At 36.8% G+C, this 72,089-nt stretch overlaps 1 protein-coding gene across 7 annotated transcripts; it reads right to left on the bottom strand.

Moving 5' to 3' along the window:
• Positions 1-20,667: 20,667 nt before the first annotated feature.
• Positions 20,668-29,663, bottom strand: LOC113300108 (motile sperm domain-containing protein 2-like). Of its 7 annotated transcripts, none has more exons than XM_026549287.1 (14): positions 29,459-29,660; positions 28,330-28,482; positions 27,941-28,063; positions 27,692-27,800; positions 24,345-24,831; positions 24,008-24,236; positions 23,845-23,889; positions 23,059-23,732; positions 22,770-22,950; positions 22,473-22,680; positions 22,283-22,379; positions 21,700-22,196; positions 21,506-21,596; positions 20,668-21,330 (listed from the first exon to the last, which is right to left on the bottom strand). In XM_026549287.1, the coding sequence occupies exons 4-14, from the start codon at positions 27,703-27,705 to the stop codon at positions 20,791-20,793; spliced, it is 3,063 nt and encodes a 1,020-aa protein (XP_026405072.1). In that variant the 5' UTR covers positions 27,706-27,800; positions 27,941-28,063; positions 28,330-28,482; positions 29,459-29,660; the 3' UTR covers positions 20,668-20,790. The 7 variants fall into 7 exon arrangements, with proteins under 7 accessions (XP_026405072.1, XP_026405071.1, XP_026405073.1 ...); XM_026549288.1 differs by having other exon boundaries at positions 20,669-21,330; positions 24,513-24,831; XM_026549286.1 differs by having other exon boundaries at positions 24,008-24,831.
• Positions 29,664-72,089: the final 42,426 nt, after the last annotated feature.

The following is a 72,089-nucleotide window of genomic DNA, read 5'->3' as shown; positions in this document are numbered from 1 at the left end:
CAGCAGTATAAATTATGAATGGACAAATAACTAGCTAGACTGGCGACCCAACAAGGAACAACAACTTTTATGGTTACACAAGTATCTAAACAAACCTCTGTAATTGGAAAAGGCTAAATAACTGATGCAGCAGAGAATCCAGCAGTCTACAATACAATTTCATTGAAAAGGCTAAATAATGTTCTCTTAATATTCTGGAAATTCTTTTGAAGCTATGAAGGCAAATGCACCTGAAAAATGGAACCCTCATAGGTTTCAGTCAAACGAGCAATTTTCAGCCAGGTTCACATCATCAGCTGTATTCATTATCCTTGGATAGATCTGCAGTGGCAACGTTATCAAATACATCATCAGCTAACTTGTGGTCTTAAAACTAATCAATTGAAAATCGCGGATAAAAGAAGAATAATAGAGAATTAAGAACATCATGCACCAACATTATCTAATATATCATCAGCTGAGTGTTTTCCCTCATTGCTTTCTCTAGTTATAACTGCATCATCCCCATATTCTAAAAAAAAACTAAAAAGGCATTAAAAGATATATTAATCAGACCTAATTAATACAACTTACTTTCTAAAGACAGGGGATTATCATCATCATGTTCACATTATTTTCTTTTCTATTGCAACTTGGAACTTATTCTTCTTCTCTTTCATATTTGATCTTGATGAACCTCTGCTCAGTACTTCTTACATAGATATAGATACTTTGAGTTCTAGAATAAAAAATGGGTATTCATCAATTTCAGAAGGAAAAACCCTAAAATCAAAATCAGTACAAGAAAAGAGAAATTGCAATGAAAAGATAAGAAATTGATGGATACCCTTTTTTACTTGCCGATATCCAAGAGAAAAAACGTTCGTGGTAGACTCAGTATTCATGATTTAGTCTCTCTGTGGATTTCTGAAACTGAAGAAAAGAATTTGAAAACCCCTAATTAATTAATTATAGATCTGAGATTATACTTCTCGACCGAGGATAGATAGAGAATCTCTATTACAGATGGAGGAGGGTTATTTGATTATGATGTTTAGGCTCCGGTTGGTAATGCTTTTATTTAAAGAAAAGCCCTTTCAAAACTTATATGTTAATAATTTTTGAAATTGGTGTTTAGTAAAAAAAAATTAAAGCACTTTCCCAAATTTCTTAATTTTTAAAAATTGGGGAGGAAGAGTTTTTAAAAGCTACAAAAGTATAAACTTTGATCCCATCAAAATTTAATGTTTGATTATCTTTTTTTTGTCCCTATTTTATTTTGTAAATGACAAAAATTATCCTTAAATATATATACAATCAAAGTATGTTTGGTAAAATATCATATTCAACCATTGTTTTTGTAGTAAATGACAAAAACAGACATATATCTGAAAATAATTTTGTTTCAATTTTATTGGGTTTAAAAATAATTAAATTTTTTACTATTAAATATAAACATATGTAATACTCCCTCCGTCCTAATTTACTTGCCAAAATAGGATTTTGCAAAAACTTGAAACAAATTCAAATTACTTCCACATACATCATCAATCTTTCAAATTACTTGTTTAATATACTAGTTTTTGTATCCTAGTTTTTATTTCTTTCTTGATAATTAAATAATTTTAGTGGAAAATATAGTAATTTTTTGGTACACTTTTGTTAAAAAAAAAACTCAATTTTGGCAAGTAAATTAGGACGAAGGGAGTATTAAATTTACTTAACCACTTTTTAATAAAATTATATTATATATATAATTTTCAAACAAAAAATCAAACTAAAATTAAATAAGTATTTAATAGAATTATCAACTGTGCTATTAAATAAATATTTTATTATTTAATTTTTTTTAGTCCTTCAAGGGGTCTCCGGCAACTGTGTTATTCAATTTAGTCCTTTAAGGGGTCTCCGCAAGGTGACCCCTTATCTCCATATCCGTTTATTACGTCTCTTGAGGGTTTGTCTCGTCTTTTTAGTCATACTGAACAGAAATAAAACATTTACGGGTATGCAGATTAATAAGCATTGTCCTGTGATATCTCATCTGCTATTTGCGGATGATTGTTTTATCTTTTGTAAAGTTGATATGGCTGAAGTAAGCAGTTAATGAAAATATTGGATATTTTTAGAAAAATCTTCGGGGCAAAATATAAATTATCATAAATCAGGGGTCTATTTTAGCAAGAGAGTTCATAATAAGCATATGAAAATTTTAGCCAGAATGTTGAGGGTGCCGAGGATATCTAAGGATGAAAAATACTTGGATACACCTTTGTTCTTTAATAGATAAAGAGCTTTAAATTTTGAACCTCTTCTTGAAAAAGCTTATAAAACTCTCCATGGATGGAAAGCTAAGGGCCTGTTTGGTATAGTTTTGAAAAACAGTTTTGAAAAATAGTTTTCCACTGTTTTAAAAACATACCCTTTTTTCCTTGTTTTCATTTTCTAAAAATTGTTTGGTAAACTGTTTTTGAAAACAAGGAAAACCAACTAAATCGGATCAAATGTAAAGATTCGTCTAAGAGATAGTGATATTAGCCATGACTCACTTGCAGTCATTCCCCATCTCTTACTTTGTTCTGAAAAGAAGAAAAAAATAAAGAAAAGAAAAAAAGAGAAAACACAGAAAACAATAATTTGTTGTTTTCATTTTTTTGTTTTTAAAAACAGAAAACAGATAGAAAACATTTTCTGAAAATGTCCTTACCAAACGCGTTTTCTCCTGTTTTCTGTTTTCTCTGTTTTTAAAAACAGAAAACTGTTTTTGAAAACTATACCAAACAGGACCTAAGCTTTTGGCTCAAGCTGGCCGCACGGTCTTGATCAATTCAACTTTATCTGCTTTCCCAATATATCAAATGCAATGTATAGAATTTCCTGCATCTGTATTGGATAGATTGGATAAAGTTCAAAGGGATTTCTGATAGAATAAAGACAATCCAAAAAAAGCCTATTATCCAAAAGCTTGGTGTAAAGTTTGTACACCCAAGACATGTGGTGGGTTGGGTATAAGAAATCCTCAGAGAATGAATTTTTCTTTGTTGAGTAAGTTAACGTGGAGGTTATTGAATAATCCCAATGATTTATGGGTTCGTCTGTTGAAAGGAAAGTATTTTCCCAGAAATCATCCTTTCCATAAGAGTACAAAATATAACAATTCTTGGATATGGACAAGTATTAAAAAGGGTTTAGAAATCATTAAGCAAAACAGTATTTGGGAAATTGGAAATGAAAGAAATATAGTGATTTCAAAGGATAATTGGATTCCTAAAACTGGTATTTTAAATGCTTGGCAGCATGAAGATTTGAAGTATGTCTCTGATCTAATGGATAGTGAAGGCCACTGGAATGCATAATTGATTGATTCTGTTTTCCCACCTTTGATTGCCTCTAGAATAAAATCCATTTATATCAATGTGGAGAATCAAGATAAACTTAGGTGGGGAGGGACAAAAAATGGGGAATTCACTATTAGATCAGCGTATAGAATATTTTCAAACGAGCATCTTAGTAACCCAGATAAACTATGGAACAAGATATGGCGCATGAAATAATTCCATGAGTGAATTTATTCATTTGGAAAATGGTAGCTGATGTATTGCCTTTAAAAGCTAAAATGAATGGGGTTTTAAAACATGTAGCTCCTGATTGTGTTTTATGTAATGATAATCATCCAGAGACATCGGCTCACTTATTTGTGCACTGCCCCTTCACAAGAGTTGTTTGGTTTGGTTTAGGCATTCAGATACCTCAGTATAATACTATGGACTGGGTTTTTAGTTGGTTTTCACCTGATAAGTGGGAATGGAAAGAGCTTTTCAGCATAATTTGTTGGCAGATATGGAAACACAGGAATGATGTGGTGTTTAACAGAGTTAAGCCAAATCCTGTAGATTGTCTACAAAAGATTTTTTTTTTTTTGTATTTAATATCCTTTCATAATTTTAAATTATAATTTTTTGCTTGTTCGTCTGTTTGGTTATTTTGGAGGAGTCATTGCATCTAACTAAATTAAATAAAATTAACGAATTTACATGTATTATTCATTCTTTCATTCCTATGAACTCATTTATTCAGTGTCTTTCCCGAAAAGGAAACGATAATAGAGAGGAAACTTTTGTATGTTATTTTAAGGGTATTTTAGTTTAAGCCGAAAAAATATATCAAGTTGGTCCTAGTTAGTGAGTCAAATGTGATTTCTAATCAGTTTTGTTAGAGCACTGTTCGGTCGAACTCACAAGTGTTGCTATCTCAAGCTTGTTGTCAAATTTAGTTGTCAAAACTATATCTTGATTTCTAGTCTACAATTAGTTAAGTCTCGGTCTAGGATAAAGGTAGTTGAGAAACGAATCAGTCATCATTGCGTTCTACCATTTGAAGGCGAAGATCAACCGAAGCTTTTGGAGAACTTCATCAACAAAAGGTAAGTGAAGACTGAACCACCTATTTCTCAAAATATATTCACTTTCAATCATCTGAGACGATGTCGCATAACTAATTAGACTATTATGTATAGATAAGAATTTCGAGTCGAGAACTAATTTCTAGTTAACGAATTTTTCGAAATATGATGACTAAGCTTAATGAACATTGATTCATGCTTGCTGAATTTCGGTTAAGAACAATTTATTGTTTGCAATCAAAATCGTGATTCAAGTTTATCATTCGAAAATAGCCTGGAACAGTGATATGTGTCATTGATGTTATTCGGGAATGTTTCAAATTGATTTAGCCTGGAACAGGACATTGTTATCAGTCTTATAAACTGAGATAATTGTTATATATATGAAGCCGTATTACATGTACTCGTACACGGAGCGGAGTAGCTATATATCGACTTATGGATTGTGTGATACGCATATTCGTATGCACATCATGAGAAATATGTTTGATTCATGATCTGGATCGGTATGCATATTCGTGTGCAAACCACTTTGGAACTGGGGTTAGGGAACCGGGTTTAAGTATCCAAACTGGTATGCGAACCAAAACATTTATGTGTTCCTGAACTCGTTTAGTACCCAAACCGGTACGCAAACTTGAAAAGTTCTTTGGACTCTGGAACCCGTAAAAGTCTTAAGGTTTCCAAACCGGTACGTGAACTGAAAAAGTTCTGTCAACTTTGGAACTCGGATTAGCTCTTTAGCTTCCAAACCGGTACGCGTACTGTGACTCAACCGATTCACGAACGACTAAGTTATTTGTACTTTATGCATTTACTAATCATGTCCATTATGATCAAGTGTGATTAAATTAGTTCTATGAGATGATTTGCATTTGATTAATTCTCTAAAATACTAGACTTATATGATCACATGATTGTGACTCAATATTAATGTCTTTGTGTTCATGAAAATGAGTGTTAATCTTTTAAAGTTCAAACCGGCTAGTTTCGGATAACCATGTTGAACATAGTCTTTGTATACGGCTCGGTTACGGTTTCACCTAACCAGAGTGTATATCTTGTTTATGAAAATTAGATTCAAAGTTTCATCTAACGTTGATTATTGTCTTCTCGGTTCCAAAGCTAGCTTAGCTTAAATCTAAAGCAACCTATGCTTTGAATGTCTATAAAAGGGGAACTCTTAGCAACCGGGATCTTTGAATCCTGACACTACTTTTTGGTGTGTCCTAGTTGTATATAGACTCATCCTCTCCGAAAACCCTGTTAGGTTTCAACGACTATAAATACTTCGTTGAGATTCGTGAAGCCAGGTCCAGTTATCTTTTATCTTGATAACTTGAGTATCCTGATCTTGATTGTTTGTAGAGCTTTCTCAATCGATCAAGATTGATCGTAATCATCAAAGTTCTCTTCGTCTCAAACTTAGTTGATTCCACAAGTTTTATACTTGTGAGGTGAATAATAATCCAGGCTGCACTTCAGGTTGCATAAGTCCGTATTTTGAGGATAGCTAGACTTTTGTCAAATTGCTATCGATTTCCATCACCTTGATCCTACGTTTGATTTTGATCATACGTCTCGATCGTATTCAGGAAATCAATTATATAGGCTTAATCTATGGGAGGCAGATTTGGTTTAATGTCTTCAATTGAGTTGAAGCAACCTTTAGTTGGTAAGGCTCATCTAAAGGAATCAATTGCGCAGAGTCCCGCTGGGATTCAACAAGCGTAAGGAGCGCGACTGTACCTGAATCGGTGTGAGACTGAGTTCGGTCTCAACTACATTCAAGATCGAAGTTAATTGGTAGTAGGCTAGTGTCTGTAGCGGCTTAATACAGTTTGGTGTTCAACATGGACTCGGTCCCAAGGTTTTTCTGCATTTGCGGTTTTCTCGTTAACAAAACTTCTGGTGTCTCTGTTATTTCTTTTTCCGCATTATATTGTTTATCTTTATAATTGAAATATCACAGGTTGTGCATTGATCAATCATAGTAGATACACCCGACCTAATTTGTTGGATACAACTTGATTGATCCTTGGATATTGGTCTTTGGTATCGTCCGAGAACTCTCTTTATGATTAAGTTCAAGGTTTCAATTCTGTAAACGTTATAATCACAAGAGAAAGAAAGATATATAACTCTAGACACTTTCCTTGATTGAGTTTAGATCTCGGAGTTGTGTTGAGTTTGTCCATACAGATTGCCTACGAAAACGTTGGTGGTGTATTTTGGTACCCCCAGTGTTTTCAAGTCTCGGTAATATTGATTTAGTTTAGTTCAACTAATTTATGTCAATTATGTACTGTGTAAAATTCTGATGGTCACGAGTTGTTTTCTCAATACGAATAAAAAAGGAGATTTTTAGTAAAGGTATGTAGAGCAAAATATTATTTGAAGAGACTGAAAATTGCAGTCACCTCTTAGTTATGATTTTTTTTAATATATCTTTGTGATTCGAACCAGACTAGCCCTTCTACGCTACAAACCACAAAAAATCCATCCCAAATTTTCAGACCTTCACCACTAGGTCCACCACCATCTTCACGTTTGTATGTATACGCATAGAATGGCGTCCACTGATTTTGAAACTTAAAAGGTCCACCTAAAGAACAAAATGTCCACCAAAAGTGTTTTTTTTTTGTGGTTTATTGATCACAATAGTCTTCCCACAAGATACTTGTTAAGAAGAAGAGGTATTGAGGTCCTTGGTGATTGTTTGTTCTGCAGAAACAATGAGTCAAGCTCCCACTTACTTCTGCATTGTTCCTTTGCTAGAGAAGTTTGGGAAGAGTTTTTCAGCAAACTGATATGGTTCTTCTACATGCCTAGAGACATTACTACTTCTCTTCAAGCATGGGATCTTACGCAGCATGATGAAGCTAGCACTGCAGTATGAAATTTGGTTCCAGTTGCCATCATTTGGTCCATTTGAAAGGAGATGAATACAAGGGTTTTTACAGATAAAAGAAGTAATTCCAAGGCAGTCGTCAATAAGGTTGTTAAAAGTATATTTTGTTAGGCTCTTGCCATTGAAAATTATAGTGAGGTGAGCTCTTCCGATGTTATGAGAGATTGGTGCAACATTTATTTTAACCCTCTTTAAGTTGGTAGTCTGTTACCAGCTTTTGTTTTGTTTTTCGGTTCTTGTTTTTTCTTAGGGTGGTATAGCCTTTATACCCTCTATTTTTTTGATCAATATATCTTCTCTTTACCGATCAAATATATATATATATATTCAATTCCAAATATTTCTTACATGATTTTGTACACCATTTTCATTCCATCCACTGCCTTTAACTAGTAGTATTTCATTATTTTGTTTCATTCTAGGATAAATATCTTATCTTCAATTTCCTTTTCCATTTTTTTTATAGGAAAATAAATTTATTAAAATAAATAACAAACTACATGAAAGTTGACAGGAAAGGTGGCATTCTATCAAACCATTCACCATCTACATGAAATCTTCTACTATATTTGGCAATATTATCTGCCATTCCATTGTGAGATCTTTTAAGATACTCACTTTTACTATATTAAACTGAAAATAACTCAATAAATACTTCTAGTCATCTAGGGCAGTGGTGCTAAACCAACATAACTGGGTGTTGTTATTTTTTAAATAATTGACAAAGTTTAATGAGTCACTCTGCAAACAAACTTTGTTGATGTTTATGCTCTTCGCCCACTTGATAGCTTCAAAGAATGCGAGATTTTCAGCTTCTTCTGCATTTCTGGCTATTCATATAGTTTCGTATCCCTTGAACCCACTTGCCGACGTAGTTAAGAACAATCCATATCCAGATTGTTTAGTATCATCATCATAAGAAGCATCACAATACATCATATAACAATTGGTAGATAATGCTTTTTGCGCTTCATGATCCATGTCCCAGTTGACCACTATATTGGCAGTAGTAGTAGTATTTATTAGAGCACTGCTCGGTAGAACTCGCAAGTTTTTCTATCTCAAACTTGTTGTCAATGTTAGTTAAACAAAACTATATCTTGACTTATAGTCTACTAAAGTAAAGTCTCGGACTAGGTATAGAAGTTGGAATTTGAGTATCATACTTCATTCAATAACCCTCGAAGACATTTGGAGAACTTCATCAACACAATAGGTATGCGAAGACTGAACCATTCTATTTGTTCACACGCATCACCATTCTATCTTTATGAGACTATGTTGTATGACTTCTAGTAGATTTAATATTGCAAAGAAGAAATTTCGAGTCAAGCTTGTCATGTTAAAATCTCGAAATATGATTTAAACAATGGATGTTCATTGGTAGTTTGAAACAATTTATTGTTCAAGAACTTTTTTGTGTCATATGGATCATTTGAAAATTTCCCAAGCAATGATATTTATATCTATGATAATAGGGAATGCTTCAAACACCAAAAGAGAGTGTTTCATAACTATTGTAATTTGGACTCAAGGTAGGTTGGCGAACCACTTCGCAAACCATAGATATCTGATCTTCGAAATATATGAAGGTTGAAGAACCCCGTTTTCAAACCATTGAGTTCTGAATGAGACAGTTCACCAACCCAGTTCATGGTTGCTGAACGGTTCACGAACCGTAGCGTCATAAATTCACGAACTGGCTTATGTTTGACAAACCGTTTCACCAACAACCCAAGTAAATAATAACATATTCTCAAAGACTTATTTTTTGAACATGTTTAACATTGCTATGACTCTCAAGTAAATAATGATGGGTTTGTGGTTGGTCTAGGAAGGAACTGAAGTAGTCAGTGAGCTAGCTAAGCTGTGGAATTGCATCCGCTGGGTGCCAAGTTCGGATGGACAGAAACTAAGATGCTGGTGTTGTATCCTGGGAAGGAGATGAAGTCATATGGTACGAGAATAAAGGCTGGAGTTGTATTTGCAGTTGGTAGATCTATGAACTGTCGATACTCAAAATGAAAAAAGATGGAAGCCAAGTTGGTGTTCTGGTACCTAGAATGGGTTTATTTTGGTGGTGGTGATTGAGTGAGCAGCAAAGCTAGGTTCCAGTATAAGTGAAGGTGTTGTTGACTTCAATTTTATATGGGATTTGAGCTTTTAATAGATGATTGAGGTGAAATGTTGGTTGTACAGGGAAATGGAAGTATTGGCTTGACTAGTTGGTTTAACTGAATTCGTATGAGGGGTTTGGCTAGAGCGTTTCTGATTTTGAGGTACATGGATTGAGGTTTGTTGTGGTTGGATGCAAACTGGAGTAGAAGGTACTATGGTCGGATACAGGCAGGAGTAGCAGGACTTTTAATGGGTCTGGATTTAGAAATCAGTATCGGTGGTATTGGACCGAGACTGGAAAATATTTGTAGGTCTTGTTTTCTCGCAACACCTAAAAATAGAAGAGAGAGAACACAGAAAAAAAAATAAGGGAGGCGCGGCTACAATGCCGTTTACAGATAATAAGGTTTTTTGATTTTGGTTTTCAATTCTCCATGGTTTTATATATTGCATGTTAGGGTTTAGATAGAAGCCAATTTAATTGTATAAACTCTACGATGATATTTCTAATAATGATTTGATTGATTAGTAATTTCTCTTCATATAGCTTGTATTTTACCGTTTATGTGGTTTTCTTGATTTTTTATGCTTTTCAATTGATATTTCGTGCTTTGGATAAGTCTTTTGACGTGATATGCTTTAGGATTGATATGTGATGCTTTAGAATCACTACTCATGAAGCGAAGGAAGTTACAAGTGAGAAACAATATTTTAGAATTTAACATACCATCTTCCGAGACATGAGATTGATTTCGATATTTGTCTTGAGTAATAAATAAAAATTAGTAGAGTTTTATATGATTGAATTGGCGGAAATCGAAAACCCCAATAACCAACTTCCTATTTTGTTTCTTGTTAGAATTATTTGTTATTTTGTTTTGTTCCAAAAGTTCTGAAAGATCGTTAAAACTTTATCTATTTGATTAATAGTTCTCGATATTAGCTAGTAGTAGTATTTTCACACTCCTCGTGGGAACGACCTGTACTTGCCACTGTCTACCAGTTAGACACTGTGCACTTGAAGTACTTTATTGTAGGTTTCTGAGCCTATCAAGTTTTTGGCGTCATTGCCAGGTAGTGGTTGCAAAATACTCTCTTGTTGATATCATTATTAATTGTACATAGTTTATTTATTTATTTTTATTTTCTGTACATAATTAAAAAAAAATTTCTTTTAGATTTCTTTCAGTTTGTTTTTACGCAGTTTGTTGATTTTTTTTTAGGTAAAATTGAAACCAGTAGCGGGCGAAAAGAAAGTAAGTATGCATTCGCAAAGCTTTTGCAAGAGCCGCTTGGAAGATCCATTGGAGGTTTGCTTGGCTCATTTTGGATATGATTTTGATGATGACAGTGTTATTCGTGAAGTCAATGCCTTGTTAGACTCCACACTGCTGCTAGACACTAATAAATGGAATCCAAAGTAGAACCTCTAGTTCTGTCCGATTCTCGACTAGTTCCATCAGTCGAGAAATCTCCCACCTTTACCCTTAAGACATTGTATGACATATCAAGTTCTAATTATTCTCATCTTGATGATATTAATAATGAAACCGTTGTAGATGATAGTGGGTCTATGAGTCATGATGTTATTGCTCCATTGAGCCCTTGTGCAGCGAGTGAATTTGAACCAATGTCTGCCGCGCAAGTTATTTCCTTGGACTTAGAACCAGATTTAGGGAGTACAACAACTATTCAATTCTGTTAGAGCATAGCTAGGTTGAACCCACCAAGCGTTGGTATGTCAAGTTTTGTTGTCATATTTTAGTATCAAAACTCATCTAGAGTTGCTTGATTAAATACTAGAGTCAACTTCATTTAGGTTAGACTAGAAATTCTAGGAATGTTGAGACGTACAAGTATTACTCCGTGATAGACGCATTTATGTGTCTATTTTCATCTCTTTTGTGTATTTTGTTAGTATCCATTTTTGCTTATTGTGGTGTTTTTATGTTTGTTTAGGTGTTTTTGGAGAAATACCCCTTGTGTAGAAAGAGTTGCTCAATAAGTAATGTTTTACACCCCGGAGAAATGCACCCCAGAAATGCACCGGAAACGTCCCAGAAATGTCCCGGAGGATCCCAGAAAAATTATTATTTCCACCCCAAAATTACTATTTCCACCCAAATTACTATTCGCACCCCAGCACTCTGGATAAGGGGCACCTTCTTCTCAAATTCAAATAAACTTTTTGGCGGGAAAATTGGTTCATCAACTGGCAGAATTTCAATCGACAAAATGAAGGTGTTGTGGTGCGATTCAATGGCTCAAACTTGGTAGGAAGATGTGATATAGGTTAAGGAACACTTTTTTGGCTTTTGGTTTGATCAAATTTGGCCATAATTAGCTGGACAATTCACGGAAGCAAAACAGGGAAACACGGGATTGGAGAAGATTTGAGCGTGTTCTTCTCATGCATGAGGGCTCTAGCAACGTTGTGGGTCGTGTTTAAACACTTCTAGAGTGACCAGGATGGAAATCTATGCGTAACAGAGCAAGAATGGAAAGAAAATATTCCCAAGAATATTTTTCTTTACTGCCGAGTTAAAGAGAATTATATGGAGTAATTGAGGGAGATTCAACGAGCTGTAGGTGTATAAATATGTTCCCTGGGAGTACTAGAGAGTCTGTCGAGAGTTTGGGGAGGTTTGGAGGCGAGCAGAGAGGCGCAGGAGGAGTTGCAGAGAAGTTACCTGCTGCTGCCATTAACACGCCTGAAGAACACGAAGAACGGACTCGCAGCAGCAGTCGTTCCTCAACAGTGAAATCGACTGTCTTCTGTGGGTCGTAGTTATTCAACGACAACAGCACCTCATCTCTGTCGTTGATTATGGACGCCTTCTGTGGGTCGCAGAGTTCTGTTTTACATCAATTTCTTGTATTTCTCTTCATTGTAAAACACTTTTGAGCATCAATGAAATATTTTGAGAGAATTTTTACTATGATGAGTTAAACCCCAACACTGGGGCGACGGAGGAGGCCGAGCTTCATAAATGGGTAATTTTATTAATTCTTTTTAAGACTTTTGCATTAATTTAAAATTGAAATATGATTTGAATTAATTGGTTGTTATTTAATTTGATGATGTATGCTTGGCTTAGGTGTTTTGATACATCATGCTTAGGACTTACAATCAATATTTTGAAAATCTACTTTGGCAAAATAAGAGTCCATATAATTTATGTTTTGAGCGATTATTGTTGAGAATAAATCATTGAGCCCTATGTTATGAAAATTGGCCGAATCATTAGTCCCAGTACCTCTCTACCAATTTGTCTATATTTGTATATAATTTTTATAAATCTAAAAATCCTTCACCTTCACAAATCTTAGAGTTCGAACCTTTATTACTACAACCACCGAAAAATCTTTAATCACTCCGAACACCTGAAGAATGAGAAGAAGTAACGACTACAACGATGACACCATCCTTCCACTTGAGGTTAGTAATATTGACTTGATATTGTTTCCATTTGTAACATATCTTTGAAGTCGTGCTATATTGAAAACATAACATAAGAAGCTTTATATATTGTATATAATACTCTAGTGATGTGACTTGGTCATAATAGTATGATGAGAGTGTCAAGGAATCATATTACGAAGTATAAACACTTATCTTTTGGAACTTCGTAAGTACGACATCGACATAATATATTGTATATAGTTATCAGATTATGTGTACATTATATAGGAATAATTTCACTCTGGGAAACAATGTTTTTATAACATTTGTTTAAAGAAATACATATATGAACTTGTTTCATATTCGAAAGGAAATCATGATTGGTCAGGCTCTTTATTGAATATCTTTTGATTGACCAATATAAGATGACAAGGTAGAACTATCTTAACTTGTTGAGATTTATGGTATAACCGTTCATAGCTTATATAATATAGTTTTTTGTAATCGGTCATGAGCTTCATTGAAAATGAAGGTGTAACCGATCACAAGCTATATTGGAATGCAAGTTGTAACCGGTCACAAGTTACTTTGAGAACCAAGGTATAACCGGTCACAAGATGAATTGGGAAGTTAGTTTTAATCGATCACAAGATATCTTTGGTAAGAAAGGTGTAACCGATCACAAGCTAACTCAGGAAGTACGGTGTAACCGATCACAAGCTACCTCTGGGAAGCAAAGTGTAGCCAGTCACAACCCGGTTTGGGAAACATGGTATAACCGATCACAACTTACATTGTGAGGTTGGTACAACTGATCCCAAGATGCAAAACCGAGTTTCTAATATTCACATATCTCTATATGTTTTGTGTGAAGCTTGGAATTAGGGTTAGCTAAGAAACTTCTAGATGTCGACATATTTGAACATGTACATAACTCTTATCATTTATTGTTCAAAGATATTACTTGATACTCAAGGTGATCCCTGGTCCGAAAAAGTGAAAAGCATTTAATAATGATTTTCATCTTATATGTTTTAATTACCAGCAATTAAAGCATATCCTCTGGAATATATTATTAGTTAATGTGCTAGACTAATAATAAAAGGTTTTTCCATGAGAGTTTTCGGAAATATCGGTTAACATTAATTGGGAATAGGAAAAACCGAATTTAGGTACTTTAATGCATATCTTGAGAATATTTTTGGTTTTGGAATTTCCTTGTTGTCCAAACAACCTTGGTCTATAAATACTTGAGATTGCATTTCTTGCAAACTATCCTAAGAGCCAAGCAAACTTCATTTCTTGATGTTCCTGGTGGAGTCGTCTATCCGGAGAGGAAAGTACCCTAATTAGGCGAAATATCTTACGACCGCTCGTTTAAAGACTTCTGTGGGATCAAGAAGCTCTACGAGTACCGTTGGTGGGAAACTAGATAATTGCAGTATTAGTTTTCGATTATTGATTTGATTGACTAACGGTTGTTGAAACTTTGATTGCACCTAGTTTGTTTATTCTCGAGAATCTTCTCTTATGATATAAGATTCACTCAAACTAGATCAAAGTATCGACGTGATCTTTAGAACCATCTTCGGATCTAAAGACATCTTGTGATAATCCATTTTTAACAGACTTCGTTCTGTGCGTGATTGATCACAAGAGGATTCAAGTGTTATTGTGCAGGTATTTGAAGGCAATAGAAGATTTGAAGACGAAGAAGAATTCTTATTAGTTTTCGTATCTTGTGGATTTAGTGCACAAACCTTGATCGGCTGGGATCCAACTAGAATCGGTTTATCTTTGATAGATTTGATTGATTAGTTGCATGAGATCGACATCGCTTTATAGTTTCTCCTTGAGATCTATATTGATTGATTGCGAATCAAGAACTTGATTATTTCGGTAATCAATATTTAGATTGATCTAACCGTACAAAGGAGTTTATTAGATTAAACATAAGAGCCTTTGTCAACGACTCATTAATATCTTCTAGCAAGATTGATTAGAGTGGTTACCAAACAGATTCTTCCTTTGCTGTTTGGAATACGATCCAAAGGACTTGATATTCACGTGCGTGACTCTAGAAGTCTAAGGCTCAGGGATAGTGACTAAACTAAGTAGTTAGGGGTAGTCTGCTTGGTTTCAACTATACGAAGTTGGTGCTGGATTTTGTATAGCGGCTTAATTCTGAGAGTATTTAAAACTGGACTAGGTCCTGGGTTTTTTTCTGCATTTGGGGTTTCCTCGTTAACAAAATCTTGTTGTGCCATTTATTTTATTATTCCGCAATTATATTTGATTTATATAATTTAAACTAAATTGCACTTGTACGTTAATTCTGTAACACTTGATATTGACCCTATAGAGTTTCGGTTATTACCGAACCTATTATCAAGTGCACACTTTGTTGTCGTATCGTCTCGATCTTGTATCCACAGTCAATCACAGTGACCTTGTTGTTGTATTGTCTCGATCTCGTATCCATAGACGATCACACAAAGTGTGAACCGAATTTGTTGTATTGTCTCGACTCTGTCCATAGACGACCACGTTCGGAAGAGGACTTATAGGTTGATAAATAAAAGATTCTGGTGTATGCAGGTACCCTCATCTTTTCAAATTCTTTAAAAAATCTTTGCTAATTATCTGCGAATATGATTTACTTCACATTACCACATATGGTTGGCCAGATTCGAATTATGTGCTGAATAAGATTGAATTCAGTTTTAGCTCTCTGAGTACTAATCATTCTTAATGCAAGTTCATGTTTTCGACTGACCGGATTAGTTGGGTTGATCCCCAACTTTTCAAACTCTATATATATATATATGATTGACAGCTTACTCTGGGGGTACCAACCTCACCTTGTTTGAGATTACGTGCTACTGGAAAGCAGGGAAACAAATACCTTTCCCTTCATGGGAGCCAACCCATCAGATTTGTTCTCGTTCTCTATCTTTCACTTTTATTTGTTTACTTTTTGCACATCATTTTAAGAATTTACCATCTTAATTTCTACATTGGATGACTTAATTACATTGAGGACAATGTAATGTTTAAGTGTGGGGGAGCGGTTAAGCATTTAGGTGTCTATAAGTTTTCACTTTCATTTTTTTTATTTGCATACATTGCATGAAATGACCAGCTGTTGAGCGGGTCTTTCAAAAATTGCATGATATGATCAACTGTTGAGCGGGTCTTAGGAAAAAAATGATCAATTGTCGAGCGGGTCTTTCTCTACGATGACCTGTCTCGCGATTTAGCAGACATCTCTATACCACTGTTTAGTGGATCTGTCTCGCTGTTTAACAGACATCTCTACATATCCAGCCGTTAAGCGGATATTTCTTATCTATTCACTGTGGAGAGGATATATTTTCGTTTTTGTTTTTCTCGGGACTAGCAAAATGTAAGTGTGGGAGAAATTGATAAGCACGTAAGTGCGACACAATTATATCCATATTTACACTAGCAAGAACTCGCTAATAATGCCGTTTTGAGCCTTTTATAGGAAATACAAGTAAACCTGATCACCCGAAGATAAATGACGAAATGCGAAGCTAAATGGCGTATGCGAGAAAAATAAGCAATGTTACTGCTCGCGGCACCAAAATGGGAAGCTCAATTATTGGATGTATGAGATTCCAGGTCAACAACTTATGAAGTGGCTTGTCATTTGTCGGACATGTGTAAAGAAATTGGACCGGGTCAACAAATGATTTCTAAATCCAGACCCATTTGTTAGGTCTTGTTTTCTCGCAACACCTAAAAAGAGAAGAGAAAGAACACACAAAAAAAAAGAAGGGAGGCGCGGGTACAATGTCGTTTACAGAGAATAAGGTTTTTTGAATTTGGTTTTCAATTCTCCATGATTTTCTATATTGCATGTTAGGGTTTATATAGAAGCCAATTTAATTGTATAAACTCTACGATGATATTTCTAATAATGATTTGATTGATTAGTAATTTCTCTTCATATAGCTTGTATTTTATCGTTTATGTGGTTTTCTTGATTTTTTATGCTTTTCAATTGATATTTCGTGCTTTGGATAAGTCTTTTGACGTGATATGCTTTAGGATTGATATGTAATGCTTTAGAATCAGTACTCATGTAGCGAAGGAAGTTACAACTGAGAAACAATATTTTAGAATTTAACATACCATCTTCCGAGACATGAGATTGATTTCGATATTTGTCTTGAGTGATAAATAAAAATTAGTAGAGTTTTATATGATTGAATTGGCGGAAATCGAAAACCCTAATAACCAACTTCATATTTTGTTTCTTGTTAGAATTATTTGTTATTTTGCTTTGTTCCAGAAGTTCTGAAAGATCGTTAAAACTTTATCTATTTGATTAGTAGTTCTCGATATTAGCCAGTAATAGTATTTTCACACTCCTCGTGGGAACGACATGAACTTTCCACTGTCTACTAGTTAGACACTGTGCACTTGCGGTATTTTATTGTAGGTTTCTGAGCTTATCAGATTACAACCTAAATAAAGCATCAAAACTAGATTAGATATTATGAATTATAATTACATAAGCTAATCACAAAACAAACCCATGCACTCTGATAATGTACAAATGAAATTTTTTCAAGTGATATGAATATGATAATGTGTTGTTTAGCAGGGAAAAAAATACATATGTAAAAGATATACAACATCCCTAAGTTCGATAAAGCTTTATGCTATGAAAACAAATATCTTCGCATGCACCATTTCTTTCAAGTAATCACCAACATGCTACTAAGAGATAAATAATTGAAGTACAAAAGCAAGAGAAAACATTAAACACCTTTTACACCAAACAATCTGCACATAACACAACAATCGTCATATCTTGCATACGAGTAGTTCCCCGGATATCAATATGTATATATAATATTGCCAATACCGTTAATGGATAATATTGCAAATACCACTAATAATCTTTACATATCTAATACACGGACTCCCGTGCTATTAAGTTGAAAAAGCGGGAGTATAACAACCATACCCAATATTTCGCTTAGCAATCTGTATGGACAAAATCCAATATATAATTCCAAGAGAATCAACTAGATAGTCAGACTCAATCAATGGAAATATATCCAAGAGTTGTATCTCTATTTCATAATGTAATCAGCAAATCAAACACATAGAATCCGTGAGCCTGATTATTATGTGAAACAACTTGAACGGTACCAAAGACCAATGTTCAAGTGTCAATCAATATAATCAACAACCAAAGGTTGGATTCTCTAATTGATTGAACTACGCACAACCTGTGATATTTCTATTATATAACAAAATATAATGCGAAAAAGAAATAGCACATGCACCAGAAATTTTGTTAACGAGGAAACCACAAATGAAAAAAAACCCCGGTACCTAGTCCAAATTTGAACGCTACACCGTATTAAGCCGCTACAGATACCAGCCTACTCCAAGTTAACTTCAGAATGGAATGTAGTTGAGCTCTAACCAATCTCACACTGATCAAGGTACAGTTGCGCTCCTTACGTCTCTGAATCCCAGCAGGACTCTACGCACTTGATTCCCTTAGCTGATCTCACCCACAACTAAGAGTTGCTACGACCCAAAGTCGAAGAATTGATATACAAATCTGTCTCACACAGAAAAGCCTATGGTATAGATAAATCTGTCTCCCACAGATAAACATGTGAGTTTTGTTCCGTCTTTTGATAAATCAAGGTGAACAAGAACCAATTGATATACCAGACTTATATTCCCGAAATACAGCCTAGAAATATCAATCGCCTCACAATAATCTTAATCGTATGGTAGCGAAACAAGATATTGTGGAATCACAAACGATGAGACGAAGATTTTTGTGACTACTTTTTATCTTGCCCATCGGAGATTAAATCTCGAGCCAATCTTAGAGAAGATGGTACTCAGTACGATAGAAACTGCAAGATCAGATCACACAACTACAGAGAAAATAGTTGGGTCTGACTTCACAATCCCAATGAAGTCTTTAAGTCGTTAACCTACAGGGTTTCGTGAAAAACCTAAGGTTAAAGGAGAATCGACTCTAGTCGCAACTAGTATCACACAGGAGGTGTGAGGATTAGGTTTCCCAGTTGCTAGAATTCTCCTTTATATAGTCTACAAATCAGGGTTTGCAATCAATATTACATTTTTTTTCCACTTTCAATAATATTTTCTCCTTCTTTGCTAAAAAAAAAAAGTATCCGCCTCAAAAAAAAAAAAAAAAAAAACGAGTCCATCTAGCAACACTCATTGGTGGACTACAACCCATCATCTTAGGGGTTACGGTTACAGCCGTACGCCTCTAGAGTTCCATCCATTATTGGTGGTGGTACGAGATTATCTTGAGTTTAGTGGTGGTGAATATTGGCCTTCAACAGGTCCTACTTACAGAAGTAGTAGTCAAAACGGACATGACTCCAGCGCTAATTAACTAACCAATGGGATCCCACTTAGTTATGTAGAGCGCCACTATTTTTGTCAAGGGCTAAAACTTCCAAAGGCAGAGGCAGCCAATCCTATTTCCTAAATTATCAGTCTCTGTAACCTCCTGTTTGATGATGCCTGATCAAGTACAAGGAATATCTGACTCGTTTTACTGCGAGTCTGAGTGACTACCGTTAAAACATGTAAAACTTCGTGATCACAAATAGAATATGAATCTATTTACACTATGTTTGTTTACTCCTGACTCATCTGAGTCGTCTAGATCTGAATCATCTGGATCTGAGTGAAATCACCTGACTCATCTGACTCAAAAAACGTGAGTCAGTGGTTTGGTCCCGTGAGTCAGGGGTATTTTGTTACCTGACTCAAATGGGTCCGAGTCAGGGATTATGTCTGAGTCATAGGTCGAGTCAGATCTGACTCAAAATGCAAAACAAACAGTCTGACTGCTGACTCGGCCCGAGTCATAGGTTGACTCAGATCCAGACGCCGAGTCAGCTGCAAACAAACAAGATGTTAGTTTTTTTACCATGACTTCTTCCTGGTTAGGAAACAAAACCAATTCCTAGATGAACTCAATGTCAATCATTCATACAACCTATAAATATCAACTCCCCGTCGTTATTCTGTTATATTCATAAACTTTTGTTCTTCCTTCTCCTTTTTTTCTTTCTTTACAATCAGTAGGTCATTCCTTTTTAAACTTACTACAAATTGCAACAGAGATGACACGGACATCTACTTTGAGGTCAGGAAATAAGAAAAGGTCAAGAAAAAGAATAACCAGAACCAAATCATCAACAATGGCTGATATTAAGACATGTTATAGGTATGCCGATGATCAAATCCATACCGCATGAAGTTCTTACGGAGATATTGGCGAAGGTGGCTTCTTCATCATTGGTTGACCACTTAAACGTCAACCAAACGTAAGAAATATTTTGGGTGAAATACTGATGTACCCCTGTTTTTTTTGGGCGCATACAGATGTACCCCCGTTTTTTTCACATTTACAAATGTACTCCTGTTTTGACCGTTTTTTTGAAAAAACGGCTAACGGAAAGTTAACCTCCATGTCAACAGTTAAATCTTCCAACTCACTTGCCAACTCGTCTATTCTTCCACGTAAGTTGTGTACACGTGGATGGTCCCTTAACAATCAACAGTGCTTCAAAGAGAACTGTAATTCCAAACTCAAATTGAACTTGTGTAAGTCTCAGCCTGTGGAGAAGACAATCAATCCTTACTATTTTCAAAATTGTTCACTTAACAATCAACAGTGCTCCAAAGAGAATTGTAATTCCAAACTCAAATTGAACTTGTGTAAGATGCAATAGTTATAGAAACAATAGTATATGAAGTATGCAAGGAATTCAAGAAAAATCTGCAAATGTAACTGCAATAGTAATAAAAGACTATCTATTTTAGTAACTCTACACTGTCTTATCTTAACATAACATTCCAGAAATTGTCTTAACATTCAAATATAAAATAGAGTCATCATAAACACAAACCAACATAAAATAGGTACATCTAAAGCTTCATATACTTCTTTGCTCTCTTCTTTCCTTTTGGGTTTGGAGCTGTAAAGGTTATGTTGTTGCTAACAGATCCAACATGGGTGTTGTGCTGACTGAAACTGGACTGAGAACAAGATTCATCACCTGCCTTTCTCATGACACCTTTGGATTTTGCAGAAGATGTTGCAGCTGGTTGGTAAGATTGAGCAACGCTTGTTTGCGTCTTAGATCTGCTAGCACAAGGTTGAGAATTTGCAGCAGATGCACCTCCAGAATTTGCAGCAGCTTTAGCTTTGTACTTTCTCTTTGGTGGAGCTTCAACTGTTGTCTGCTTTGTGCCATCAACACATGTTCTAGGCTTGAATCCCTTAGGATTTCCTCCAACTGGACCACCAACACAAGTTGATGAGTAGTGACCTTCATTTTTACACCTACTACATCTTCTAGCCTTCTTCTGACCTCTTGGTTCATCATATGACAATATCCTCTTCTTCCTTGGCCGGCCTGGCTTTCTAATGTCTACTGGTGGCTTCATCATTTCTGGTTTTTCTGGCTGCAAAGAAGTAAGAAGAAGAAGAAGATAAGAGTTAGAAAACTTGTGGAGGCTGTTATACTAGTACAATAAAACCCTAAAGGAATCTACTTTATTACCCTGATTTATTGCACAACAAACAATAAAGACAAAACATATAATATTTTAAACAAAAAATATTTAAAATTAAATGTACCTCTATCCAGTCAGCTAGACCCTCTAGTGGATTGAATTCAGGAGCATATGTCTTCTTGTAGTAGTCCATTGTGTAGTAAGGGCTACAGTACCTACAATATATAACAAAACAAAATGGCTTTGGTTAAACAATGTCCAAGCAAAAATGTAATACAAACCAAAATGTACTAAGGGGTTCAAGTTTAGGAAACTAACTCAGCCCAGTTAGGTCTCATTGGAGCCAAAGCACATACAACATGCTGGCATGGAAATCCCCTTAACTCCCATTGCAAACAGCTACAAATTTTCTTCTCAAGATCCACAATAAAAACTGCTTCATGCACACTAATCACTTCATAGACTTTGTACTTCACAGCTGGAACCAACTTAAAATTAGGATTCAAAGCTATCATCTTTTCTATCAACTTCATTGCTTTAGGAACTATGTCACCATCTCTCCATTTTGCAGACTCATTTCTTCTCTTATACCAAGTATTCATCACCAGATCTCCATACATCAGGCCTAACTTGCAGATGGGCTTATCCCTCATCTTCTTTGCCATATTGTTGAAGGACTCAGAAAAGTTATTATTAAGGTGCTCACATTTGCTGTCTTTTTCGAAATGGGACCTGGACCAGGTTTGTGGTTTTTCTTCTTTCAAGAGATACCAAGCAGCATCAGCATTCTCAGCCTTCATCTTGGCCATATGTTCCTAACACAAAAACAATGCTTATGGTTACATAACTTAAGAATTTTGAGGAAATATACTTAAACAAGTGAAATGTGCTTATGCATTACCTCAAAATGCTTTTTCTTGTAACATTTAGCTGCATTCCAAAGATGGTTCTGCAAACTAAAACTCTTGTAGGTCTTCTTGAAGTTTGCAAGCAAGTGCCTGTCACATGTAAATTCAAATACATTATAGGATTATTACAAGTGATCTAGAAAGAAAAAAGGGAATAGTAATCTTAAATCATACACATTATACCTAAAACAATATCTGTGTTCATCTAAAGGAAAGTGATAGTCAACACCCTCCAAGATTCCCTTTTGCTTGTCTGAGATGAAACAGATACGCACACCATCTTCATCTACCAGAGGCTTCAAATCTCCAAGGAAAATCTTCCAATTTTCTATGGTTTCGTTCCTACACACCATTATACCTAGCATAACTAAGCCATTCTGACCATCCAGACCTGATTGCATATAAAAAGTGAATTATAATCCAAAATGACATATAAATTGAATTACAAGAATGTATAAGTGAAGAAAAAGAAGAATTTACCTGTTGCACATAGCATCACACCACCAAACTTTCCATTCAAGTGACAAGCATCCAAGCCAATGACCCTTCTACATCCAGCCTTCCACCCCTTTATTGCAGGAGCAAATGATATGGTTAAAGAAAGGAACGTATTGTCTAGAGTGCCATATGAGAAAGAACAATGGCTTCCTGGGTTTCTCCTCTGCATACAACATAGTAGAATTAATAACTAACAAGAATGACAAAATGAATATTATTTGCAAAAACAACTAACAAGAAAAAATAATGTCAGAGATAAGAGTAACATTACCTTAACCATTTCACAAAAGTTAGGAACTTGTTGGTAACTCTTCTCATAACTCCCATATAGCTTCTCCAACACCATAACCCTTGCCCTCCATGCAGTATGGTATGCAATGGTGACCTTTGTGTCCCTTTTAAATTGTGCTGCTAAGTCATATGGACAAGGTATTTCTGCATCACAACCTGTCTCCCTTCTTTTTTCCATGTACCAATCAGCTACATAAGGAGGAATTGCACTTCTGTTGTACCCATCTCCACGACCTTGGTGGTTGTGTTCTATATTATACCCTCTGAGTGTAAAGGTGTCTCCTTCACCTTTTCGCTTGATGCCATATATAAAGACCTTACATTCCGTCTTCTCACAATTAACACATACTGCTCTTTGTTGCTTATTATCACATTTATTCCATACAAATTCATGTCCATTCATTACACAGAAATGCCTAACATGTTTCTTAAATTCATTTTTATCTACATATTTGGTACCAACTACAAGTTTAGTAGGATTAAATTCCTCACCTATCTCCTCTTGGAACAAGTCTTCCTCTTCTTCTTGCCTAAAGTGCTCTGCATATTCTTTCTCAAACTCTGCTGTGGGACAGGGCTCATTAGCTTGAGGTCCATTAAACTGGTGAGTTGCATTACATTCAGGCCCACCTGGTTTAGCTTGTTCTTGTCCACCTAACAAACAAACAAACAAATCCTACCAGTCAGTACCTTCATCTTAACTTGTTTTGAAAATACAATAACTAACAATAATGAACTGAAACAAATTAAACAAGCATATCATTACCTTCATCTTCTCCATCAGAACTCACTATATCCCCATAATGATCCTCTGAAACAACACACAAAACAACCATACAAAATTCATTTTTCAGATACTTGAGATACTATAACAAACACAAAACAAAAACAAAACAAACAATCAAATACCCAAGAAAAGAGAACATTACCTTCATTGTCATTATCAACCTCCACCTCACCAAAGTTAGGATCATCAAAATTATCTGCCAAGCCACCATCCGCAGCCTTTTTCAAAAATTCCTCATAGTCCTTTGCATGTTGTTCTTCATTATCATACCCACAGTTGAAGTTTTCTAAATCCTGCTCAGGGTGACACTCATCAGGTTCTTCATTTGGAAGTTGTACAACATACTGATCATCCTCAACAACGCTTGCTGCCTGTGTTGATTCAAACCAAAAGTCATGATTAAATGTTTCAAATTGTTCTTCAGGTATGTTGTCAGCTACACTAGACTGTGTTTGTTGGGTAAATTGAGGAACATATACTTCTTCTTTATCTAAGTCAATGAATAACTTCTTGTTTGCTGCCTGACATTGGTTCTTCTTCTTAGATAGTCTAGGACTTGTTCTTATAGGAATTTGCTTGGTTTTGCTCACTGGTTTCTTTGGTGTTGAAGACTTTGTTGGTGTCAAATACTTGTGTGGAATAGCTACCTCTGTTAACCCTTCTGAATACTCATGTGGAATGATAACTTGCATATGCAGTGTAGTCCAATTCTCATGTACTTCTGCATTATCCCAAAACCTCCAAAATTCTTCTTCAGTAAGCAATGAATCTGGTAAACAGGGGTCACTATACCATATTAAATCCACTTCCTCATTAGGCTGCAATCTAATTAGGGGCTTGATCTTTTCTTTCAATTGAAGGAGACCCATATCTGTTCTAGCCAACCCTTTGAATTCAAAACTCATCACAGTGTTCATAACCTTCACCTTTATGTCTCTCTTAGCATAATTGTCTTCAACTTCATTTCTACGCCAAATGTACATAAACAGTGTTAGTTCAAATTCAAACATTCATATACAGAAACACATACACATATAATATTCCACAAAAATGAGAGATTCATGTGTTAGAAATTTACATATAGATTCATGTTCAAAAATGAGAGATTCCACAAAAATGAAATAACAATCACTGGTTGCTTCTATAACATTATAATTTTTTCCACAAGCCATATACATAAAGACATTTTCATTTGCAGATTATTCACTGGCAGTTTCTATAACAATTTTTGCACGTTTCATTTGAGTAATAGCAACAGTAATCAAAAAATAAACCCTAAATCCATACATCTACTGTCATACACACAACACCATTTAATCGAAAAAAATACATACAATAACAGTTTCTAAATTAAACAGAACACCCTATAATCAAAAACATGTACAGAACACCCATAAATCAATAACAGTTTCAAAATCGTAAAAAAAATTACCCTAGAAATAAACCCTAAAACTGTATTTCACTCGATAATCATGAACTCTAACAGAAGACTCAAAATCGAAAAAAAATTAAAAACCCTAAATAATCATAACAATTTACATAATACCCAAAATTGAAAAACAAATTAACGGGAACCCTACATCACTATCATACACGAATACCCTATTTCATGAAATAGAAGAAAACCCTTTCTTTTCCAAAATCGAAAAAAAAAAATGAAAACCCTAAATCTCTGTGTACAAGAAAACATTGGTGTTGCTAACCTTTCTTTCCCTAACCTTTCCTTTTCTTTTTCTGGTTTCTTCTTCTCCTTCTTCTTTCCACGCCTTAGATTCACCATCTTTACTGGTCCTTGAAACAGAGAGAAAAGAGAGAGACGAGGGAAGAAGATGAGAAGAAGATGAGAGAAAAGAGAGAGACGAGGGAAGAAGATGAGAGAAAAGAGATTAGGTCGACCCTTCCTTCTTCTTTCCCCCTTCTTAGTTTTTTCTTTAATCTCACACCGTCCATTTTCTCATCTCGTTAAGATGTACGGTTAACATTAGCCCACATGTTAAGATTAACGGTCCAAATATCACACACGTGTTGGCGGAGAAAAACATAAATACTACACGTGTTGGCGGAGGTTACAAATACACTAAATCCGAACCCTTGATTTTCAACGAGATCTCCTTTACCCAGATGTGTGCCTGAGATCTTTGCACGTGGTACACGTATACATGGCACTATTTTCTCACACGATTTAAACACGTGGCGTAAATTTCTCACGATAAATTGACCAGTGACGAGAAATTGACGAGAAATTGACTTTTCTAACAGTTTTGGATGGAAAACATCCAACAGACCTATATTTGTAAATGTGAAAAAAACGGGGGTACATAGTTAAGTCGGGTGTAAATATAGGGGTACATCTGTTTATAACCCCAATATTTTCCATGATTCTTTTCTTTCTTTGCTGTTTATCTTTATCATTTTTTGGGTGTGATTAAGACTCATCTAATAGCCTCTTTTATTCTTATTGCCTTACAAAACACAAAAACAAAGGCATATGTATAAGTGGAGTCCAATTGAAAAAAAAAACCAGGAACAATGTTGGACACTTTTTCTAACTCTATACCTTTAGGAGTAATCTTATCTTGCGGACATCAATATGGATTCTCATCTGTCATCATATTGCAGTTGCAAGTTTTTCCATGAAGCTGTACAGGACGATTTTATAGATTTTATACTCCGACATGCCTCCCTTGATGAACTCCCAGTAATTCAATGGACCTCGAAGGCTGAGGTTGCATCTTTCCTGAAACGATGCGAACACGCTCAAAATCCAGAAGTTCTGTATAGACAAGGAATGGTATGTATTTGTTTTATAAAACATTCTCTTGCTTGTTGTACTAAACACTAGTGATGGTAAATCAGTTTACGGGTTGAAAAAGCGAGTACTTGGAGATCTTTTTATTGATGCATCTTTGATCTTTTTAGTGATATATCTTTGCCAGACTGACAAGAAATCAAGATTTACATTAGGCTGACATAATCAAGACCAAACTTCCTGATTTTGTGTTCCATTTTGCAACTTTCTTCTAGTCATATGACAACGAACCACTGAATGGGTTGATAAACATTAGATATCTTATAAGCTTGGGGGTCTTATACGGATCTTGTTATCTTTCTTGACCACTCATTGAGCTTGCGGGTATACCAATCTTTCTTAACCTAACTTTTCTAATAAACCTTTGAATCCTTTTGCAACAAGGTCCTTGGGGTCATTCAAAGCGAAGACCACCTATTGGTGTGATGGCTTGTGCGAACAGATATTAATATACAGGACCCACAATTGACTCACGTCTCCATTGTTTTAACTTCTTTTTTTGTCTTAGGTGGAGTTCTTTTATAACAACCAAATCGACTTAGGGCGGGAGTTATTGCAAAGATCATCTAATTCTGGGCATACAGTTGCCACGTATGTTCTAGGAATTATATTCCTTGATTCTGGTGATCATCAATCAATCCTTAGAGGGAGAGAATTATTGAACAGAATATTAACAAAAAGATCCAATAACAAGACATCGAGAGGTGAAGATGTTGAAGAATGCCGAAAGAAATCAAGGAGGGTTATTAGGCAATTGTGGGTTAACAATTCTCTTAATCCCTCACAAAGCCAAGCTTGCAATAGTTCAAGATGCACAACTGGTCAGAAAAATGTAAATGGATGGTCATCGAATTACGAAGATATGTCGGATTGCGAAATATGCAGATGCAACCGCGAGTTTTCTCATTTTACTAAAATGGTACTAGGTGTCAACTAGTTAGTCATGAGTCTCGTTGTAACTAACAAACAATTTTCTTCAAATGGGTAGTTAAACTGATTATATGGCATACAACGTACCTTAAGAATGTCATGTGTGTAGATTGCTTTATTAGTCTCTGAAGTTTGTTGGGACTGTCGTTTCAGTGAAGTATTCCTTCCGTACCGTATCAGCAGAGCAAAATCTCACCTGCATATAAAAACTAACCATATTACCAGGCATAGTAGCAATATACATCCATCATCCAACAACATACATACATTTGGAGCATTACTGACCAAGAAGATAGTATTAACAAACTTGCAGAGGTAGACTTTAGTTGAACTTACAAGAGAAGCATATGATCTTAATAAGGGCTTGATTAGCTGCCAAAGCGGAAAAAACAAGAAGGGGGTATCCACAAACAGAACCTGTCCCAACCGCTTTGGATAGTAATAGTAGAACACATCGAACTGTGAAATAAAGAAACAAGCCAATTAGTCATAACGTATTTGACATCATCAAGTGGATGGTAGAATTCAACTATATAAAGTCCCTAACGCGGTTGACTGTATATATATTATGCATCTTATAGTGCAATGATACAATGCAACCAGAAACTTCTATTAATTGGTTTTCAAGATGAAATCATAACTCGATGTCAAAAAAAAAGAAAAGAATGAAGAATGAATATAGTGACTGATCGAAAATTGTGAATCCAGATTTAAGTTAACATTACCAGAAACCTCAAAAATTCAAAGTCAGAATTCTCTGTGCCAAATCCTCGGAAGTCAAATATTCCAAGTATTTCTTCTTTCCCATCTGGGAGTCTACTTAATGCCTTCTCAATCAGAAAAACACAAAGCTTCTCATTCTCAATTTGATCTTCCTTCTGCAACCACATCATTGTTGCAATATCATTATAGCCGCAGTTACCAGAAAACGTAATATGACAGCTTAAGAAACCCCCAAAGAAACAAGTAATATCAGAGAACCATGAACACTGATAACACAACAAAAGATAAAGTTCAATGCTATAAAAGAATACAACGTTTTCTTGAGATCACTAATTTATATCCATGATACTAAGAACAATGTACATAGGGAATTCACTTTTCAGTCTTACATCAGGAAAATGCTTAGAAGCCACAACCACAAGTACCGGCATGCCATTGACATCAAGACAGTCATGCACAAAGGCTTTCCCAGTTCGAGCTAGTCTCTCCACAGACTCCTCCGACAATTCTGAAACGTTAAACTCTTGACGCCATTTCTAGTTGGGTCAAGGATGAATACTACAATTTGCATGAATGGCTAAAAAGAAAGTAGAATGCTAAGAGAAACTGTAAAATCAAAAGCCAATAACGAAAATTGCCACCATATTTGTTAAGCTACTTACAGAATACTTGGTTCAGGTAATTGAATATAACAGGAATTTAACTACTTGAACCAAACATATATTAATGCTAATGAAATCTTTTTCCATGCAAAACAAAATTTCTATGAAATTTTCGAAATTAATCGAAGCAATCAGTCCAAGTGCTATTTAATACTAAAGAAATCACGAATAAGGTTGTAATGGATACAATGGCTTTAGTCAATTTTGAAACAGATTCCACAATGTCAAATTTTCTATCTTTGAGAAACCAAAGAATCATATCCTCGTCATCTCTTCCATTCTTTCCAACTGGGAGATTTTTGTAATCTTTCTCAAGAGTTTGTTTTACTTTCATTACCATCTGCAGAACTTAAAAACATAGTTCCAATAAATTCGTACACAACTTATTCAAGAGCTCTATGGTGTAAAATTGAGTTCCCTGAAAAGATAATTGCATATTACTGAACTAAGTAGAGAATAATCCAATTACCTTGTGTGGTTCAACTGGTTCTGATTTTTCATTTTTAATTGAGAATTTGCGAACCCGAAGAGGTTTATTAGTATGATGATTTGGATTTAATAAATGGTGACGAAGAGGGTGACGAAGACGGATAGCCATTTCTCTCTATCTTCTTAAACTCTCTCTCCCACGCTCGCTCTATCTGCGTTTCTCCTTTGTTTGGAAGCCTCGTATAATTGAGGGGGCTTCTCTAGGATTCCTAATGACTAGGTGGTTAGTTGAGGGGGATTTCAAGGGCATATCATTCTTTTCTTGGGTACATTATTTATCCTAGCGAGATTGGGGTATACCCAGATTAATTGGGGTATACCCAATTTTAATTGGACTCTTTTTAAGGGCTAAGGGGGAGTTCCAATGGGTGAAGTTACAATACTATCCTTGTCCTTTACAATTCTATTACCCTAATCAGTTTTTTATTTTCATTTCATCTTCCTTCTTCTCTTCTTCTTCTCCTCCACCACCATACCGACCTCCCCCACCACCGCCATCAAAACTCGACGATTAAATCGAGTGGATCGTCGATTCAAAAATTACGATTAATCTTCAAAAATGGAACCACCACGGCGGAAGGGAACTCGTATGAAAGACGCTAATAGAAAACCCAATGAATACAACCCTGGATTTGCAAAATTAGTTCAACAAAAAGAGAAGAAAAAAACGGTTGAAGAAGAAGAATTCGTAGCCGCTGAAAAACGAGAAATGGTGCGATTAAGAAAGTAAGAGTCTAGTTAAACTCACTTCAGTACTTCAATTTCATGTTTGCATGTCAAATTAGGTCAGAAAAATCGAATCTTTGAATTTGCAGTTATTTCGTCGACAAGGTGTTTGTTTCACGACCCTGCCGACTTTTCATAGCTAGGTTTAGTCGGCAAAATCTTAGGTTGAAGATCTTGCCGGCTGTTTAGTATCTGTAACTGCTACTTGCAGGTCGGCAAGGTATTCAACCTAGGACCATGCCGGCGTCAGTTTTTTTTTTAGCAAGGTCGGTTATAAATCTTTACCTTGCCGGCTGAATTTCAATTTTTTTTGTGTCTCCTGATGCCTTTAATTATGAAAATCGGAATGGTTTTTGAATACGACCCTGCCGGTTGTATGTTGGTCGGCACTGTTTTGATTATAAAGCCTGCCGACTATTGATGTTGAAAACCCTGTGTTCATAGTGGTTTTAAGCCGGCAGGTTATTGGAATAAAACCCTGCCGACTATGCTTTTGCCGGCATGTTGTTTAGATATCCACCCTTCTGATCTTGGTCCGCCGGATTGGTTGTATATTTAGACCCAGTCGACTTATAATTTTTTTTCTTAATTGTTCTTGTTCAGGTTGCAAAAGGCAAAGAAGAAAGCTCTGAAAGCTCTTAGTCCTCCTTCAAGACTTCCTCGTGTTGGTGAAAAACTCTTGACTTCAACACATCGAGGGGCATACGTTGTGCCGGGAATGCTCAGGATCCATGTACCGAATGATTCTGAACCACCATCGGAACCCAGTGATTCAGACGAGACTCCAGATGAAGATCAATCAATTCCATCTGGTAGAAGAGGTGATGCTGATGATGTTGATAAAAGCACTCCGACTGCTGGAGGAGGTAACAATGATGATGATGATGGTGATCAGGACATGCCTAATGTTGGAGGAGGTAATGATGATGATGATGGTAATGGAGATAAAGATAAGGATATCGAAGATGAAATTGTTGAAGAAAAAGAAGAAGAACAAAAAGAAGAAGAAAAAGAAAGAGATGGAGAACAAACTCAAGCTATTGTTCAACAAATCGAAGCTTCAACTTCAACTGAAACCGGAAAGAGGAAGAGGGTTATCACTAAACCAGTTGATTCCCACATGCCTCCCCGTCACTTGATGGTTAGGCTGAAAGCAGGTGAGCCTCCAAAGGGGACCCCAAAAGATGGTGGAAATGTTCTTTTTTGGATACAAAGACTCATGGGCATGTACGATCCATAATACTATCGTAAGTAATCTCAATCTGTCTTTTTTTTTTATTTAAGTGTGTATCTATCTTAAATTTGCGTCAAAGTGTTTGTATTTCTTTTCATTTTGTTTCTTTGGTATTTAGGATCACAAGCATACCATCCGTCTCATGAGGCGCCAAGCTTCATGTTCAGTGACTAAGAATTGGGATCTTGAGGATGAATGTGAGGAGGTGAAAGTGATTGTCAAGAACTCCGGGTTGTGGCTTGCGGTGGAGAGTTCGAATATTTAGCATGATAGAGTTACTGTATCTGCATTATGTGAGAGGTTCTACGGAGAGACTGATACAATGTTATTCCCACTCAGTGAGATGACGATAACTCCCGATGATGCTCATCAAATTCTAGGCCTCGAGGTTGAGGGAAAAGCAATCAATGAGGGCTTCGATAATAAGATTTCTTGGGAGAAGATTTACAAATTGAGCAAGAAATTGTTCGGTTGGGATCAGACTGAGACGAAGTCTATGCTTGTGAAGAAGGATGGTCGTCTAAGCAAGAAGTTTAATCTGAAGCAGTTGAGGGACACATTATGTGACACCAAGAAAATCTTTGATAAAGAAGGAAGGGTGAACTCGGTGCGAACCAATGCTACGCGTCATCTTATTTTCTATACGTCCTGGGCAAATGTATCTTCCCCGACAGTTCTGGAAGCTTAGTCGACGCTAGTTATATGCAACTATTGGATCCCTTAGATAAGATGCATGACTATTCTTGGGGTACTGCGGTGGTCGCCTTTTTGAAAAATGAGTTGGAAAAGGGTTCTAGGGAAGTCACTGCGCAAGTTAACGAAAATATATGTCTCTTCCAGGTAATTTTATTGTCTAAATCATTTATATTTGCAAAATTCTCGTAAGATAAGATTCTTACTAAATTTTGTGTTTGCATAGGTTGGATATATGAGGACTTCCCTACTTTGGTGAAAGCCAACTCCTACATCAAAGTGGATGAGAATGTTGCGCTTGATAAGCCAAGAGGGCAAAGATAAAGTTTTAAGGGTGGTCAGGATAAGGAAATACCGCAACAGCTTATCAAAATCCGAATCGCCATCGACAAATTGACTGCGGATCAGGTAATATTTGATCTGCATCGAGATGCTAGAAATCAAGGTTTAATCTAAAGGAGAGATGATGTTGCATTATACTACGGCCTATTGTTGTGCACCCATGGATATTCAATGTACGATCCACATCGGGTAATTCGACAATTGGGTTACATCTAAGAAGAATCCCATTTCGATGTTGAGTCAGACTTTAAAGTGCTAAGGGAGGACTGCACCACGTCCCAAAAAATTATTAACGTCGCTTACGTTCCAGCTCCAGTTAAAGATCATTGGAATGAAAGACGTGGCTGTAAAGTCGATACAAGTCTTTTGGACGAGGTGACAAAAGGTCATGAGGCTAATGAGAAATACATGACGTGGTATTTGGGTTGGGCTCGTCCTATTGTGATTAGGGAAATGACTGTAGAAGAATTGGCTCGTAAGAGGAAGATTGCATCGAAAGACCCGACAACAAGTCTTAAGTTGTTTGTAAGTATTTTAGAGTTGCTCTTACTGTTTTAAGATTACATTATCGAATCATTCTATTAATTGTTTGTTGTTTAATTGAAGAGGAGAGGGTGTTGTGTTGCGCGAAAGACAGAGGAGAGCCTTTGTCGATTGAAGAGCAAAGCAAGCACATTGACTATGCTTGCAATATTGACAATGAGGATGCCTATGAATTGTTCAAGAAAGCTGATGCTGAAGTAAAGAGGGAAGAAAAATCCAGGAGGGAAGCACAAGCCAAGACGAATGCTGACAAAAAAAGGGCTCGTAGTGGTCGTGGTGGTGAAGGTAGTAGTAGTGGCGGTGCTCCTAAACGGGGCCATGGTCGTGGTGGTGAATGAATGCATTCCTAGTTTATTTCTTTATGTTGTGGTAGAAAATGTTAAGGTTAACTGTTGGACAAATGTTTTTTTTAAGGTTTATGAGACATTTTTTCGTATTTTGGACAAAAAATGTTGGATTTCTAGTTGTTGGATGAATGGTTTGTTTAGCTACGTAATTCAATACTTATGCCGGCATGCTTTTCTTAAATTACATTGCTGACTACACCAGGGCCGACAAGGCTTTGAACTGTCAGACTGTTGGCCCTGACAGCAGAAATTATTTGCATACCAGGGTCGGCAAGGTAATCAGATCAATACCTAGCCGGCTGTTATGCAGCCGGTATGGTATTATGTTATCGACCCTACCGGCTATGTGTTGCAGAAAATACTTTCTCCCGATGCCTAAAATCATCATAAGGTCGACACGGTTATAAATTACGATCTTGCCGACTGTATCGTAGCCGACACGCTTTTGACCAAATACCATTCCGACGGTTAAACAGAAGAAAATCAACTCCTGATGCCTAAAATCATCATAAGGTCGGCATGGTTGTAAAATATGACCTTGACGACAATATCGTAGCCGGCACGCTGGTGACCAAATATCTTTCCGGAGGTTACACAAAAGAAAATGAACTCCTGATGCCTAAAATCAGCATAACGTCGGCATGGTAACAAAATTTCGACCCTGCCGGCTAGACTTAGTCGGCATACTGGGGGGAAAAAACCTCGACGGAGAATTCAAAATTCAAATTTTTGCAAGTACAATTGCATTGATTGACTTGTACTTATGCACTATAACAGCCAAATATGGGCACCATCCTATAAATACACTACTTCTCTCTACAAAACAACACACAACTATTCGCATATACTCTCCAAAGCTCATATCATCATACACTCCATCTAACTCACCCAATAGATCTTTACATACAACAATGACTTCATTTGAGTCAAATGAAGATTTGGCAATCACCAAAGCGTGGTACGCGGAAACTCGAGTTAGACATCAGTCCTCCGTAAGGGTGGATGTCGTAACCTTTTGGGCTACGGTACACAACAAATTTAGGCAAGAGTTTGGGAATCCCAATGTAAGAAGTGTTCAACAAGTGCATGATAGGCACCTAGTCATTGAAAATGCGATACTCGCGTTTTTAGCTCTCCAACCCCGGATTTTCAACGCTACCAACTTCAACTTGTCCATTGAACAATTTGTAAGTGTTTTTGTGGTTTATTTTACGTGATCCATGTTGTTTGATCTTCCTACTAAACACCACTAACAAAGTAAGTCTGTGTTTTGTTTTTGTAGTATGAAGTTTTCAAAGCGCGCTACTTGGAGGAAAAGGGGGAAGCATTCGCATTCGATGCAAGCTATGAATTCATGGTCTCCAAAATCCCGGAGTATGCCCCGGACTTCATGCAGGCCGGAGATGAATGAGATTCCTCCAACGAAGATTGATGGTCTTAGTGTAGGTTTTGTGGGTATATCTCTATGTAAACCCTCACGAGACTATAACTCGTCCACTAGGGTCGCCTAGGGGTTCAAAGGCTTGATGCACATGCTAAGTGCATTCGTTTTTCCGTCGATAAGGAGTTAGGTTTTATGTTTCAATCAATGTAGTAACCAAAATTTCATGAATAAAGTGAATTACATCTTCCCATATTCTGTTTTATGTTGGGTATAACTACAGGCCGACAATGTTAGAAATCATTAGCATGCCGACTATAAGTCATCCGACAGTGTTTTAAATTATGTGCATGCCGACTATATGATAGCCGGCATGGTAGGAAATATTTACATGCCGACCGTACGATTGCTGGCCCAAGATAGTCGGCATATTCTTCATTCAAAAACCCTTCCGTCCTAAAAATGGTCGGCGTGTTATTCATCCGAGGACCATGTCGGCTATACTTAGTCGGCATCCTATTTAAACGTCGACCAAGCCGGCGGATCTTGGTCGGCACCTTATTCAAACCTGGACCTTGCCAACCTTTTATGTTTTCAAAACTAAAATTTTTGATCGAAATCGAACTCGACATATAAAAGGTTTAATCTACGGAATTCTCATTTTCAAAATTTTAACCTAAACTCAATTAATTAACCTAATCAGAATTTTTAGTGTTAATTAAATAAGGGCATATTAGCCATTTAGAAAATACAAGGTTAAGGGGTGGCTTCTTTTACTTCAAAATGTCTTGGCTTTTGTCTTATTAGGTATACCCCAATAGTTTGGATATACCCCAATCAAGCCAGGTTATTTATATGTCCCTACTTTTGACACCCAATAAATATATCCTTATACAACAATAAATATATCCCTATATTATTTAATAACTTTATCATTTAATATTAGATTACCTTAATACCCTCACCCATATAATATTTTTATTTATTTCAAAATGAAACAAATTTCTTCCTCTACCACTTCACCCGCACCACCACCACCATTCCACCACCACTAGCACCACCACCACCACCACCAATATTCAACTACCATTCCACCACCACTGTTCAACGACCACCACCCACCAACCGCCACCACCACTAATATTCCACCACCACTTTGGCACCACCACCACTAGTCCGCCGCCGCCACCACCACTATTCCGCCACCACCACCATCATTTGTCTGCCGCTGCCACCACTAGTCCACCGCCGCCACTACCACCACCACTAGTCCACCACCACCAACACCAACACCGACGTCGCCACCAATCAACCGCCGCCGCCACCTCTATCACCGCCACCGTCGCCGCCGCCACCACTGGTTCAGATATTTTTATATCAACAACAGTAGTTGATCCAAATAAAAATAGAATCAACAGTAGAAGTTGATCTAACTTAGAGGATCAACAACAGTAGTTGATAAAAAAAAGGATCAACGGTAGAAGTTTATCCAATTTAGGGGATCAACAACATTAGTTGATCCCATAAATTGGATCAACATTGAAAGTTGATCCATGTAAATGGGGTGAACTTGGCATGATTCGAACACACATTATCTGACATGGAGTCAACCATGCTACCATTGCACCACAAATTCAACATTTGAAGAACTTTACATGATTTAAATTACAAGCATGATTATACTAATCCAAGGAAATGTTTTCAACAATAGGAGTTGAGCGGTTCAACAACAGTAGTTGATCCCATTAAAAATATGGTCAACAACAGGAGTTGATCCCATAAATAGGATCAACAACAATAGTTGATCCCATAAAAAATTGGGTAAATAACAAGAGTTGATCCCCTTTATGGGATCAACAACAATAGTTGATCCCATAAAAATGGTGTCAACAGTAGGAGTTGATCCCATAAATAGTTAATATCATGCATTGTTGGTGATTTCAGTACCTGATACATACATAATCCCCAATGTAGTAGTCCCCAAATTTGCTCCTAGTTGCAAAATAAGGCAATCCCCATTGTTGATTCCACAATCCCAACAAAAGCCACGACCAACACCTTCACAACACACCACCACCATCATCTCCACTACACAATCATCCATCACCACATCAATAACTACCACCACCACAACAACTAACAACTGCTACATCCAAAAAGTAAACAATTTACTGTATACTAACATAAAATAAGGAAACCATACAAGTTTTGGAAAAAAAGGAATTAATCATTTACATACATCCTCCACCGTTACCGCCACCAGAACCATCACCGCCGCCGCCACCATCATCATCATTATTTCTCTCTTCATAATCCGATTGACAAAGTGAATGAAACAAATAAACAATAATTCGAAGAAGTTTAACTCGTTATCAGAAATCAAAACCTAAAAATCAGATCTTGATTTCTTTGGATCTGATTTTAAAAAACAATTGTAGAAGAAGAAGGTTTCATCCCTTGTTGTTGATACTTCTAGTTTCAGATCTAAACCAGTTGCCAGCGGCGAAGGTGGTGACGATGGAGATGGTGGTCGTGGGTTTGGTTTGATTTTGAATTGAAGATCTCTCCCTCTCAATCTTAAATCTCTTCTTTCTAAAATCTTTTCTCTGACTTTAAAACGGTGGTGGTTGTGGTTGAGATTTGATTTCTTCCACCACCATTGTCATTATTCAGTCCGGTGGAAAAGAGGTGGAGAAGATGGTGATGGCGAGGTGATGATGAGGAGAAGAGAAAAAGTTTCAGATCTGGAAAAAACTTTAGTAATGAATAGAGGATATTTGTGGGATAATTAATAAAATTAGATTCTTCTTAAAGATGAAGGGATATAAATATTGTTGATAGGGATATTTATGAAGGCTCGTCAAAACCAGGGATATATATTCAATTACCACTCCTTTTTTTCTTGATTTGACTAGTTTAGAGGTGACTCAAAAATATGTGAGTCAACGGTTTGGTCCTATGAGTTAGGGGTATTTTGTTGTCTGACTTAAATGGATCCAAGTCAGGAATTAGGTTTGAGATAAGTAGCGAGTTAAATCTAATTCAAACTAAAATACAAATGGTCCATACTAAGCATCTTTTGGACAATCATAGATTTTTCAATGAGGATTTTCCTTCAAGGCTTTCATGTTAGGAATACAACCTGCATACCAAAGTCGCCAAACATTAAAATTCTATAAAGTCCTCTTTTATGTGAAACAGAAAGAGACCATGTCATCCCCTTTTTACATATCAGCATCATCCACCTCATCGCAAATTTTAAGTCGTAACCCTTTTAAAAACGTTTAAACCTTAACATGATTTTTTGGAACTTACCACATAAAACTACGTAATTCATGTCTTTTAAAAGTTCATGTTGACTTTTCATACCAGAACAGTTTAGATGGTATTGCATGTTACACGGATGCTTCTCCAAGCAAAACTACGTCATAAATAAATAATTCTATCTTTTTTCCGCAGAAAAAACAAATTATGGGAATTGGGATTACATCCATTTTTGAGTTGATTTTGTTAAAAGATGTCTTCCTGCATTGCTAAACACTAAAACTCCATGGACGAAAATCAGTTATTGCCTTATGGCGCAACCACAATTACTATGTGCTATATAGCGAAGCCTATCAGCATTACTATACATGTCATCATGTCATTACGCACATTCTCACACTAATAGGTATCTTTTCATATTCGGTACATCTTTGCGATCAATTAATGCTTGATTTAGTAAAATCGGATGACGATGAAATATAAAGGGGTATATCAAAAATTCACTGAACTATTTTTTTGATCGGTAAAGAAAAGATAACAGGATTATACCACCCTACAAAGCCAAAGGAAAGAAAGCTGGTAACAAACTACCAAGCTAACAAAAAAGAGAAAGAAGGTAAAACTACCAACTAACTAAATATCAAAATAAATCCTACTTTAATGCTTCATAACCTCAATTGAGTTAACATCTTCAAACTCCTTTACAGCTAAAGCCCAAGTGAAAAGACAATAAACTATTTTATTCATAACAGCTCTGACAGTGCATCTTTTGTCAGAGAAGATCCTTGCATTTCTTTCTTTTCATAAGCTCCACATTATTGCAGCTGGAATGAGATTCCAAACAGATGTGATTGCTTTGTTACTGTGAGTCAAACTCCAGGCATGAAGTAAGTGATCAATACTATCTGGCATAATAAAGAACCAATTTATCTGACACATAAAATCTTCCCACACCTTTCTAGCAAAATTGCAGTATAAAAAGAGATGAGTAGAAGTCTCATCTTCATTGCAGAAAAGGCAGTTTTCAGGCACCTCCACTCTTCTTCTTCTTAAGAAATCTCTAGTTGTAAGTCTATTATAAGCCAGCAACCAAAGAAAAAACCCAATCTTGGGAGGACATTTAAGTTTCCATATTAAAGAGAAAATGAGACCTGGCAAAAGAGAAGCATCCTCAAGATTCAATTTATCATACACTGAACTGACTGAGAATTGATGATCTTTGGTAAGAGACCATTGTAGTTCATCTACTTCATTGAGACTGAAACTGAAAGTGTTAAGGTCAGTTGTTAGGAGTCCAAGCTCAGTTCTTACAGCATAATTGTGTCTTCTTGGAAGTTTAAGATCCCAAACTACAGTGTTGCCAAAAACTTTTCCAACGTCGGCAACAGTTAAATTTTTTGTTCTAGAGGCAGCATAAAGATTTGGATAGCATAACTTGATTGGAGACTCATAAATCCAGTTGTCATCCCAGAATCTACAAGTATTCCCATTGTTAACCTTGAATCTGACATACTTTAAGAAAGTAGAGTGATATTTCATAATTGCTCTCCAAACTGATCTTCCATAAGTACAAGTTGGGACTTTTGAAATCCAAAGAGTGTCACCAACACCATATTTTTCAGCCACAACGGCTCTCCAAAGAGCTTTTTCTTCAACAACATATCTCCAGGACTATTTGGTAAGTGAGGGCATGATTCACTTGTTTGATATTTTTGATACCTAAGCCACCAGAAAGCTTTCTTTTGCATAAAGCAGCCCACTTGACCAAATGAATTTTTCTCCTACCTTTATTGTCATGCCACAAAAAGTCCTTCATTATTTTTTCAAGCTTTTTAGCAACTGAAAAAGGCATCTCATACAATGACATATAATAGACTGGCAGGCTTGCTAAGATACTGTTGATCAAAGTAATCTTGCCATCCCTAGAGAGTAAAGGTTTTTTCCAGCCAGCTAATCTTGCAATGAACTTCTCGATGATTTTGTCCCATTTTGAAACACCACCACACTTATCCCCCAAAGGAAGACCAAGATAAGTAGTAGGCAAAGAGCCACTGTAACAGCCCAAGATAGAAGAAAACATAGATAAATCACCCTCAAGACCAACACCAAAGATTTTACTTTTAGCAAAATTGATTTTCAAACCTGTGAGCATCTCAAAAGAAAGGAGAATTAATCTGAGATTTTGAATCTGCTCAACTTCAGCATTTAGAAAAATAAGAGTGTCCTCTGCAAATTTCAAATGACTAATAAGCAAACCATCATCTTTAACTTGAAAACCAGAAATTAATCTTTGTCCTTGAGCTCTCTTGATCATGAATGTTAATGCCTCTCCAACAAGAAGGAAAAGAAAAGGTGAAACTGGATCACCTTGTCTATTCCCTTTTTACTTGTAAAAAATCCAGTTTCACTACCATTAATAAGCACAGAAAACTTCACATACTCAACACAACATCTAATCCAACTTCTCCATTTATCACCAAATCCCATGAGCTTAAAAATTTCACCCAAAAAGTCTCAATTGACATGGTCAAATGCTTTTTCAAAATCAATTTTACAAAGCAAGCCAGGTTTACCACTTCTTATCCTAGAGCCAATCAATTCATTTGCAATCAAGACTCCATCCAAAATCTGTCTTTTCTTAACAAAAGCAGATAGTTGCTGAGAAATTATGTATGGCAGTGTACTCTTAAACCTTTCTGCAAGAATCTTTGGAATGATTTTGTAAACACCATGAATTAAACTGATAGGCCTCAAGTCTTTTATCTCTTCTATAGTATATTTATTTGTGATCAAGGCTATGAAGGTATTCTTCGATCTCCAATCCAAAAAACTTCTTTGATGCAGCTCAGATAAGACTTTTAAGAAATCTTCTTTGATGAAATCCCAGCAAAGAAGATAAAACTTGACTGGAAAACCATCTGGTCCAGGTGCTTTGAATTGTCCTATCATATTGATTGCTGCTAGATACTCTTCTTCTTCAAAATCTTTCTCTAATAAAGTGCTTATATCTTCAGAAATTCTTGTGAAATTCAGGCCTTCCATAGAAACTGTTCTCTCATGTTGATTTTGAAAAATATCTTGAAAATAAGAAACAATACCTTTTTTTATTTCTTCCTCATTGCTGGTGAGATTTCCGCTCACATTGATTGAGCCAATACAACTTCTTCTTCTTCTGTCATTAGCAAGCCTATGAAAATATTTGTGTTGTTTTCAAAATCTTTGACATGAGTGACTCTAGATCTACTTCTTAACTTTTCAGCATTGATGAAAGTGAGTTTGCAATATTCTTGTCTGGCCTTTGATCTTTCCTCCCACTGTAGCTCAGTAAGCCCATTGTTTTCATTTTCAGCTGCATCAAGAGCTACAAAAGTATCCTCCAAATCTTGCAGTCTTCTATCAACATCACCATATTCTACTTTGCTCCACTCCTTTAGCTTTGCTTTGAGAAGTTGTAATTTCTTGCAGACAATATCGCCAGCACTGCCTGAAACAGAAAAAGAACACCACATTTCTTTGGCAAAATTAAGAAAATTGGGATGAGAAAACCAGAAAGACTCACATCGAAAAGGAGGAGGACCATGCTTTAACCCCTGACAAATAAGAGCCAATGGATTATGATCAGAACAAGGCCGTGCTAGTGCTTGTTGTATAACTGGAGGATAAAAAGATTCCCAATCAGGTGAAACAAGGAATCTATCAATTCTGCTTCTAATGCCTTTGAATTGATTATTTGTCCAAGTGTAAGTAGCTCCAACAAGAGGCAGATCGATCAAATGATGCTTTGATATGAATCTGTTAAATCTCTCCATGCCATTAGTAACCTCTCCTCCAGATGATCTTTCATGAGAAAATCTTATTTCATTAAAATCTCCTCCAAGAACCCAAGGGTAATTCCAGAAACACCTTACTTCCTCAATTTCTCTCCAGAAAATTTTGACATCATCAGTATGTGAAGAACAAGGAGCATATAAACCAGTGAACATCCATTCAAAACCATTTGATACATTTTTGCATAAAATTTGTTATTGAGTAAGGTCCCATTAAGTAATCCAAAACTTGAATTTTAGAAGAATCCCATAGACATAAAATACCTCCAGAGCTTCCTTGAGAAGGTGAGTCTATCCACTTTATTGATTTATTACTCCAACATTGCCATAACAGAAGATCATTGCACTCCTGTAATTTGGTTTCCTGTAGAAGCACAATATTTGGTTTCCAATCTCTAATTTTCTTCTTCACAACATCTCTTCTATTTAAGTCATTTAGACCACGAACATTCCAACAAATAATTTTTGGATCCATGAAAAATTAATCAACCAAAAAACCATAGGAAAATAGACCCAATCAAACAAGTTTTTGCCTTCCCATATCAAGGTTAAGAAGATGGATTTTGAAAGTTTTCATCATAGCATCATTAACCTCATCTTGAGTACCATGAAGAAGAATACCCAATTTTGGACATATGACAACCATTTGCAAAAGAACAGATTCAAAGTATTTTTTCAAATTTGGATTTACCTTATGTTTCAGAGTGCTCCATTTCTCCGATGTTTTCCAAAAGAAACTGAAATCTCCAATAACTGTAGAAGGAACAATCTCCGAAGGATGAGAATTTCCGAATGAATCAATGATTTGCAAGTAAGGAATAGAAACATCAGCCTCCAAATAATCATCCACATCTTCTTCTGTTTTTAAAACTGGTAACATAGCCGTTGAAAGTGGTTGCACTTCTGTCGAGATAATAATTGATTTTTCCTCAGAATTTGAATTAGATGAAGTCAGACCTGAAAAAGTGGGGGTCTAACACCACCACCCAATAGTTCGATTAACAATCTGTATGGACTAACTCCGAAATACTTACTAGAGAATCAACTAGACAGTCAGACTCAATCTAGATAAAAGTATCTCAAGGAGTTAATATCTCTCTCTTGTTTTGATTCACTCAAGCTAATAGAAATCAGCGAGTCTATAATCAAACATAAGGAATAACTTGGACGGTACCAAAGACCAATGTCCAAGGATCAATCAATATTAATCAACAACCAAAGGTCGGATTTCCAATTGATTGATTCAAACGCACAACCTGTATTATTTCAATTATATAAAAAAATATAATGCGGAAATAAAAATAACACAGACACCAGAATTTTGTTAACGAGGAAACCGCAAATGCATAAAACCCCTGGGACCTAGTCCAGATTGAATACACACTGTATTAAGCCGCTACAGACACTAGCTTACTCCAAGCTAACTTCGTACTGAACTATAGTTGAACCCCAATCAGTCTCCCACTGATCCAAGGTACAGTTTTACTCCCCACGCCTCTGATCCCAGCAGGATACTGCGCACTTGATTCCCTTAGCTGATCTCAACCACAACTAAGAGTTGCTACGACCCAAAATCGCAGGCTTTAACAATAAACAAATCTGTCTCACACAGACAAGTCTATCAAAGGATCAATCTGTCTCCCACAGAAAAACCCTAAAAATTTTTATTCCGTCTTTTGATAATAATCAAGGTGAACAGGAACCAATTGATAATCCGGTCTTATATTCCCGAAGAACAACCTAGATTAATCAATCACCTCACAACAATCTTAATCGTATGGTAGCGAAACAAGATGTCATGGAATCACAAACGATGAGACGAAGGTGTTTGTGATTACTTTTTATATCTTGCCTATCGGAGAACTCTCACGATCTCAAGCCAATCAATATGATTGTACTGTTATGATAGAAGATGCAAGATCAGATCACACAACTACGATAAAAGTAGTATCGGTCTGGCTTCACAATCCCAATGAAGTCTTTAAGTCGTTAATCTGGTTTTAGAAGAAGAAAACCAAAGGTTAAAGGAGAAACGACTCTAGCACGCAAACTAGTATCACACTTAAGGTGTGGGGATTAGTTTTGGACAATACTAGATGTCTCCTTTATATAGCCTTTCAAATCAGGGTTTTGCCTTAGTTACAAAGCAATCAATATTCACCGTTAGATGAAAACCTTATTTAGATTAAAGCTAATATTTCTCAACCGTTAGATCAAAAACTTAGCTTGTCATACACAAATGACTGTACGCTTCTAGGTTTGTTAACCGAACCCAAATGTGTACACTGTTGGTTCAACAATAGTCTACCCAAAGAGGTTAACCATATGAGTGTTTCATACCAACCATGTTCTTCTTCACCATAACTAGTTCAATTGACTCAAATGAACTAGTTAGGAGAGTTGTTCAATTGCAAGGAAATCTTATATAACTACACAAGACATAATTGAAGCAAAGATGATTTGATTCACTCGAATCGGTTCATGAACTTTAATAGCCATGGTTTGCAAATGCATTCCTTAATCTTTTAAGATTAAGTTCAGAAATCATCTTTAGATATATAACCTTCTCAAGTTCGCGGACTAGGTTCGCGGACTTAAGATACCGGATAGAGTTTACAAACTCCAGCAGAAATTCTCGGGTTCGAGAACTACGCCGGTTCGCGGACTGGGTTCCCGGACTTGGATCATGCAAGTAGTTTGTCAACTCCAGCAGAAATTCTTGGGTTTGAGAACTTCGGCAGTTTGCGGACTTGGCACTTGCCATACTTCTGGTTCTCTTGATCAACAAAGTTCGAAAACTTCGGTTCAAGGAATCCATTGGTTATGTAATTTAAACTCTCATTCCAATCATTGAAACATTCTTAGAGGACGTTATATTGTTACACTATTTCTCGTCAAAGCAATTTTCAATGTGATTGAAACATTCATGACTTTCGTCACTAGGTAAATATAAACTTGGTCGAAGCGAAAAACTTACCAACACATATTTAGAGATATAGATAGGAGAGGTATACTCGGCTCGAATGTGTATGATCTAGTCTATATATATATAGCATACGAATTTTGTCTCAAAGAGTAGGAGATAGAATAGATAGACTTTTGATTGACAGATAAGTTCAAGTCTCCACATACCTTTTTGTCGAGAAGTTCCGCCGGTTCCTTGAGTAGATCTTCTACTTGTATGATGAATCGCCATGAAGTCCTTGAGCTCAACTACACTTACTATCCTAGTCCGAGACTTAGCTATAAGAGACTAGAAATCAAGACTTATAGTTTTGATCAGTAACATTGACAAACATGCTTGAGATAGCAACGCATGCGAGTTTGACCGAGCAGTGCTCTAACAATCTCCCCCTTTGTCAATTTTAGTGACAAAACTATCAATACATATGGAATAAAAAAAAGATAATGAAACTTTAGTAGCTCCTATTCCACATGTCTGATCTTCAACATTCCTCGAAATCTTCGTCACTTCAAAGTACTCCAATGATCCCAAAGGTGGTAAGTTTAGCATCACCGTTGTTGAAGATCCGTAGCTATAACAATGAGAAAGCATCGGTCTCGATCATTGTTATACAGTGTCATAGTATTATTACATAGTGTCAAAGTCCAATTGTATCACAACTTCGACAACAATACTATGGTGATATGTATCACTCCCCCTTAGTCAATACACCATCTCACATGGAAACCACTCCCCCTTACGTAATGATCCGTAAACCATATGTATTTGTAGTGTGAACTATACATTAATTCTCCCCCTTTTTGTCAATAAAATTGGCAAAGGTACGAAAACTAGTGGGATCCTAATGAAATTTCCATAGAGACATTTCATGACCAAAAGCAAGCACATATCAACTTTTTAGATGCCATAATATAGCCGAAGCTAAATGCATTCATCAAGGAGTTTATAAAGATACAAGATAACCCCTATAATATTCCACAGCCGCACTCCCCACAAAGATTTGGCAATTAAGCACAAGTTCAATTAAGAACTCTCCCCCATAAAATGTCATTCCCGAAAGAACAACAAGAGCGACCTTACTTTCATAAGAAAAGAAGGATTTATTTTGACCAAATACACTAAGAAACCTGACAGAAAAATCAACCTACTGAAACAAATGCAGAATTGAAGTAAACACTTACTGGAGTTCCAAACTCAATTGCCAAAATATCGAGATAAGCACAGGGGCAAGAGTCATAGGAACAACTGATGAACCAAAACAACACCAATAGACTGCCGTAAGTGTTGAAATGTAGCAGTGTCTAATGGTTTGGTAAGGATATCAGCCAATTGTTGTTCGGAAGGCACAAATTCCATAGTTATGATACCATTTTCATAGAGATCTCGAATAAAATGATACCTTATATCAATGTGCTTCGTTCTTGAGTGATCAACGGGATTCTCAGTGATTCGAATCGCACTAGAGTTATCATAAAAGATCTTCATTATTCCAGTATCAATTCTATAATCAGCCAACATTTGTTTCATCCATAGAAGTTGAGTACAACATGATCCAGGAGCAATATATTATGCTTCACATGTGGACAGGGATTGTGAATTTTGTTTCTTGCTATGCCAAACCACAAGATTCAGTCCTACGTAGTAGAAACCCCCTGAAGTCCTTTTTCTGTCTTCTACACATCCTGCCCAATCAGCATCTGAATAAGCAGAAAGGTCAGTGTTAGCATCAAGAGTGTATGATAGACCATACCCGACAATGTGATTGACATATCGTATGATTCTTTTTGCAGCTGCAAGATGAGATTCCTTTGGATTAGCCTGAAATCTAGCACAACAACCAACACTAAAAGAAATATCAGGTCTAGTAGCTGTAAGATATAAAAGGCTACCAATAATAGATCGAAACAATTTTTGATCCACTTTTACTCCTTTCTCATCTCTGTGCAGTTTACCAGTAGTGGGCATAGGTGTCAGTTTTGGAGTTGACTTATCCAGACCGAACCTTGAGACAAGATCCTTTGCATATTTTTCTTGGGATAAGTAAATTCCATCCTTATGTTGTTGAATTTGTAATCCTAAGAAGAACTTCAATTCACCAACATTGCTCATTTCAAATTCTTTAGCAAGAGAGACTTGGAAATCCTTTGCAAGTTTATCAGAAGTTGAACCATAGATGATATCATCTACATAGACTTGAGCAATGACAACATCTTTCCCACACCATTTGGTAAACAAAGTTTTATCACCTGCGCCTCTTGAAAAACCTTTCCTAATAAGAGAAGTGGTAAGTTTTTCGAACCAGGCTCTACGTGCTTGTTTTAACCCATGTAATGCCTTTTTGAGCTTAAGAACATGATCTGGGAAATCAGGATTTTCAAAACCCTTAGGTTGAGCGACATAGACTTCCTCCTTTAGAATTCCGTTTAGGAATGCAGATTTTATATCCATTTGGAACAGCTTAACCTTAAGAAAATAAGCATGAGCTAATAATAGTCGAATGGAATCAAGGCGTGCCACAGGAGCAAAGGTTTCGTCAAAGTCGATACCTTCAATCTGTGAATATCCTTGAGCGACAAGTCTGGCTTTATTTCTGACAATTGTGCCAAATTCATCTGACTTATTCTTGAATATCCATTTAGTACCAACAATATTAATATTGGAGGGACAAGGTACAAATTCCCATAAGTCTTGTATTTGAAATTGATTTAACTCTTCATGCATTGCATTCACCCAAAAGGGATCGCTAAGAGCTTCATCAATATTTCTTGGTTTTACTTGTGAAAGATAACACCCAAAATTGCAAATATTTTGAAGTTGTCCTCTTGTCTTAGCTGTAGAATCTCTTCCTCAAATAATATTGTTGGGATCATGATTCCTTTGAACCCAGAGCTGTCGTGGAGGGACACGTTCTTATTCGTCAGGAGTAGCCTGATCAGTGCTCTTCTCCTCGTCACTAGAAATATCAGGATCAGTAACAGTTGGGATAACTTCCACTGAATCTGGGATTTCTTTGACTTTATCCATTGTCTCAGTTGAAGGCAATTCAGCAGGAGGATTATCATGATGAAAATTACTAATATCATCGGTGATAACGTTAGCAGATTCCATCATGACCTGGGTTCTGAGATTAAATACTCGAAAACCACGGCTATCAGAATAGCCAAGGAAGATACCTTCATCACTTTTGGTATCAAATTTCCCTCTCTGTTCTCGATCTTTTAGAACGTAGCACTTACTTCCGAACACTCTGAGATAGTGCAAGTTGGGTTTTATTCCGTACCACAACTCATAAGGAGTGTTTAGGGTTTTAGACCGTAGGTAAACACGGGTGATCAAATTGTATGCTGTAAAGACAGCTTCTCCCCAAAATCTTAATGGTAAGTTTTTGTTATGGAGCATTACCCTGGCCATTTCCTGAATGTTCCTATTTTTTCTTTCTGCAACTCCATTAGCTTGAGGAGTGATGGGTGGTGAGTATTGTTGAATAATCCCCAGTTCGTCACAAAATTCAAACACCTTAGTGTCCTTGAATTCAGTTCCACGGTCGCTTCTAATTTTCTTTAGTTTGCGACCTTGTTCATTCTGGATTCTTTTCACAATAATCTTGAATTCATCAAGGGTTTCATTCTTATGAGATAGGAATGCAACCCAAGTGAACTTGGTGTAATCATCTACCATAACTAAAGCATACTTCTTACCAGCAATCGTGGGTTGTTGAATTGGTCTGAAGAGATCCATATGAATTAAATCAAGTGGAGCTTTAGTGAGAATATCTCGAGATGATTTATGGTGAACTTTCGTTTGTTTACCCTTTTGACAGGCACCACATACACCATCAATCTTTGCATTGATTTTGGGAACGCCTCTAAAAAGTTCTTTGTTAATGATCTTAGTTAGAAGACGATAATTGATGTGACCAAAACGCTCATGCCAAAGATGTGTAGATTCCACCTTAGTCAAGTTGCAACAGTTGCCGAACTGAGTATCCAAAAGATAACAGTTGTTTTTACCACGAGTTCCCTGAAAAATTACTTTTCCAGTTTTGTCTACAATGTCACATCCATTTGCATTGAAGACAACTCGACGGACTTTGTCACAAATTTGACTAATAGAAAGAATATTTGCAGTCATACCTTTTACGTATACTACATCATGGATTTCAGGTACGCCGGGTAGTTTGATCGTCCCCTTCTTGCTTATGTAGCAACAACTTCCATCTCCAAATGTCACCGGTCCTCCTTCATAGTCGTTTGAAGAAACAAACCATGTGAGATCACCTGTCATATGTCTTCTACATCCACTGTCAAGAAACCATTGAAAGGGTGATGTTGATTTTAAAGCAAAAGCTCCCATACTATCAGTACTTTCCTGTTTAGGATTTCTTGTTAGTTTTGTACATCCTTTTAGAGAAGCAACCAGTTGTTTAGTTTTCTTATGAAGATTACTCGCAACTTTCAGGATCTTTTGGAAGGACATACAAGTATGTTGAAAGTGATTGGAGGAATCACAAAACAAACATGGGCCAACACCTTTAAGCTCGTCTGAGCAGTTCTGAGTCATATCAATTTTCACAACATTTGAACGTTGTTTATCATCTTACTTACGACTGTTCTTCATAGAAGAGCAACTGGAGTTATTCAGATCCATCAAAGGAATTTTAATAGATTTCAAATCCTTAAGTATTGCGATTTCTGCAACAAGATCAGAGTTGATCCGGATTTGTTCATCCAACTTTTTCTGGAGATTAACCAGTTTATCAGAGCTTCTTTTACGATTGGTTTTTAATCCTGGTGAAGCATTTCTGGAGACTTTACTGTCCATAGAGTCAGATCGCTACAAACATAGACTTATAAGGTCTTTAAACGTGTTTGCCTGCTCTGATACCAATTGAAAAAGCGGGGGTCTAACAACCACACCCAATATTTCGATTAGCAATCTGTATGGACTAACTCCAATATACTTTTAAGAGAATCAACTAGACAGTCAGACTCAATCTTAATAAAAGTATATCAAAGAGTTATATCTCTCTTTCTCGATTCCATACTTACTTAAGCAAATAGAAATCTGCGAGTCTAATTGAATACGAGAGAAATCACTTAAACGGTACCAAAGACCAATGTTCAAGTATCAATCAATTTCAATCAACAACCAAAGGTTGGATTTCCCAATTGATTGATTCAAATGCACAACCTGTGATATTTCAATTATATAACAAAATATAATGCGGAAAAGAAATAACACAGACACCAGATCTATCCAAAAAAAGGTCATATATAATCATGCTCGGCTGACACATGCATGTGAATCCTAAATATGATCACCCACTAAAATCACACAATTTTATTTCACGGCTAAGAAGGTTGTTGGCCTTTCCATGCAACCAAGATCTCACGCATTGAACACCACCGTTGCTTAAAAATCTTCATTGTCTCTGCCAACTGACTTTCCCGCCTGGCTTTGAAATAATTAATCTTTTTTAGTGCCCCCAAAAATTCTCCTTTTACTTAAGGAATATAGCCAAATAGGCACCCGCCAGATGATCTAGAACTCCAGGGCGACATACATAATATCTATACTAGCCATCTAGTAAGGAGAAGGGGGGAGAGAGAGGGTTGCATCAATCATGTATGCATGCTTAGATGTACTAATTGAAAGAATATAATGATAACACTCCATACTAGCTGCGTTATATCTAACTAGGGGCATCTCCTTGCCCTATTCATCATCACATGATATCCCTTTGATGTAGGCATGTTGCACGGGTTATTGTGTCATGGGTAACAAGTAAGTTTTGAGTCCAATTCCAACTGGTATATATAGGAACTAAATCAACTCGGTCCGAGTCACGCTCTGCAACTCGGCGATCAATTCACCAAATTTTTTTCGCCATTAATGTAATTCATTTAAATTGCATGTTAATTTTTCAAAGAGATCTAGTTACCTTTGAAGAGTTAATGCTTCCTGTTGCTGATTAAAGGGACACCCTTACCCGTAAAACCTTTATTTCAAATTTAAACTTTGATTCCCTCTCCTTTTGTCTTCTTCTTTAACTTTTTTCAGTAACTTTTCTTATGGCTTACAGGTTCTGATTCCATTTGAGCTTTCTTGTCTTGTTTAAGATCTTGGAGTTGTTGTTGCAGACGTTTGTCCCAATTCAGAGAGTTTTCTCGCCCCAATGGATACTTTGAAGAATCCGTCATCTCGATTAAAGTCAGGTCAGAATGAAATTGCAGTTTCCTCTTCTTGTTGGATGAAATTTGTCAAAACGGTTATGAACGATGGTATACGTTTCAATCCAATTCAAACACGTAGTAGGATGAGAATCTTAAAACCCCCTATAAATTCCATGAATAACGAACTGATTCTAATCATCAACTACCTCTGCATTTTAAATCTTCTACTTGTCTACTCACTCATGGATTCAGAAGATGTTAATAACCTAGCAAACCAATTTGATGGTGCTTCAATTGATTCGGGGGAAGACATCAGGCATGTCATCAATATTGCTCAAATTGATCCAAACCTTGTTCTCCAGAAAAATGGTACCAACATTATTGGAAAAGTCATTACCCAGGAAACAATGAGCAGATGTTTTGTTGAAAAACAACTGAAATTGATGTGGGGAAACAATATTGGCAACTATGAGCTCAGGAAGAAAAGTAAAAATATATTCACTGTCACCTTTGAATCCAAGGAAGACTGGAGCTGGGTTCTCTCTGAGGCTCCCTGGTGTATTGATGGGTATCTATGGATCATAAAACCATGGAACCCAACTCAAAACTTCAGGGATATGACTTTTGACAAACAACAATTCTGGGTCATTTTCAAAGACCTCCCTGAAGAGTTTATGAATGTGTATGTGGCTAATGAAATGGGGAAGATGCTTGGAGAAGTCAAAGAGCTTGATCCTGAAGATGCTAAGCCAGTTGACTCCAATGATGTAGGAGCCTTGATTGAAATTGACATCTGCAAATCACTCATTAGAGGTGTTCTGTCTCTAAATGCAGCAGATTGCACTCAGTGGATAACTTATTATTACCAGAAGCAGCCACATCAACTCTGTCCAGCATGCTTCATTATTGACCACAACAAGGATGAGTGCAGAGACAAAGCAAAAAATGTGAGATATTTATCTCAGAAAATTGTCAGGTTCCTTGACAGAATTTCTTATGATATGACAAGGAATGAATATTGGAACATTGAGGATGCACCAACAAGAATCTCCCCAAAGAAAAATAACAAAAACAGAAGAGCTAATATGGTGCTGTTTGTCAGACCTGAAGATGGAAAATACTGCCATTCTGTGTACCATGAACCAGAGCAAGTGGATGAGAACTCAAATGTTGCTTCCCATAGAGACAGAGGTCAAGGAAGTAAGAGTGGAATTTTTAGAAGGTTCAAAAGAACAAGAGAAGGTGAAACTTCAAGGGTTAGCTCCAACCAGATGACTGAGAGATATGAAGAAGGGGAATCTAGCCAGCATCAAATGCATAATGATCCTCTGATGGAAGTTCAAGATGCTGGGGATTGGGACAAATATATCAACAACAACCAAGGTGCTGCAGCAGGACAAGGAAGCTCAATGGTAAATTTCCTAAACCATCTTTATTTAAAGTCTCAGATTAATACCCAATTCTTTAGTAAAGTCTGCTTCTCTACAAAACCAAATATGAAAATCTTAGCTTGGAACATTCAAGGGCTAGGAAACAAACTCTCTAGAGACCATCTAAAAAATTGCATTTTCAATTACAACCCAGGCATAATTTTTCTATCTGAAACAAAGTCAACAATTGAAAAAGCTTCATCTATTTTAAAACAAATGAAGTACCCCAATGTTTGGTGCAATGAGGATATAATTAGAGTGGGTGGTCTAGCTTTACTGCGGAAAGATGGCATGAACCTGAAATTTATTCATAGCTCTAAATTTATGGTGAATGTTATTATTACTAATCCTGAAGCTAACAAAGAATGGTTCTTAACATGTTTTTATAGCTCCACTTATGATAATGATAGACAGGTTCAATGGAGCTTCATACAAGAAATGGGAAGAAATATGAGTATGCCTTGGGTTATCATGGGTGATTTCAACTCAACATTATACCACTATGAAAGACAAAGCTATTCCATTAACCCTACTCAATCCCACCCCATAGTTGTTAACACTATTACTTCTTTAAGCCTCATGGATATACCATTCACAGGATGCCCTTTCACTTGGTCAAACCATAGAGATCAACTGAATCAAGTCAGAACTAGACTGGACAGAGCTGTTTGCCTTCCCAAATGGATGAACCTTCACCCAAATGCCACTCTAAAAAATCTCATACCCTCTGGCTCTGATCATGCTCCAATTCTTTTAATCACTAACCCACAATCTGAAAAACTGAGCAAACCTTACAGATTTTATGAACATTGGTTAGCAAATAAAACTTGTAAGGAAGAGATCAAGAGAAGTTGGAGTAGTAATGCTCAAGGAACTAAAGCTTTCAAATTCACCAGCAAGGTCAGATCTGTCAAGAAAGGACTCAAAGAGTGTAAAATAAAGGAATATGGATACACAGATAGGAAGATCAAGGAGGCTCAAGAACAAATTCAACAGTGCTTGAATCAACAAATTATAGACAATCAAGAACATCAAAGGCTCCAACAACAGCTGAAGAATTTATATGAAATTAAGAATAGAATAGCTTACCAACAGTCCAGGGAAAGCACCATAAAGTTTCAAGATAGAAATTCTAAAAGTTTTCATGCTCAAGCTAATTACAGAAGAAGGTGCAACCAAATTGATGCTCTCAAGAACAAGAAATGGGAATGGAAAGACACTAGAGAAGAAATTGCTGTCATACTCAAAGCACACTACCAAGAGACTTCTACTTCTAGCTTAATTGAGGATGATAATGAAATTTTAAATCTCATTACTCCATGCATCACTGAAGCTGAGAACAAGGAGTTAACTGCTATCCCATATGAACAAGAAATTAAGAGCAATGTCTTCCAAATAAGAGCTTGGTCAGCACCAGGGCCAGATGGTTTTCAAGCAGGTTTTTACCAACAAAATTTGGAAGTGGAGGGAGGAGATGTGATAAAAATGGTGAAGGAATTAATCAAGAATGGTAAACTGCTAAAAGAGCTCAATCATACTTTTCAAACCCTCATACCAAAAAACAATTGTGTTCAAAACCCTTCTGACTTCAGGCTAATAAGCCTATGCAACATATCTTACTAAATTATATCCAAGATCATGACAAACAGATTGAAACCCATGCTACACAAAATTATCTCCCCTTGGCAAGCAACATATGTTCCTGGAAGAAATATCATTGAAAACACCGTCATTGCTCATGAAATAGTTCATTACGTGAAAACCACAAAAAATAGCAATGGAGCTGTTGCAATAAAGCTGGATATGTCAAAGGCTTTTGACAGAATGGAGTGGGATTTCGTCATCAACATCTTCATAAGACTAGGCTTCTCTGAGAAATGGTGTCAATTGGTCAATAAATGCATATCTACCACAAGCATATCAATTCTTCTCAATGGTTCTCCAAATGAAACTATTCATCCTACAAGAGGATTAAGACAGGGTGACAGCCTATCTCCCTATATCTTCATCATTTGCATGCAAGGTCTAAACAGAATGATTCAAGCTTCAGTGGATAGCAAAAACATTACTCCAATATATCCTGCTAAAGGAAGTCCTCCAATATCTCACTTATTCTTTGCAGATGACTGCATTCTGTTCTCCTCTGCCAAAATGAGCTCCATAAACAATATTAAGGACATCATCAACAAGTTCTGCAAAGCCTCTGGTAAAATGGTGAATCTCAGTAAATCAAGCATACACTTTAATAGAAGGATTGAGGAGGAAAAAAAGCAACAAATATGCAATACTATGAATATGAATGTTATGCCCTTGGAAGAAAAATATTTGGGAATAAATCTATTTATAGAAAGAAAGAAATCCAACTCTTTCAAAAGCATAAAGGAGAAAATGCAGAGAAGACTGATTCAGTGGCAAGCTGGCATCACAAATCAAGCTGGAAGAAGCACACAAATCCAAGCTGTTACAAACTCTATGGCTCAATTTCAGATGAGCTGCTTCATATTACCTAAGAAAAATATAAATGATCTTGAAGCAATGCAGAGAAGATATTGGTGGAATAGAAAACAAGGAAAATGAGGATTCTTAAAGTCTTGGGAGAGTGTGAGTATACCTAAAAGATGGGGAGGGCTGGGTTTTAAGAATCTGAAAGTTTTCAGTGAAGGAGTGGTTACTAAACTGGCTTGGAGGATGATACAAGAAAAGAACAAGAAATGGGTGGAAGTTCTTAAAGCAAAACATTTTAAAAATGAAGATATTCTTGAAGAAGAGGTTTCAAGTAAAGGGAATGATATCTGGAGAAGTATAAGCACTGGAATCAAATGGGTGAAACAATTTCATATTTGGCAGATTGGGAATGGGAAGATAGTTTATGCTTTCAGAGATAATTGGATTGAAGGATACACTGCAGCTCAAGTGCAACAAAATTTCTCTAACTATGAGGAATATCCTTACTATATGAAAGTCAATGAGTTAATTGATAGTCATACTCAGAGCAGGAATTTGAATCTTCTTCAAAATTACTTTACTCAAGATCAGATAGAGAAAATCAGTCACATAAAACCTTCAATGCAACAAGAAGATGAAATGGTTTGGCCTCTAACTAGAAATGACCAATTTATAATTAACTCCACATACAAGGCAATTCTCTGTCAGCAAAATCAAAGTCTGGTTAACAAAGAGGAGGAAGCAAAGTTTTGGCTGAGTTTATGGCATCTGCAGATTCCACATAAATGCCAACTTTTTTTTTTTATGGAAAGTGGCTCATGATATAGTTCCTGTGAATGAAAGACTTGGCAGATACAATCAAAATCATCAAATCAACTGCCAAAGATGTAACGAGGAAGAAGAAAATATCACCCACATGCTGCTCAAATGAAATTATGCCAGAGATGTTTGGAATGCTGTTGATCCTCAGATTGGCCAACAAGTTGATAGCGTCAATGACATACAACAATGGCTAAGAAGCTGGAGCAACTCGAACAATAATATTTGTTTCAGAAGGAAAACAACAGTTAATCTAATTACTGTTACTATGTGGTTCATCTGGAAATCCAGATGTGAGCTCATTTTTAATAACAGTAGATGTCCAAGCTCAAGCCTAAGACACAGGATTTTAACTTACTGCACTGAGAATAAAATCCACATAAATCAGTCAGAAAGTATAATCCAAGTTGACAGAAGCATGATAGGCAGAAATGAAGCTAGTAGAGACAATAATAGATGGTGTCCCCCTCCTAGAGGAAAATTAAAAATCAACATTGATGCTTCTATTTTACCTAATCATAATATTGTTGGTATTTCTCTAATCATAAGAGATTTTACAGGGAGGATGGTGGAAGCCTGGACGCTGGTAGAAAGAGCCAGAGATGTCACCCAAGCTGAAGCAGTGGCAGTGCTTAAAGCTCTTCAGTGGATTGTTCAGTTGCAGATTCAGCAGGTCATAGTGGAAGGAGACAACAAAAAAGTCATGGAAAGTGTCAAGGGGCCTCAAATTACTACAAGATGGGAGGATGCCAATATTATCAGAGATTGTCAACATCTAGTTAAGTGTCTAGGGAATGCCCAAGTTTATTTTAGAAATAGGAAGTGTAACCAAGTAGCTGATCTACTTGCTAAGTTTGCCAGAAACAATAATTGTACTAGGAAATGGAGTTCTGAGCTCCCTCAGTGTGTCGAGTCTAGATTAGAAAGTGAAAGAATAGTGATTTAATGCCTTTGGTCGGTTTTTGAGCTTAATGAAATTATTTCCTGTTTTTCTTTAAAAAAAAAAAAAGAAATATAAAAGATGAAAGATGATAAATGGTATAGGAAATATAAAAAATGAAAGATGATAACTTAGTTCTCCAACATAAAATAAAATAACTAAATATATACTCCCCGTCTAAGTCATATATCGGCGGAATTTTAGTTTTTATTTGTCCGTATATATAGGCATGGTCAGTGGCGGAGACAGAAAATATTAAGAAGGCGGACTAAAAAAATTCTGTAAAAATCTGGGGATTGATGTGGACTAAATCCTAAGAATTTGGTGGACTAAACAATTTGGTGGACTAAACACTATGTAAGCGGTAAAATGAAAGGTGTTTTTGTGGTTTACGAAAATTTTGGGGGCTAGAGTTAGGATTAGTCAACTCTTGGCTCCGTCACTGAGCATGGTTCAAATTCCTGGATAGTTTTTTCTATACATTATTACCCTTATTTATGATGATATTTACACTAAAACTTATTTAATGTTTCTATTTTTCACCAAAAAATAAGGGATAACTAGAAAAAAAAGATAAATTTGTTGTAGGGCCTACGACCCATGGGTGTGCGGCCCAACTAGAAGCCAAAGAGTTTCTCTTTACATGTATATAAAGGATACTTTACCTATGTAATAGGCAAATTAATAGAAATCACTCTCTTCTCTGCCTCCTCATTTCCCCCCTTTTATTCTACTACAACATGTTATCATGCACAAAGCTATACCGCAAAGCTATATTGGATAGGTTGATTTTTTTTTTTTTGCATATGCGTTACCAGAAGCGTGAATTGGAACTGTTGTACGGTGTCATAACTATCGTTTTATCTAGCCGTTAGATGTCTTTGAAATTTTAATATGTTTGTCGAAACATTGTGGAGGATCTACGGTAAAAATTTCATCATGATCGGACTATGATGCATTTTTCTGTCGATCATAACAGTTGAAAGAAGAATTATTTCAATTTTTAGGGTTAATGATATGTTTTGGGCTCATATGCTAATAGTTTCACACTTATTATCAATGGGCCTGAATATTTCATATATAATGGACCACATATGTTTATATTCATTAAACATGACCTTCTCAACCCAATGGACCGGGTCTTGACCAAATAGTTGACCAGACTTTGACTAAACCAATTCGACTCTAATTTGACCTTTTGAACTCAGAAGTACTTGAGCACCACCAAAGAGTCTATGATGTGGAAGTTTGTGTACACAATTACAATAATTTCTTCATAAAAATCTTCAACTTATAAAGATACACCTTTCAAAGAGGAAGTCATACCTTCAACATTTCCAAGGCGACATATTAACTTCAGACGATGTATTGCTTTGAAGGAAGTTTGTCGAAACATTCATTTTTCCCCAAACTTGAATGTTAAGTGGGATGTAATCCACTTATTAGACTATAATGATCAATAATTTTGACAATGATATGTTGTAATTAAAAGCACGCCTCATATTTTGTGGAAAGAAACTCACAAAAGTTTCCATGAGTCAGAGACGTAATTCTGGCTCCAGTAGTAATGATACAAAGAAAATGTATCTACCTATAATGGGACAAAGATGTAATTCTGACTCATACAAATGAGAGTTGCAAATCTTGGTATAAGCATTTTACTGAGAAGGATACAAGCGTTATAATGCAAGTATCATATATTAGTAGTCAACTACAAGAGATATAGGGAGTTTAAAGGAAAACGAACACACTATATTCTTGGAGAAGGTCATGCCCTAGACATCAACATTAATGGAAACAAGAAATTTGCCAAGTCAATACACTTACCCATTTTTTTTTCTTACCTATTCAATCGAATTCGTATGGTTAGATTCTACATTTTGATCCTAAACTGTTGTCAACATGATAGTCTGACATATATTTCATTAGATAAAATATAATTATTATTTTTTGCGAAGAATTAAATTCATTTTCTGCACTTATGGAATGAAAAGTATATCATTTTCATGAGATTGAAATACTCTAAAGAACTTGAGATATACTCAAAAGTACTTGAGTTATAAGGATCAATCGTACATTATGATGAAAAGTATATCATCTTCATGAACGGTAACACTCTAAAGTAAATGACATAGATTTTATTTTGTAACGTAATAAGGTCACACCACTTATTACACGAAACTCTTAAGAAATTTAAATTAGTTGTTGAACTATTTCCTTATAATATGACTACGATGATTGGATCATCGAGCGAAGCAATGCTCAAATTTTGTTTCCAAGATGGAACAAAGATTAAAAGTCACAAAAGCTCTATATGTACCGAGAGCTAATCACCTTTTTAAATTACAAAGAGACCCATGCAAGTGGATATCATACAGAAACTCACAATGATGAGAATGTAATTGATTGCATTTTTTGTAGTCTCTAATATATTTGGAAGGAAATATATCTTAGAGAAACTAATGAGTCAATCTAGTGAAATGTAAATCACTATAGTATTTGGATTATTGAATCCATACCGACTTCGACGATGAAATATTGGGAATTGACTCAACAGACTTTGACATAATCATAAAGGCACTTTGGTTGTGACATGATGTTTCGTTTTGAAATGACTCATACGTACATCACTGTGTTTGAGTGGACGAGACAACGGTAAAAAGATTGACATAATGCGAAGTAACACCATATCTCTCAATAATTTTTATCTAAAGAACTAGATGCACAACCCCCCTTCCCGTTATACTTTTAAGTAAGAGAGCATATCACTCATTTCACAAAGCCTTCAGTAAAATAGGACCGAGATCATCCTAAGATGCAAATGGTAAACAATCCATATTACAAAGAAAATGAGGTGATATATAGAAAAATATCCATGTAGAATGCGGACCATTAAAGTGACTTATGGCTCTCGTGGATTTTTTGACATTTTGGACTAGTTATAATTCCCAAGTAATGTTGCGTTTAGAAAACTACTAGCACACATTATACATGTAAGGACTCACCATGCACCCCTTGTAAATGCTAGAGAGTATACATCAAAAGGACTTGATGGTTATTGCATGTTTAATAGGATAAGTGTATAGCATCATGTACCCTATGGTCTCGCAAAGGCTATCATCAAAGGTTACATACGGTGCCTAAGGCATGGTTATGCGTGCAAACCTACCTTTAACTGCTTGGGGAATATGCAATATTACACGCATCTTCACTTATTCGTTTTAGACCCAAAATTGGTCGACCATTCTTTGTGTACCAGTTGGTAACTGGATATAAGCCTGAAATTTTGTGTTCTTACGCATTTTTGGTTGCACTATATATGTGCCCTTACGACTCCACATCGTACTATGATGGGTCATCGAAATGATTAAGTGATTATGTAGGACAAGAATTTCCAACAATTATCCGCATTTTAAAACCTTTGGCAGGAGATCTCTTACCGCTAGATTTGCGGGTTATCACTTAATGAGACAGTCTTCCCGTCGTTAGGGGGAGATAAGAAAAAGTATTTTCTAAGGGAACTACAGGAATTGTCGTGGTATGTTCCCACTGTGTCTCATATTAATTCTTGTACTCCACAAATGTAAATGTAAAGTGAATGAATAATCGATTTTCAGAATGTATATTGATGTCGCTAAAGTGATGAGATCACACATACCAGCTGCAAACCTACCTGCAAGGTTACAAATCCTCAATAAGAGATATACACCATAGACTAAGGTGTTGCAACTACACTTAGTGGAAGTGTGGTTGAGGTCGTGGCTCCATAAAGGAAGTTGGAGAGACCACTTGGTTCGATCAATCCTCACCTAGAAAGGAAGTAGGTAAGGAAGGCACAAATTACTTATATCATCAGAAATCATATCATAAGATTGTCTCTGAATATGTCCATGAATCAAACTGGAGGACGCTCTGAAGTTTAATGATTCCAGAGAACAATGACATCCCTATTGGATTATGAGAATGCGCACGAGTCGATGGAAAGATCATGCGAGCATATTGATGATTAATTTCATATACACTTGCTTAAGGAAATAGAGCAAGATGAGATCGAACCATGCTCCTTGTTGCTTAATGTCAACGAATAGCATATTTGGCCTATACAACAATCCAGGTAGAACTTGGTTCTTTGACAAATATACAGGTATTTGGCGTGGTAGTGCTAACCAACCAAGTGTAAAGCCTATTGGACATACATGATTAATTTGTCATAAAACATAATGAGAAGAAAGAAGTCTTAAAGTATAAAGACTCGCCTTGTGGCGCGAGGTTTCTCACAAAACCCTGGAATTGTTTTGTAATGAACTTCATAATGTTCGGCTACTCAGTTAGCTTGGTAATTTCAAAAGGACTTGAAATGCAGCATATGTATGTGGTTGTTACGTATCTCTGAAAGAATCAATAGATAGAGATATTTACAAAAGTACTTGATAGCCTTTTGTTACCCAAATCGAGTGACTCTAAACCACATAGTGTGTTTACAGTTAGATAAAACACTCACTTATAGATAGAAGCAATCAAGCAGATGTGGTATACCCGTCTAAGTGGCTATTTGATTTGGAGGGGATAGACAAGTAAGTTATTTTTCCTTGCGTATTCACAAGAAAGTTCCTGATTTGGAATTGTAGCTACATATGTCGATGCTACAAACATGATGGGTACTCTTGATGTAATAAGAGACCTTAAAAGCTATTTGAAATCCGAATTTGAGATTAAAAATCTAGGGAAAGCTCGACCGAATACTGAGCTTGTGGTATATTATTCCACCAGTTTCCATATGTCTAAAGTTTTCAGGCAATTTAATAAAGACATGCATCCTGATAGCAATCCCATGATTAGTCGAGGGTCAAATGTAAGTAAGTGACTATTTCGTCTAAAGGAAGATGACGAAGATGTGTTGGGGATGAAATTACCATATCTAAGTAAAATATACGCATTGTTGTACTTAGTATAGTAATATACTCGATTAAATTTTACATCCTCATGGAACTTGTTATCTAGATATAGCTCAGCGCCAACGCAACGTCATTGGAATGGTACAATGAATGTAATCATGTACTTAAAAGTAACCGTTGACATGAGTTTGTTTTATCCTAGCAAAGACATAAAAATGAATGCTAAAGGAACTGCAATCCAAATGTTATTGATTATGAAGGAACAATAATCTCTTCTCCAACGAAAGTAATCAGGGGGAGATGCCGACATCAAGGGGAGGATCCAAGGATATGATGTCGACATATTTTACTTCAAAATCGAAGCTGTGTTGTACTCTTTTTCCCTTCGTTCGAGAATAGTTTTTCTCAAAGGGTTTTGTTACTCGACAAGGTTTTTAGCGAGACAACACTAAAAACATCAAGTATGTTGAACGTTGAAGACATAGAGATCACGTTGATATTACTGAAAATATCTGAATCAAAGAAATGAAACGTGATATTCTCTTAAGCAACGGAACTTCCAGAATCAACAACATGGTCTTATAAACATTCAAGTCACCAAATTAAATTGTGATAAACTTATTTTGAATGCATTAGACTATTGAAAATTATCTGACATCAGGGGGAGCATCTAATGGTATGTTGAACTATTTTCCTTCACCGAGGTTGCTTTTTCCCACAGGGTTTTGTTACTCGGAAAGGTTTTTAATGAGACAACAACAAACACCGTGAATATAATTTCCCAGCTAAGGCTATTGTCTTTCCCACGAGGATTTTCTGTCTTAAGAGTTGTGAAGCAACTAGTCAACTTCAGGAGCAAAGTGATCATCTGCAACAGATCACCTTTACTTGCATCTATCACGTTGTACTCTTTTCCCTTCGTCAAGGTTTTATCCCGTTGGGTTTTCCTTGTCAAGGTTTTAATGAGGCAACATATTTGAGTCCATCTATGTTCTAAGTTTTCTTAATATTGTATTATTTTTCTTTAGTTCAGGTTTTGTTCCACTGAAGTTTCCTGACGAAGTTTTAACGAGGAAATTAACTTAGACTCGTCGATCTTTGAAAATCGTATTTTATGTGATGACTACATGTAAAGTACGTGACAACATGTGAAGTACTACATGTGAAGAGTTTTACCAAGGTTTTATCCCATCGGGTTTTTCCTTGTCAAAGTTTTAATGAGGCAATTGATTTCGGCACAAGTCATCAAGAAGAGGACGACATTTGAAGACATACATTCGAAGCACTATACGTGAAGCAATACAAACGGAGTTCTATTGGACCACACAAGGGGGAGTATTGTAGGGCCTATGGCCCATGGGTGTGCGGCCCAACTAGAAGCCTAAGGGTTTCTCTTTATATGTATATAAAGGATACTTTACCTATGTAATAGGCTAATCAACAAAAATCCTTCTCTTCTCTGCCTCCTCCTTTTCCCCCTATTATTCTACTACAACAATTTTTTTTTTTATAAAATCCATGTTTTTTCATAATCTAAGATATTTTACTTCTCTGTCTATATAACTTGGACGGAGGGAGTATTATATTGCAATTGATATATTACCATACAGGAATAGACTTTGGACATTAAATTGCATTTTCATTGAATAAAAATCTATGAGAATGACGTAATGCTAGCCCATGCAAAGTCACAAACCATATATGGTATTATAAGAACATTTTCAATACAAAGGCTCAAGGTCTTAAAGTAGCATTATACTTAGGATTAGAGACCGTTTTCACTAGATTTTGCATCTCCACCGCAGGTAAAGGATATAAAGGAATATGACCTTGGGTCTTAAATCCATATCATCATTTTGTTTCTAAATTCAAATATTATTATTGTTATAATCACTATTATTATTACAATTAAAATTTTAAATTTATTATGGAAAAATAATATTTTTTACATGGAATTAGTTGGTAACCTAGCAACAATCTGGGCACCAACCCCTTTCTGGAGAGTAATACATATTCTATGAAAAAGAGACCCTCCTACTTTACAATTAGCGTCTTGACTAGCAAGCCAATTTTTCAGTCTTCTCAAAAATACATAAGTATCTTCACTTAACTCGCCAATAGTTGAAAATGCTAGAACACCGAACTCATACCCATGTTATAAACATTTATCCAAGTACTTATTACGTTTGCGAGTGACTGCAGCAGAAACAGCTTGGCCTGGTGTGAAAGAAGTGGTTCGGGCACTAGTGAACGAAGTAGCACCGGCAACATCAAAGCAAACATCTCGACCGTTATCCCAGTTATAAACAAGAAAGTCTGCAAGCCTGATGGCATGAGCTGTATTAGACAGAAAACCCATAGGAACTTCTTTGCGAGCCGCCACACCAGCTTTGTAACATATATCTCCAAATACATCAAGCACCATATCATGTCGGAATTTGATGTCGATCTCACTGGCACAGTGGAGAGCATGGTCACCATATATATCCATAGTACGGTTACAACACGAACACAAACTACCTTATGCAAAAAGAGGTACACCCAATATTTAGCTAAGGACAACGCGAATCTGTACACAAAATGAAGCTTTATTTGAGAAATCCCTCATCACATAGCATGCACCAGTATCCAAGGAAGTTTCATCAAAGGAACCATCAATATTACATTTTATCCACCCGGGAAGGGGGGGGATCCATTTATCACTATAGACAATAGTGATACTAGGAGAGATCTATAGCTTAGGTTTTCTAGTCAATAGCATAGCTTTGGTTTTATTAATAACTGCAAAAAGGGTTTCCTTAAGGTTATTGAAGACAAGATTGGTGATGCTACTCCAAATAGACCATAAGATAATAACAAAAAAATATTGACATTCATCAGGCAGTCTAGTCACAGGATCAACCAACCATAACACAAGCCAATTGATCAAGGATTTATTCAAACAATAATGTTCACACAAAGATAGAAACCAAACACGAATATAAAAATGACATAAAACAAGAGCATGCATAACGAATTCATGGGAAGCTGAGCATCTAGAACAATCAACATAACTCATAGGAATACAAGAATGAATAACAGTTCTGGAAGGTATAACGTTTCTAACAGCTTTCCAAACAAAAATATGTACATGGCGTGGGACTCTAAATTTCCAAATACACTTTCAAAGTTAACTATAAGGGAAAGAACTAAGTCCTCTAAGTCCCAGGTAAGCATATTTAGAAGAAAATCTGCCATTCTTTGAAAGCTCTCAAGCCCTCCTATCAGGAATGCACAACTGACTTAAGGGAATAGTGGCAATCTTCTTAACAGAAGCATTATCAAAGTGAGTATTTAATCTACCAATATTCCAAGTTCTTGTATCTTGGTTAATAAAGTAAGAGACTTTAACACTAGGGTTCTGAGGGACCAATGGATTAGGTGAAGCAGAACCCAAATTTGTTATCCGCTTATCACACCATGGGTCAATAAATTTCCCATATCCTACAACCCAAGAGATAAAAAGTTTAATAAGCTCTTTTATAGTATGCAGACATTTCCAAGTCCAGGAATGGCTAGTAACATTTAAAAATCGGTTTTAGGAAAATATTTAGCTTTAAAGACAGTTGCCAACATACAACAGGGGTTTTCAATAATCTTTCAAGCATTTCTGGATAACATATCCAAATTATTCAGCTCAGCTTTCCTAAAACCTAAACCTCCCTCAGATTTGGGAAATCACATAATATCCCAACCAAGAAAATGCAATTTTCTATCTTTAGGGTCTAGGGTTTCCCCCCACCAAAATTTACATATGAGGATCCATCTTCCTACACAGATATTTAGGGATAAAAAAAGCTCCCATTTGGTACAAAGGGATAGCTTGACCAATGTGTTTAACCAAAGTAGTCCTAGCATCCTGAGATAAAAGTCTATGAAACCAAGTAGAAATTCTAACATCCACAACTTGCGAAATACCCATATGAGTTTGAATTTTAGAAGCTTGAAAAGCAATAGGAGGACCAAGTTATTCTCCTAGATCACGATTATGAATATCAAGAATGCTAGACAACTAACACATGAAATGCTCAAAAAATTTTTTTTACTAGACTTATCAAAATTTATTTCCTGACTAGAAGCCAAGCAATATTTTTGAAGATAATCTTTTATGGTTTGAAATTTTTTGACAGTACCTATAGAAAATAGCAAGGAGTCATCAACAAAAATGAGACGAGTAATACTTGGGGCATCCTTTATACCTTCCACTAAACCCTTTCTGGTCAGAGAATATGTTATGTTTTAACTACAATCAATACATGAATTTAAAAAGACAAATATCAAACCTCACAATCTGAACCTTCTAGTTAAGATAACCAGCCAAATTTGGATCAAAATACTCTATGGTTTTCTCTTCATTAATCGTAGATGCAATACAACAGTGTTCTTACACATTTAAGGCAGGTGAAACCCTATCTAGGTAAGAGCCACTTCCTGCACGACATTTGTCAATTTACTACTGATTAAAAGGAAATTACTAACTACCACTTTCTAACTACTCACGGCCACCACATAAACTAAGCAGTTAGGGGAAATTCCTACTGATAGCACACAGGTACATGACAGTACCATCCCCTCTGGAAAATCCTTGTCCTCAAGGATTGAAATTTGGTAAGTGTACAGAAAAATTAGCGGCATTCTCCCAGGTAGGATCCTCAGCTCTGGAATTAGTCCGCTGGATAAAAAGTTGATCTACTGCTCTACCCTGTCTGGAGATGCTCTTAGTGTCAAGAATAGCAGCTGGATAGAGGACAATCTGACCAGCATCATATAATACTAGAAGTTGAGGAAAAGAAGTATGAGACTGGCCAATTCTCTTCTTCAGATGTGAGACGGAAAACAGGGTGTATTCTGGAGCTGAGAGGGAGTTTGAGCTTTTTAGCTATTGTGCCTATCTTTTGGAGGACCTGTAAAGGGCCATAATACTTTGCAGAGAGCTTCAGATTTCTCTCTAGAGCAATGGAAGATTACATGTAGGGTTGAAGCTTCAGATACACTTCATCACCAACCTCAAAAGTTTTATCTACTCTCTTCGTATCAACATAAAGTTTCATCCTTTCTTGGGTTTCGTGGAGAGTTTCCTTCAAAATATCGAAGGTTGCATCTCTTTGTTGTAAGTATTTTCAACAGCTGAGTGGTCGGTTGTCAGCCGACGCAAAAATAATTTAAGTTCTTTCACTGCACAATTATAAATAATAGTATAGTAATAAGAACAGATTCGTTCCACAAGGAGATATGGGTTGTTATTCTAATTGAAAACTTAAGTAACCTGGGGGGATTTTTGATTTTGGTCGAAAGTAATTAAACTAATAATAATAGCAAAAAATGAATAAAGAGAATCAATAAGTTGAGAATACTGGTTAAGGGTTCATCATCAATCATAATACATGTACTTCGACTAAAAACTGGTGTTGTTTACTCAATCATTCATTATCAAGAGTCCTAAAGTACCCCATCGAGAGCTTACTCCGGTAAATTCCTTATATCATCACATACCATAACGATGAATATGTGAATACTACTCAGCGAACAAGCTAATGCAACGTGCTAATAGGTTTAATCCTCCAAGAGCCTTAAGTTCTATGAATTAGACTAATCCATGCAATATAAATACTACGAGTAAACTATTTAACATAGGTCAAGCTTCTACTTGCAATCACACAAAGGTTTTGAATACAATTGGTAATCACAATATGCTACTTATGACAAGGTTTATCAACAATTATGTATCTCAAAACCCTAGCCTAGCTTTAGAAATGCATTCATGCTCATTTAGTAGCGCTCCTAAACAAACAATCATACAATCATATGCGATAATAAATCGTAGAACAAGACAATAATAATTTGATTAAGATAACAAAACCAATATATTAATTTTGGTCACATGTTTATGATATCCGACTACATCCTTAACCAATATGGAGTGTTTAGCTACTCATCACGGATTTCTCAAAACCCATGTAAAATATTAAGAATAAATCAAATAACCAAACCCTAAAAATCGTGATAGCAATCGCAACTCCCACCCCTAGCTCCTCTTTTTCTTCTCAAAGTATATGATAAAAGATATTTTTTTTTAATCTCTCCTCTAATATCTCGTTCCCAAAATTAGACGTGCCTGTACATAAATCCTGCTCGAATTAGGTTGTGACCACTTGCCAAAAACTAGCCCAACTCCCAAAACTAGTCACGTCCAAATATGGAAATCCCGGAGAACTAATACATGTCGTCAGTTTTCCCCCACGGACACCAGACTGTCCGTGAGCTTCTCGACTCCGGCAGAACTCACGTACACCAGGCCCTCCGTGAAATATAAAATCTTCTGAGTTTTTCTAAATCCGGCCAAAACTCCTGCGGATAGTTATCCCTTGGTGAAAAACTAAAACATCTGAGTTTTTGAAACTCCGTTCTCTGTTTTCTCCTTCACTCTCATCTCCGTGAAAAATATAACTCCCTGACTTCTTATACTCTACTGCTTCCATATTCCTCATGCACGTACACGAGCTATCTCCATCTTCGTCAATAATAGCATCAACTCCATCAATTTCTGTTTCTCATCGAACTGCCAAACTCTTCACCTCATATAACCTCCGACCACGACTCAGTTATCTTCTCATACTGTTCCTCGAGCCTTATCATTACATCCAACTCCACAGCAACATCACCTCCGAGACAGCACCCTTCTCGACCAATCGATCCTGAAATCGCAGTAAACTCTATCATCTCCAGTCTCGCCATCAATATCATCTCAGCTCCAAACTCGTTAACAGCATCAACAGCTCGCTGCCAATTCTCCATAACTTCGCAGAAACAACCTACTGCGTCTTCAATCCACAACTCAACTCCATCTGAAACATCAGCTCTTCTCTAACTTCAACTTCTCGACCAATAGCATTTCCTTCTCCTTCTTCATTATCACCTCAGTCCATCGTCCCTGCTAATAGAGAATAAACCCAGGGAGTACTCATCATTTTGCCACCAAGTACCGACTGCAACTCATCTGTCTTCCATCATCATTGCCTCGAGCTCCATCAACCACCATTAATTCCAGCTTCAAAACCCATGACAATGATGTACAGCAACCATCATCTCTTCCAGGCTCGAATACCACTTCCTCATTGCCAACAATCTCCAACTTATCTTCTACTGCTAAGCTCTATCTCAATCACCGGCAGCAGCATATCAAGCTCGAGTTCCATGTTAGCAACCATCATGATCAATATCTCCTTCCGTTTGCATTCGAATCCAAGCATACTTTGTCCATCACTCTGTCGCTGTCAACAGTCCACAGCTAGCTTCATATACTCCATCTCAGGATCGAGCTCAAACTCCTCTTTGTTCTCATCCTAACAGCATCACAAGACCACCGATAACATTACATCATTATCATTATTGCCATACTCAACCAACATCACAGAATCGCTCCTCGGTATCATGGACTCATTCTCCATCTTTACTTGGCAGCAGTATCGAGTCCTTCTCCAACCTCTCAGCACCATTGATCATCCACGGCCGATAATGGCAGCAGCCATTTAACCACAGCAAAGCTCTGTCCGTAACTCAGCTCAACCTCCAGCACGTCAACAGCACTCAACTGTCAGTTCTAGAAAACTGACAGTTTATTTCCTTTTTGCGGCTGCCTTTAGTAATTTAGGCAGGTTCCCTTATAAATTCTGTGCATTCACAATTCTCTTAACTTTGGCTTGCTTCAAATGCTTGTAGATTCTTCATACGACGTCGGATTGACTCCATTCTTTCGCCGTTAGCTTCGTCTTTTCGTCCTCATCAAGGTGGTGCAAAGAAATCTCGGATTTGAGCTAGTTCCACTTCCTTTTGGTTAAGACAACCTCAAACACCTAAGAAACTCAAAAACAAACAAAATCGAAGCATAATGATATATAAACTATCAAGAAAGCAAAGCATTTGAGTACCTAACTAGTGCAAATATTGCACCTATCACTGAGACAGAAGTAATGACTGTGGAAGGAAAAGCAAGATGAGGTGGTTCATAGCCATATATTGGTTTGAATGGACTCATCTGGAGGCTAGTATAAAAGTAAGTGTTATACCACCATTCTGCCAGTGGCAACCACTTAAACAAATTCTTAGGCCTATGGCCAGTCATATATCTGAGATAATTTTCTAAGCAAGCATTGACTCTCTTAGTGTGTCCATATGATTGAGGGTGATATGTTGTGTTGAGATTTAAGCTGGTGCTCAGAGCCTTGAAAAGATGTTGCCAAAACAAACTGGTGACGACTTTGTCTCTATCAGATACAATGGAAGTAGGAAGGTGTTGATGGTGGTTTTTGAACAAGGGTAAAACCGTAAAACCTCATTATAGCATGACGTCACCAGTGACACTAGCACATTTATTAGAACATTTAACGCGCTTATGTAAAAATCACCAGGGTACCCCTTTTTCAAATACTAAATTAGGGTTTCGATGCACGAAACCCTAAATTCACACATACCGCGCAACCATTACGCAAAAAGCATGGAAAACATGACAAATGCACGCATCGTGCAATCATCGCGCAGAACATAGTAATTGCACGTACCGTGCAATCACTGCGCAAAAGCATGGCAATCATGCCACTCACACATGTCACGCAACATGCCAAATGCACGTACCGTGCAAACATCGCGCAAAACATAGCAATTGCACGTACCGTGCAATCATTGCGCAAAAGCATGGCAAACATGCCAAATGCACGCACCGTGCACTCATCACACAAAACATAGCAATTGCATGTACCATGCAATCATTGTGCAAAATATGGCAACCATGCCAAAACTAAAAATAACGCGCAACCGTTGCGCTAAATATGGCAACCACGCCAAACCGCAAAGAAACGCGCAATCATCACGTTAACCATGCCAAAAATCCAAAAACGCACCACCATTGCACAAAATGGCAACCATCCCAAAAGCGCGCGCCATTGGCACATGCCATGCAACCCTTGCAACCTGGCATGCCAAGCCGTGCAACCTAGGGCCAAAGCCGCCACACGCGCCATTGGCACATGTCGTGCAACCCTTGCAACCTGGCATGCCAAGCCGTGTAACCTAGGGCCAAAGCTGCCACACGCGCCATTGGCACATGCCATGCAACCCTTGCAACCTTGCATGCCAAGCTGTGCAACCTAGGGCTAAAGCCGCCACACGCGCCATTGGCACATGCCGTGCAACCCTTGCAACCTGGCATGCCAAGCCGTGCAACCTAGGGCCAAAGCCACCACACGCGCCATTGGCACATGCCGTGCAACCCGGCATGTCAAGCCGTGCAACCTAGGGCCAAAGCCGTCACACGCGCCATTGGCACATTCCGTGCAACCCTTGCAACCTGGCATGCCAAGCCGTGCAACCTAGGGTCAATGACGCCACACGCGCCATTGGCACATGCCGTGCAACCCTTGCAACCTGGCATGCCAATCCTTGCAACCTAGGGCCAAAGCCGCCACACGCGACATTGGCACATGCCGTGCAACCCTTGCAACCTGGCATGTAAGCCGTGCGACCTAGGGCCAAGGCATACCACACATGCCATTGGCACATGCCGTGAAACACTTGCACTTTAGCATTTCCACTTGCACCCGACGTACAACCTAGGGCCAAGGCATACCACACATGTCATTGGCACATGTCGTGCAACCCTTGCACTTTGGAATGTCGCGCCTACATCAAAGGCCACGATTCCTCTTATGCAAAATCTCAACCGTCGAAGGTCGCCACTGAGCCGGCAAGTCTCTCAAGCTCAACTTATCGAACACCAGCGACATGCTACATGTTTTCTACGAAAAACACTCGAGACATCAAATTGTATGTCACAAACTGGGGGATGCTCATTAGGGTTTTGGTTTGGCGGTCTACAGCGTGCGGCATACAAAAATGCCCGTTTCAAGAAAGTGTAATAAGAATAAAATGGTTAGTAAATGCAAGAAGTAATGGTGAAACGCTCTTTCATTATGGAACATCAATTCCATCAAATTCCATCAATACCAGACGTTACCACCTCTTCCCATTTAACTCATCCGTTTCTTTTCTTACGGGGCCAGAGTACGTTTCACTTAGACTTGTATAAATAGGTTTTACCTATTTCCACCAAAACACAAGTTTTTGGTCAGGGAGAAATACAACACTCAGAAAAGCAACTCTTGTTAGCTTTCACAAAGCTTTCATCTTCTGATACAAGTCAAGTACTACTCTTCCATAACTGCTCTGGTCTCAACACTCTCTTCGCTTCCCTCCCTAAACCAGCCCTTCTCCCCCTCTTTGTGATCGAAGCAAATCCGGAACGACCATTTCTTGGTTTAGGCCAGATTTGTACAGATTGATCTCTCGAGTCTAAAGTACTCCCGTGCAGTACATTTGTTTAGGGTTTAGATTTGTTTCTCACCCACTCACCGAAATTACCAAAATCAGTAGAAACGATTTTCACCCATAATCAATTGGCGACCACAGTGGGAGATTGATCTCTCGGTTGCAATATCAGATCCCAAGTTTCATTCTCAATTCTAGATTTCAAAGGATGGTCGGTTTTCAGACTGT

The sequence above is a fragment of the Papaver somniferum genome, chromosome 7 (genome assembly GCF_003573695.1).
Source record: "Papaver somniferum cultivar HN1 chromosome 7, ASM357369v1, whole genome shotgun sequence".
NCBI lineage: Eukaryota > Viridiplantae > Streptophyta > Magnoliopsida > Ranunculales > Papaveraceae > Papaver > Papaver somniferum.
Note: the sequence above shows the minus strand (reverse complement) of the source record. Positions and strands in the feature narration are given on the sequence as shown.

Coding starts and splice junctions, on each gene's coding strand:
- LOC113300108 (XM_026549286.1), bottom strand. Junction 23,890..24,007: donor GGTTGATAATGACAATGAAG/GTAATGTTCTCT, acceptor GTGTTGTTTCAG/AGGATCATTATGGGGATATA. Junction 22,951..23,058: donor ACTTTTGTGAAATGGTTAAG/GTAATGTTACTC, acceptor TGTTGTATGCAG/AGGAGAAACCCAGGAAGCCA.